We start from the raw sequence: 72,089 nt of genomic DNA, 5'->3' as shown, positions 1-72,089 counted from the left end.
GGAGGAAAACCCGTAGATTTTGTGAAATGAAGAAATATAGTGTCTTCGATAATCAAGAGCTAGGCTAACTTAGTGTTAGTAATAGCACGAACTCGAATTAAAAGATTAGTTAGAACGATGGCTTAAAAGAACGCCTACCGGGTAAATTGAAAATGCCTAAACTAGCTAATGAATGTGAATGTGTATTTTAGATATTAAGGGATGTTTGACTTTCAAAAAGTCAAACTGACCTATAATACAATAAATGGTAATTTTTGATATAAAATGCGTAAGGTGGAATAATCGTATTAAATTATGATTAAACTAACCACCTTGAAACGATGATTGAAAATAGTTTGACGCTTAACGAGCTAGGTGGAGGCTTGGGAAAGGAAGCGGGTCAAACAAATCAAGAACGGAAAGAAAAGCGTGGCGTGGATGCGAGGTAAGTGAAACTTACACTTTTTTTGTAGAATACATATCTATTCTACATGTTATAAATACAATGGAGATAATATTCGAAATATGGTTTCCGACACGAAATGATTTGGGTCGGAATTAGAAACCAATGTTAGAAACCATAGTAATGGTAAAACGGGGTGGAACGGTAAACTAGTCAAGAAAAGAATAAGATAAAATAAGTTTTCAAACGGCTACTTTATGAGTAAGCTGAAACTAGTAAAAAGAGTAAAAGGGATCAAGTGGTAATATTGATACCATTTGACAATTAATGACTAATAAGTGTATGTCGAGTCTCTTGCTCGCAGGATGAACGGCTCGTGAATTAGCGAATCTATGAAATAGTAAGTAAGTCAAGACAAGGTATTAAAACGGGTCAATATGTTGATCCGAGCCAGGTACGCATAATTATGTTGTAGTTAAAAGTGCTATTTTGGTCAAATAATTGGTGAGAGTCCTTCGTCGTAAAAGAAGGACCAAAATTGACCAAAACGCCCTTGTAGGCTAAATTGAACAAACAACCCTTAAGAGTTGTTTGAAAACGAATTTCATGATTAGATAGATACTTAGAATAAGTATAGAAGTTGAAAGATGTAATATGTTAGTTAAATAACTCCATTTGAGTCTTGCCGTAAAATAACAATCCGAAGGGCAAAACTCGGAACATATAGATATACACATTGTAATCCAACACACAAGGAGTTGTAGTTGAAGATTACTTGATAAGAAATGTAGGAATAAGATGCTAGAAATGAATGAAAGTGATTTCAAGCTTTAAAGTGCGTAAATACCCCTAACGGGTCAAAATAAGCATACGAGCGAAAATGGTTTAAATCGCGTAATAAACCTGTGATTAGAACCTAATATGGTATATAACATTTATTTGAAGAAGTGTAGGTGATGTAGAAATCAAACAAATATGTTTGTTTGATAAAATGCATAAACGGGTAAGATTTGATAAAAAGGTAACGAGTCGAAGGCTTGAAAGTCTAAAAATTTATTTAGGTTGGATATTGGATTTTAACTCCATAAGATGGAGAATTAAATTACGGACGCGTAGGAAAAAGAATCAGGTAAAACGGATCAATAACGAAGAAGTTATGACCGTTTCCGTAAAAATCGGTGTTGCTGAGAATATGCAGCAACCAGCTGCAACAATCTGTCAAAAAGAGACCGTGGCGTAGCGCCACGGCCATGGTCGCGCGTGGAAACGGCCTAATTTCTGAAAATATTGATCTTTTTTGTTTATTTCAAATATTTGACCCGATTAACTTGTTGTACTTGTTATTTAACTATCAAAACTGACTTCTAAGTTGGTTTTGACCATAGGTGAATGTCGAGAGTCCCGGATGAAGATCAAGTGGCGAGCAAGAACCGAACACACGTTAAATGAAGCTTCCGCGTCCAATCTTGAGTTGTTTGCAAAAATGAATTTTGTAAACATTTATAAACATGTACTTTTTGAAATGTTGTAAACTATGGGAATGTTAGCATGACAACATGATTTTGTAAAGTCACATTTTAGCATATAAAATGTGTATCTGATTTATAAAATCCAGATTTATAAGACGGGCGTTACAATATTTATTTTATTTTATTTAAAATCTGAGTTTTCGGAACAGAATATTGGACTAGATGCTTGTCTGTAATAACTTGTTTTATTGTTTGGGATACAGTATGGGACATATCATTTAAACTGAATAGTAATGAAGGTTGTTATGGAAACTTCTGGACAATCTGTTTCGCTCAGTGCCATGCCCCGATGATTCCGCCATCGGTTGGGGTGTGACACAACAAGTTGAGCCGCAACCCCCTATTGAAATTGCAAAATATATCATGCTAAAGACAAAGCTATGAGTATTAGGGGTCGAGAAAAATACTATACACGACCTGCTAGACTCTGTTCGGAAATTACATTGCCTCGGAGGCTAGGGATCAACCAAATGCATCAAAGGCAAAGGGGGATAAACACGTGTTATTCTTTAAACTAGAAATAAACTGATTTTTTCAAAATATACTCTTTTTATATTAAAACTAAATTAATTCATCAGTAAATTGTCATTTTAGTCTATGTGGTTTGGCAAGAAATGAATGTCACTTTCGTCCAAATAATTTTTTTTCTCATCTATGTCTGTGTCCCTGAAGTTTCTATCTTTTGTCATCTCGCCTAACCCTTGAACTTTGTTAAAAAATCTCAGTAAAGTCATTTTCGCCACTTTACATTTATCTTTTGTTTTTGCCTTTTTCATTCAATGCCCTTTAATTTAAAAAAAATAAACAAAATATATATATATATATATATATAATCCTTTAATTAATAAAAATAAACAATTACACATTAATATATATAATGTTATTTTTAAAAAATACAAATATCATTCACCACCACCACCATCCCCACCGTTCACCCACCACTATCGTTCACCACAACCTAATCAAAACCCAAGGCCGACACCATCCACAAATCAAAACAAACCGCCACCACCATGCATAACCTAATCAAAACCTCCATCCCCGAAACAAGTTGCCCCTTTCGTTTTCGCGGCGGTTCCACGCCACCATGAAACCAACACCACTAGATCTAGCCGACAACCAGCACCATTTTAGATACTCTTCCTGGTGGCTATCAGTTTTTGGTATTTCAAATATGGTTTCTATTATCAACGAAATTATAGGTGGTGGTGGTGGTTGTGGCAGGTGGTAATGGCGGTGGTTGGTGGACGTGGACGTGGGGTGGGTGGGTAATGGCAGTGGTGGCAAGTTGTGATGGTGGTGGGGTGGATGGGCAAGTGGTGTTGGTAGATGGTGGCAGGTAAAAGATGCAGAAGGGGAGATTTATAAGGGAATAGAGGAGGGGGGGGATGTTTGTGTATTTAGTTTTTGTTTTATATTTTTTAGTTAAATGATTTTGGTTGAAAATAAAAAAAAAATATAAATGTAAGGGGGGGGGGGTGTTTGTGAATTTATTTTTTGTTTTATTTTTTTAATTAAATGATTTTGGTTGACAATAGCAAAAATAAAAGATAAATGTAAAGTGATGAGAATACCCCTAACTTTGCTAACATTTTTAAACAAAGTTAAAGAAAAACAATATTTAGACAAATAGAAAAACAAAAGAATTTTAAAAAAATGTAAAAAAGAAATAAAATGTTAAAAAATGAAAAAAAAACAAAAAAAATCATAAAAATTTTAAAAAATAAAAAAAAATTAAAAAAAGTTAAAAGCCCAAAAAAAAATCAGAAAAATAAAAAACAACTAAAAATTTTGAAAAAAGCATAAAAATAAAAATATGTTAAAAAAACTAAAGAAAAAAGTAAAATAGAAAAATTCAAAAAGCAAAAAGCAAAAATTTTAAAAAATCCCCCAAAAACAAAAAATTCAGAAAAATAAAATAAATAATAAAATATAAAATTAAAAAAAAACGTTAAAAAGTAAAAAAACCAGAAAAAAATAAAAACATAAAAAAAGTTTGAAAAATAAAATATCCAAATTTTTATATTATTTTTTGAATTTTTATTTATTTTATTTTTGACTTTTTTTGTTTTTTTATTTTTATGATTTTTTTTATTTTCTAACTTTCCTGTTTTTTTTTTCTTTTTTGGGATGTTTAAATTTTTAATTTGTTTGATTTTTCTTATTTGTTCCTTTTTTTTACTTTTTTTCTTATTTTTTTATTTTAGATTTTTTATTTTTTTTGTTTTTTTCTGATTTTTTATTTTCTGAATTCTTTTTGGGATTTTTTGTTTTTTTTATTATTTTTACTTTTTTTTTATTTTTTTTCATTTTAAAAAAATTTGTTTTTTTCTTGATTTTTTTAATTTTTTTTGTTCTTTCAGATTTGTTTTTTTATCTTTTAAATTTTCATTTTTTATTAATTTTTTATGTTTTATTTTTTGCTTGTCATCATCGAAAGTCGAACCAATATTTACCCAAACTCATCTTATCCTTTAATAAACTTATCTTTACCCAAACTCATCCTAACCCATACTCATCCTAAGACCATGTGTAGTGGGGTGTTTTTTTTTTAAAAAAATTTCAAAAAAAAGCCCAAAAATGCCTCCCCCATTACATAGGGTGTTGTTATTTGGCAATTTTTTTGAAAAAAATGTTAACCAGCGTTTTATTTAAAACGCTATAAAACGCTCAACAACACAATTGCATGAGTATGACATGTTTGACTGGCCAATGGGAGTGGTCCAAGTGTAAGTTTCTTTTTTTTATCCTTTTTAATGATTGGAAGGAGCATTCTTTGGGCATTATTCACACTACGTCACTTTTGCAATAACGCCACATGCTGACTGGACTGCCACGTGTTGAATAATGCCCCATGGTGGGGGCATTATTTTGTTTAACCACTACACATGGTCTAACCCATACCCAATCTAACATTTTTCTTAGACCATGTGTAGTGGCCTACCATTGGGCATTTTCCGCCATGTGACAGTCCAGTTAGCAAGGGGGCATTATTGAGCATTTTTACAAAAAGGGCGTAGTGGAATAATGCCCAATAATGCCCCAAACAATCATTACACAATTATTATTTTTTTTAAATTAAAAACCAATAATATTTCATTAAATAAAAAATTACAATACTAGTATTAAAAAATAAACTTATTTGCCCCAAACTATTGAAATTTAAGTTTTTAAACTCAAACTAAAACCACAGGGGCCTAATTTGCCATTTTGCCAATGTTCAAAACCAAAGGGCCTAATTTGCCATTTTGCCAATGTTAAATAAACCACCCGCCTCCCAACCCTTCTTCTTCGTTTGACCGGCAAAAATTCCGGCTAACCACAAAACCCAAACCCACTCAAATTCCGGCAAAAATTTCGGCTATCTCTATCTCTTTAAACCCACATGGTGTTATCTGATTCGCCAACAATTTGCAATTTTGGCGTGATTTAAAACACGCTTGGGAGTTTTTTTGAAAATAACGTCAAAAAACGCCAAAGGGGGTGGAGCCTTGGCGTGTTCGGGCGTGTTTGGCGGATTTTTTTTTGAAAAAATCACGCCCACTACGGACAGTCTTAAAAACTCATCCTAACCCATAACCCAAACCTGCCCAACCCATCACTTTTGCCACCCCTAGACAAAAGTAACAATCCGACTGAGCCACAAGAAATAAAATGAGAGAAGTATTTAGATAATTTAAATGCATCGATAATTAATTTAATCAAGGGTTATTGGATTTTAATAATCCTAAGTTTCACCGGTTGGTCAATAATAATCCCAACTTTAAAAATTCCCTCCAATAATCCCAACTTATAAAAGTTTGGCCGCCATTGATCCTTTTCAAACATATAAGAATTTGGTCTCCTCAATAGATTTAATTACACTTAGAGAATCCTTAATCGATTTAAGTGCACCTATGTTAGAAAGGGATCAATGGCGGCCAAACTTTTACAAGTTGGGATTATTGGAGGAAATTTTTAAAGTTGGGATTATTATCGGCCAACATGTGAAACTTAGGATTAGTAAAATCCAATATCCCTTTAATCAACCTACTCACTAAATTATCATTTTGGGTCAATTGAATGTCAAAATCATATATCTATTTTTTTTACCAAAAAGCCCAACTTATACAATTAAACCTTAGATTTTTATTTAAATCATTCCTAATGATCATAAAGATCCTAACTAGTTCAAAGTTAGTCAATGGAAGTCATGTTGGTCCAGTTTATCAAAACTAAACCTAACAAGCATGTTATAGTTTTCATTAGTAGTGTTTATAAGCATGTTATCACACACACCTAAACATATGTTTCTTTCTTGTAGTGAACCTTAAAACAAATTTCCTCCACTATCCAAAATATAGAACTTGCTTGATATTAAACACAGAGTTCATTGCCAATGAGATAGTGGTGGAGTGGTTGAGGAAAAACTTGTTCTTTGTGACCCAGGTTCGGCTCCCACTCTCCCCATTATTTTCTGCGGCATCCAGGTGAAGGACGAATACGGGTGGCGCCAATTCGTCTTGGATGGGAGGCGAGGTTTTACCGATTATTGCATTGTCATGTCTTCGGGCAGATGGAGGTCGGGTTTCCGCGCATTTGGGAGAGCCAAGGGGCAGGCGGCGGTCGAGTAGTCGACCTTGGCCACAGCGCCCGGTGTCACAGTGGTTGGCCACGTCGTTCCTTGCCGTTCCAAAAAAAAAAAAAAAACACAGAGTTCATTTATTTGATCATTGAACACAACAGTTGAGTTATTTCAGTTATAACTATAACTTTAACTTTAACTTTTGTTGACTTTATAGCAACATTTTTCAGTTACAACCATAACTTTAATTTTTGTTGACTTTATAGTCCAACATTTCACAGCAACTACAATAAATGCATCTCTTATTATAAATCCACCCCAAGTTCCTTTGTGTGAACGGCATCTGCTAGTCGTGACTCGGTAGCTTATTGTGAACGTCGGTTCATATCGACCATGCTGCGGTTAAAACGTCAAACCAAATTCGTTTGCGAGTTTTTATAAGGTCAAGCACAAAATGTAAGCACTTAAAAAGGAACCAAACGGAACAAACTCAACACAAACCACCATTTCATAAGTTATATTTTCCAGTTGTCTGTAAAAAAAAAAAAAAACCATAGTTGCCAGTCAAACTGCATTCTACAAAGAGGCAAAACTAGTAGAGTACACAAAGGCAAGTCGTCGAGTAATGGTGATGAACAAACAAAATACAATTGGGATTTACATGCCTTTTGCTCTCGGGAGACTTTGTCACAACGTAAGGCGAAATTTGCAATTGTAAGCTTGAAAGAATTGTAAAGAATCGTGGATCGATTAGCTAAGCAGGAACCTGAATATGTCACCTAGAGAAATTATACCTTCAACCCGCTTGCTTCCAGCCTCCACGATCACAACTCGTCTTACCCCTGTGACCCAAAACAGATAAGAGATCAACATTGATCTAAGAGATTAAAGCAAGTTATATATATATATATATACACTAATTTGCAACTTAGGTATGCATCATGGGTTGTACCCACCGTTTGTTTTTTTTTATCTTTAATTTTATACTTTTAACCCAATACTTTTACATCTTTTACAACTTAACCATAGTTAATGGCAAATAGCGACACATAGCGATAAAGTACCTATATGCTACATAGCAAATAACGTTATTCGTTCTCTATACTTTTCATCTTTTACGTTATTCGTTTTATGTTTCGGTCCAACTTTTGCGAGTTAACACGCCACAACGTGCATGTGTGGTTCAACGTTTTTACGCCTATTTTTTCGCGTTCAACGGCCCCATCACAAAGCGTTGGTTCTATATCGACTTAGTTATTGTTTTCTGTGTTTTACGTTTCGCTTGCGTGGTTCAACATTTTACGTCTACTTTTCGTTCGGTTTTATTATTCTTGTTTTTTATTTAATTTTTTTAATACAAGCTTTTTCGGTGTTGGTGGTCGCTGGCAGTGGTGTGCCATTGGTGCCACGTGGCACGGTTTTACGCCCCCTGGCATGCATGCGCCTCCCGAGGGGGGGGGGGGGTAGTTCTAGTTCATACTTAAAAATAAAAGGTAAGCAAGTACCTGGTTTTGCCAATCTTTCCATGACTTTATGCAGAGAATCGGAGCGTAGGCACATGTGGCATCTTTGTCCGGTTGCCCCATAAGCATACGGTTCTTGTCCCAGCTGCAAAGCCTGATATTACCAGAAACATCAAAATACAGACTTTGCAAAAAAGAAACGAAAAATAAAAATAAATGAATATTGAAACCCCATGTGGGAGTAGGATTTCTTTAAGAGGTGACAAAATATGAAGGTCAATGGGCCAAACAAGGTCAGTCAAAAGGGTAATAATTTTGGTATGGTTTGGGTCTAGAGATGATTTCGGTTTTCTTAGGAACCCAAACCAGTTTTCTTTTTGGCCGGTTCTTGGCCAAACTGGTTTCGGTTCGGTTTTGCCCTGGTTTAGCCGGTTTTTAACACCAGTTTCGGTTCCTAACCAGCTCTTGCGTGCACTTTTTTCTAACCATTATTGTTACGACAAAAAAGGTAAAAAAACATAAAATACGATTTTATTTAATTTTCTATAGTTTTTGAACTATTTTAGGATAAAAATAACCAACTTTTTATAAGTTTTTTAAATCAATAAAATAACATTTTGTTAAAAAAAATGGACCGGCTTTTCTTACCAGTTCCTAACGATAGCGATGAAATAGCGGTCACTATTTCATGTTTAGCGATACAGTAGAAAATAATTTTAGAAATATTTTATATGTATATTTTACCAAAATAAAATATAAAAAAACTGAAAAATTTACAAAAGTCTCCGCTATTTACCACTACCATGAGCGCTATAGCAGGCGCTATGCTCGCTATTAACTATGATGGGAACCGATTCCAAACCTACAGTTTGCATACCAAACCGAACCAGTTTGTATGATATCGGTTCCAAACTGGTTACGGTTCGGGTCGGGTTTTTAAGAACCGGTTCGGTTAACCAGTTTGGTGTTCGTCTCTATTTGGGTCACCCAAAAAAACTTACTGTCCAAGTTTACCTTTTTATCATATAGATATAAGTTTTACTATTTCGATAATCATATATAAAAACACTTGACGCAACTTACAAAGTTATGACCCGTTTCCTTTTTTAGCTAGTTTTTAACATTACCCATTAAGAGGTAAATAAATATAACGCAAATCAACCAATTCATAAGTAAATGGGTTAAAAATTCCACCTCTACTTCCCGAAATACTACTTAAGATTAAAGGGTTAACTGATCAAACGATGCTTACCTGATGAATAGTCATTTCTTCAAGGTTAATGTGTGTGTAGATTTTGTCTTTTGCCAAAGCAGTTATATCACTGTCAAAGAGTAAACCAACAGAGAAGAAACTATGCTAAACTCTACAAGACAACACCGGTAAACACTAACAATACATCGAGTTATAGAGATAGATTTACCTTCGAGAGTATACATCCAATAATGAGTCGTTGTCATCGACAATTGGAATTGAGCTAACTTCAGCTGCAGAAGAAATAAAGATGAATATGTAAAACCGTACACGTTACACTTCTAAAAATGTTATACAACCATTTCCATGGTTCATGTGTGTAGCTTTTGCCTTTTAGTAATAGACCGATTGTACAACTTTATAAATAGAGTAAAATACACAGATGGTACCTGTGGTTTATCAAAATTTTGGATTTGGTCCCTAGCTTTTCAAAAGTATATGAATGGTCCCTGTAGTTTGCACTTTGTAACGCATTTAGTCCCCGGCTAACAGATCTAAAAGTTTCAGGATGTCCAAGTTAGGGACTAAATGCATTAAAAAGTGCAAACCACGTGGACCATCCATGTACTTTTGGCAAAGTTGGAGACTGCATGCGTTACAAAGTGCAAACCACCAGGACCATCCGTGTATTTTTGGAAAGCTAGGGACCAAATCCAAAATATTGGTAAACCATAGGGACCATCCGTGTACTTTACTCTTGTTATAAATATTATACAACTTTTGTCATATCTAATTAGCGTAAGACAAACCTTGCACAAGCAAATTTAGGGCTGCGCTAAGTGAAGAGTTTGGTTTTAATATTGCCAACGGTTGTCGATTCGGTTCACCGATTTTCGGCACCCATGTACCAAACGGAAGGGAACAAACCGGCAGTTGCAATATGGGCAATGAACTTGCTGAATGTCTAAAGTATCTGCAAACAACTGGATTAAAAGATGCACTTCGTTAGCAAAGTAAATAAAAAATTAAGTAAAGTACACAGACGGTCCCTGTGGTTTACAAAAATTTTGGATTTGGTCCCTAGTTTTCCAAAAGTACACGGATGGTCCCTGTGGTTTGCACTTTGTAGCGCATTTAGTCCGCAGTCAACAAATCTAAAGGTTTCAGCAGGTTCATGTTAAGGGCTAAACGCGTTACAAAGTGCAAATCACAGGGACCATCTATGAACTTTTGGCAAAAGTTGAGGACTAAAGGCGTTACATAGTGCAAACCACAAGGACCATCCATGTACTTTTGGAAAGATAGGGAGCAAATCCAAAAATTTGGTCAACCACAGTGACAATTGTGTACGTTAGTCAATTAATAACAAAAACCTTACGTTTTAGTACTTCAGAAAGTGAAGCAAGATATAATAGTTGTGGATATGAACCATCATCTGAACTTGAATGAGTGATTGGAACCGTAGCTACTCGATTCTGCAGTATCTTTAACGTGACGTTTTTCAAGTTTTCATCAGGCCCAGCCTGAACAAACAAAATTGATATATAAAAAACTACATCAAAAACTAATCACAAAATATTGAAAAGTCATACAGAACTTTTAATAAAAAATAGGAATTAAATTTTGAAAATAATTACGCACCTGCACGAGTCGTTTCGATAGTATTTTACCATGTTCCATAGTTTGATTAGTCAGATACGGTTTTGCCTGTTTCCAAGCGGATATAGTAGTGGTCTCGAGTTCTTCTTCGGTCAGATTGGACCCGTGCTTACCAAGCTGCAAAATAATTACGTTAACAATCGACCATTATAAACCAAGAATATCTATCAATAAAATATTTTTTCACCAAGATTTATTAACTCTTTAGTCACCCTTTACACACCATTTTAGTTAGGAAAAACCGGCAACTAAAAGGTAACCAAAGATCTTAAGTTTGCCAATGTAAGAAACAAGAAATTGTCTCTCATCGATAGAAGTAAAAGTTCAACAATAGACAAACTTAGTATTGGAATATAGTATTTAGGGTTTTAGTATTGGAATATAGTATTTAGGGTTTTAGTATTGAGCACACGGCCCTGTTTTATCTCTATATATTGTAACCCTAATGAATGGAATCAATCATGTTAGCCGATCATGTTTATCATTAAATAGGGTTACAATATATAGAGATAAATTGGGTTTGTCGGCTCGGTACTAAAACCCTAAATACTATATTCCACTAGAGTGAAGTACATGGTTGGTCCCTAAATTAGCAAAAACCGATCTTTATCTCCTATTTACGAGAGCGAAAGCTGCCCCCCCCCCCCCAAACCCCATTGTCAAATTTGCTATATTTGATTACCTTTCTTGGCATGTTTCACTTTTAAATATTTCTAATTGAAAAATATCCAACTAAATTAGTCTTAATGTCGATAACTGGATTTGCTTAAAACTCACCTCCCGCATTATTAAAATAAAATCCAATGCACTTAAAACACCAACAAACTGACCCTTGCTGAAGTCCCAAAGAGGAGCCGTAGAAATTCCCTGAAAATTGCTCAGTTTTAGAAAACGTACATATAGACGAATAATATCAGATAGAAACGCACAAGAACGTGCGATAAGATAATTATTAGGGCTAATATCATAGTATAGCAACATACTTAGGTTCGTTGTTTGTTTTGGTAATTATAATTAATAATGTCGTGACTCGGTAATTATACTTTTTTAAATTGAGCTAATTTGATAATTTAATTTGATCACTTGATGACCAGTTTCTTGCTTATGTGGCATTTTTTATCTGATAAAGGATATTGTGGAAATACCTGCTCATAAAGGATATGAAACGCTTGCTTTACAGGTAAATCAACATCTAAGGCAATAACCTGAGAACGACAGTTTACAAAAAAAAAATATATGAAAAAAAACGTGAATTCAAGTTAATTATTTTATTAAAAAAAGACCAATAATCATATCAACCTTGCCAGACTCAGGAAGCAGCTCATACGCCATATGCGTCGACAAAAACGAAGAAATCCGTTGACGGGATGCCTCGAGGTCGGTTTCTGATATCTTCGGCAACGACTCATGTAATGTGCTATCGGAAACTCTTACCTACAATAAAAAAAATTAACAAAGAAAATGTAGAAACTGTCAAATTACAGCAGCAGCTCATTAGATAGAAAAATGAGTAAAATGCCATTTCCGTCCCTAAGGTTTGGCTACTTTTGTGACTTTCGTCCAAAGTTTGTTTTTCCGCATCTGGGTCCAAAAAGCTTAAAATCTTGCCATTTTCATCCAACTCGTTAACTCCATCCATTTTTTAACGTTAAGTCCGGGGTATTTTCGTCTTTTTTGACATGTTTTTGATGATTAAAGGGTTTGGGTGGGGAGAAAGTCAACAGAGGTGGTTCTTTATTTCTTATAGTGTTTTTTTTTATTTTAATAAAAAAATATCTAAAAAGGTAAAAAGACGGAAATGCCCCTAATTTAACGAAGAAAAAAGGAAGGAGTTAACAAGTCCGGTGAAAATGACAAGATTTCAAACCTTTTGGATCCAGATGCAGAAAAACAAACCTTTGGACGAAAGTCGCAAAAGTGGTCAAACCTCAGGAATGAAAATGGCATTTTACTCTAGAAAAATAAAATAAGTGTCCTACCACTCGCTGAAACGTCTCGTTGTCAACATCCATGCTTGAACCGGAAGTCGCATGTGGACTCAAGACTGCGGAGTTATAGTCCGGCTCCCGGTTTAAGAGTACGGTGTTTACGATACCGTAATTACCAGTTACAAAAGGTTGGTGCTCATCGTGTCGCCATTCACCATCGACGATAAATTTATACTGCATAAGGAAAACAAAATGTGAATATCAATTAAATGAAGATAAAGTGAAGTTGCCCTGCAGCGCAGTTGGCAATCTTCATCCCGATGAGGGCTTTGGCCGGGGCTCAAACCCGGGTTCGAGTCTGAGGGACACCGGTGCCCAGCTTCGGCTGAGTAATTTCACCGCCAGGCAGCGATCCGGTAAGCTAGCTTGGGAGGGGGGATCCCCTCCGCGGTCAGGGGTACCGTGCGTCTACCTTTTTTTTTAAGATAAAGTTATTTATCTTGATATTAATTTAAATTTTAAACATAAACGTTTTTACATTCTCTACAAAATGTGGTCTGGGACATAAACAAGATTTACGTATTTCGAAGACCAAACTTCATCGTAGCACTCCTGTTAATTTGTTGATGTGTCTGTCGAATAATAGGCATGTGAATTACACAACATTTAATCTTTCAGGATCTTTCTTTATGCACAACAGTACATTTGTACATAACTTTATTAAAAGTGGCTATCATGTGTAATATTAACTTTGCAAGAAGCCATTGAGTTGTAAAGAAGCTCTATACGGTGAATGCTCAGTTAAGTAATCAGTCCATGTTCAATATGACTCACATCTACTTTCGTAATCGTAACCAGCATCAAAGTTAACCGTCACAAAACATACTTTATTTCAAGCAAACTGCAAACTAAGATAGACGGCCCAAATATTATTCAAAATACGATAATAAACACACTAACAATTGGCACTACTTAACTAGCTCATTAACCATGTGTACAGTTGATACAAAAGTAACTGGCGTAATCAAAAGGTCTATACTTTATGCCATCTGGGATCATCATCCCATAAGATTCTTTTCATACGGGAATTGGTTCATCAAGACTTAAATACCCTTATCAACGAGCTTATCGATAATTGAACAATATCAAAGTAAAATTTAACCTGATGGTAGCCAGGTGGCAAGCTGCATATAGTCTGAAACACAGTCGGGCATCCCTCAACCGGCGTCATCGGCCAATGCTCAGACCACCTACACAAACACACACACACACCATCAATCAAACCCAATTCAATACTCACTCAGACATTATCACAAACACCTGGCATGCACCCATAAAACCAAACACAGCTTCACATCAAACACTCAAACTCTTACCCTGTAAAAGAGCCACTTAAATACACACTTCTTCCCCCATAAGGCCACACAAATCTTGCAGGTGTCAAACCTTTTCCAGCCCCATCCATCCCACTTACAGATCAAACAACTTTCTTTATTTCAGCTCAAATTAAGCTCAAGAAACAACCTCATGCATAGAACTAGAGATACAAATTAAGACCCAGAAACAAAGAATTGGGGGAAAATGGAAAGAACCCTAATGAGAAGGAATCGAATTGAATTGGATCTCAAATTGTGAATGCAAACGTGTCGATAAAACCCTAGAGAGGAAAAAGATCGAAACTTTATTGGGGGATAATGTGTAAATTGTGCAGAAAAATAAACCCTTTAAAGTTTTTCAATAAAAAGATGAATCTTTTTGGTGTGGTATAGGTGGGGTGAAGTGATTTGAGAATTTGGGGAAAAATTCTATAACCTTACAAATTCAAAGGGGATGTACAGTAGTATTAGTTTTTTTTTTTTTTTTTTTTTACATTTTGACTTCTTTTTTGTCTTTATTATTTCTCTTTAAACTTTTACCCCTTAACTTTCAATGTTAACAATTTCAACCTCTTAACTTTCTATAAATTTTGTAATCAAGTTTTACGTATTTATTTTTATGTACACGTTTCTATAAATTTATATTGATTTACGTTTAGACGTATATTTTTCCCGTTAATAAGTTTGGTCAAATATAATATATTCCTTATGCTTATTATTATGTACATTTTCTGTTTGTTTATGTTTTGATGTAATTTTTTTCTATAAATGAGCCGGTTAATATATAATATGTTTTCATGCTTATTTTTAGTACGTGTTCAAATGGTCTACGTTTCGACGAAATTTTGTTCGGAAACACGTCGAGTAAAATATAATACGTTTTCATTAAATGCTATAAATTCGAGTCACTCTACGTTTCGACACGTCACAACACGCCGTAACTATTTTCTTACGTATTTATTTTTATGCACACGTCGGTATAAATTTAAGTTGGTTTATGATTCGACGTAAATTTTCTTCAGAAATATGTGTCAAATATAATTCGTTTTCATTCTTATTTTTATGTATGTTTTCAGTTGGTCTACACTTTAACGCAAATTCCAATTAGCAAATTATGTGGATAGTGCTTTTATCCTATTAACTTTTTTGTTTCTTTCTTGGATTTTTTCTGGACTTTATTATTTTTATTTTTTAGTTTTCTTATGTTTAGTGTTTTAGTTTTACGTTTTTTTCATTAAAGCTATATTTAAGATAACATTTACGTTTCCATATACAATTAATTTAAAATCAATTCGTCCTGGTGTCCAATTGAAATTTATTTTTATGGTTTTTGGTCGATGTAAAACATGTGTCGATATCCTTTTGAGCATATTTCTTTCGATTGGTATACTGAACCAAAATAGATATCAACCGAAACCCCGCAGCGTAGCGCGGGTATTCCTTCTAGTTCGATTACAGTTGCGAAGTCACGTACTCAACCGTTCATTGGGTAGCAATGGATGGGAACCAACGGAAGATGAGTATAAAAATGCTGAAAAATGCTTTGATGAGATTATTAATGGGTTAATGACATGATTAAAAACGTATGTAAACGGCTTTAACATGTGTGACTTGGTTATGAGGATAAGAGTAAACTATTGTCCTTTATGTTGATATCAAATTGCAAACACTTGATGTTTGCAATCTTTTACACGTTATGTCATTTATCTCTAACTCAATTAATTTTTATAGTTAAATCTAACTAAGTGAACCCCACATGAAGATATTTTAGTCATTTTACCTTAAATACTAAAATAAATAATTATAAAAAAACAATAAGTAAAATAACTATATTTAATTATATATATATATATATATGGTGGGGTTCGCCTACAAAGTCAAATTTTCTTACAAAGTAATAAAACACCACAATTTTTCAGTCATAAAACATATTCAAAACCCACAAATAACATAGTGAAGATCACTAAGGGGTTGATTGTTTACCTCTTAATGAGGCTCTTAATAGTTCAGACCTCTTGCTAGCTCAGCACTTAATGGTTCAGATTGTTTGTTTCACGAACAGATGTCTGAATGGTTCAGCATTATACAGAGTCTGAATTGATCAGACATTTGGCTTTGAACGGTTAAGCATTATACAAGCTCTTAATGGTTCAGACCTCCACTGGTTCAGCACATAATGGTTCAGACCTTTTAGGGGTTGTTTGTTTAGCTCTTAATGAGGCTCTTAATGGTTCAGATCTCTTACTGGTTCAGCACTTAATGGTTCAGGCTGTTTGTTTCACGAGCAGATGTCTGAGTGGTTCAGACATTTGCCTCAGAATGGTTAAGAATTATACAGAGTCTGAATGATTAAGACCTCTAATCTGAATTGGTCAGACATTTGCCTCTGAACGGTTAAGCATTATACAGGCTCTTAATGGTTCAGACCTTTTACTGGTTCAACACTTAATGGTTCAGACCTCTTACTGGTTCAGCACTTAACCATTCAGATGTTGCCAAACAGCCCCTAAAACACAATATCCAAACCCTAACAGTCTATAAAAACTTCAAACACACCATCATAGAACTACGAATATAAAACACAACATGATAATCAACATAAAACACACTAATGTTAGTCATTCGAAAATCAAAGCCTTATCATCCAAAACACAACACAAAACCCACAAATATGGCGTTTTAGTAATCTTCACTTTGTTATTTGTGGGTTTTGAGTGTGTTTTATTAATTTTTACACTTTGTAGGAAAAGGGACTTTGTAGCCAACTCCCACCCTCTCTCTATATATATATGGTTAGGTTAACGTATAATGGCTCTTATCGTACAATATGTACGCGATCATCTCAGTCGTACGATCTGGTGCGAATTCACTCTTGAACATGCGATTTGTGCTGGAAAACCAACATGCGATTTCATCATATTTACCAACATGCGATTTCATCATATTTACCAACATGCGAAATTGCTACAAAAAACCAACATGCGATTTCATCAAAAATACCAACATGCGATTTCCAACATGCTTTTTTATAACATGCGATTTCACAATATCGTATGAGCGTACGATAAGCCCTAATTGTACGTCACACTTTATATATATATATATAAACACATATAGACACACACATATATACCCCTTTCTCTCTATCTCATCTCTCTCTCTAACTACCCTACTACCGCCCACCTGCCACCCCTACCATCTTGGCCTCTGCTCCAGTGAAAACCCCTCCGATTCACATTAAAACACATTATTTCAAAAGTCAAAACATCCAGATCATGAATTCTAAAACAAACAATTTCAAAATCAAATATCATAACAAATCCATAATGAGTACACTAGGCATCTTAACATCATTTCTTCACATTTCACAAACAATTTCAAAATCAAATATCACAAATCATGAATTCTAAAACATTAAACCACAAAACTGTAACAAAATGCAACAAACTTCCTTCTCCACCAATCTCGAAAATAGTACGGTCGCTGCTTGGGTTGTTAAGCACATCCATCGCCACCTTCGGTTTAGATCTGAAAACCTATGTTCAGAGAAAACTCCTCTGGTTTAGATCTCAAAGGCTCAACCTCAAAGCATATGGGTGCGTCCCGAGAAAACCCTATCGGTTTAGAAAACCATGTTTAGAGAAAACCCCTTCGGTTTAAATCTCAAAAGGATATGGGTGTGTCGGGGCAAAGAGAGGAACGAGTGAGATTCTTGGTCGCGGGAGGTAGTAGGTGGTGGTGACCGGAGATCTTGGTGGCCAGAGAGAAGATAGAGATAGTGTATGTGTGTTTTGTTCAAAGAGTGAGGGAGAGTGAAATATTAAAGGAGAGAATCTGAAATGTTTTTATGTTTTTTAATAATTTGTTTTATATAAATAGATGGTAAAATGATAAAATACCCTCATGTGGGATTCACCTGGTTAGATTTAACTAGGAAAATTAACTAAGTTAGGGTTAAAGAACATAACTTGCAAGGGTTTGCAAACATCGAGTACGTTTTTTTGTAATTTTTGAAGGTAACTGATAGAGTTTGCAATCTAGTGTCAACATAAAGGACGATTTAGGTAGTCAGGTTGAATAGAGTGAGGAGCTAATACCATGTGTGTAAGATGTGTTTATTAAAATGAAAGATTTATAGTTTTATAAGTAATTTGATATGGTATAATTAAATAAATTAAGTTCTCTTCCCTAACTAGCTAACATAGTCCGCTAATGATTTTGTGGATTGTAATCTTTTGTAACTTTATATTTTATTATGTTAGTTATGAGTTGTAATTTATTAACAGTGTTAAATAAGTTGTGTTAAATGTGTTTGTGTCATGTCGTTTAATCTGCTTATTAGATATATTAGTTAAGTAAATGCCATTCTAATTACACACATTTTGTGTTCGTATCGAATAGCCATGTTACATGTGTCGCGTACATGACCCAATCACACAACATAACACGTTTTGATATCTCTTTCTATATAAAGCGGCCGGTTATTGTACAAAATGCCTTAACGTACGAAGCATACGAGAATCAATATCAACATGCGAAAAAAGGTTTATAATATGCGAGTTGGGTATTTTGAGTAACATGCGATTTTTATTTCTTTTATAACATGCGAAACTTTTTTTATAAACATGCGATTTTTTTTTGAACATGTGATCTTCTATTTTTACAACATGCGACCTTTTTGTTATAACGTGCGAACATGTACGATACACTTTCACTATATATATATATATATGTGTGTGTGTGTGTGGTTAGGATTTGGGGAAAACACCCAAAAGTTGTAGGAACGATTGTCAGCCACAAGATCATTATGATTTGTGGCTAGGATTAATGCGGTGGCGTTTTTATAAATATTTATAAATTTCGAACGTGCACGGGCTTCATTAAGGGTAAAAAGGTAAATTGTCCATATACATATCCTTACAAACAACACCGAAACATGTAAACTTCCCACAAAAACCTCCCCAACTTCTACGAAAAACGCAAAAACCCTAGATTAACGTGAAGACTTATATGATGATCAATCACGATCCAAAAGTGGAAAACAAAGTGAGTTAACTGGGTTATAAATTGTACTAGTTAATTAATGTTGTTGGCGTTCTAATTTCAAGAATATTTGTGTAGATTCTAGAGGAAATGACACGAGAGAGTCACCTCATGGTAAACGCCAAAAACCCGACGAACAAACGAAGAAGGCAATATCATAACAAAGTTATAATCGTTACATTTGTGTCATTTAAAATGCCAAAATATGGTTACTATGACGCTTGAACATGTTAACGGTCTTGTGTGTTTGTAAACGCCATATAAAGGATAACTTTGAAATATATTTGACCTAAAAATGCCAACTACTACTATGACATATTATATTAGTCTTTAACACCATATATGATGTGCCATGATATATTGTTATAAAACTGTGAAAATGCCATATAAGTCAAAATATGTCAAAATAACTTTGTGAAATGTGAAAACGCCATATAAGTCAATATAAGGTGTTGTTTGTTTTTAAGAGGTAAAATGTTTGCAGTCTGTGGACCACATCTAGAGACATCTGTAGAAGAAGAGGTGTACCAAACCTCTGCAGTCTGCAAGAAGAAAGATGTTTATTTTTTTAACGTATGTGGACTTCTAAAATAAACTAGACGGTGGTGGTGGGTGGTGGACGTGGACGATGAGTGGTGGTGGTGGACAGTGGTGGTAGACAGTGGTGGTGGAAGGTGGTGGTCGGTGGTGGTGTTTAACCCTTTGCAGACCTTAGAAGATCTTAGAAGTGGCTAGGCCAAGTCTGCACCAAAAAGAGCTCGCGCAGACGTTTTTTTAATGAAACGTCTTTGGAAAAACAAACAGTCTGCAGATGACAATGTGTCACACCCCGACCGCGTAAAACAACAAACCGCGGCGGAAACGTAGGGGAGTCGAGCAACAGAATTATTGTTTCACAACCATGGTTATTTTGTGTAAATCAATGTGTATATATGCTAAAACAAACATATGAAACAAGTATGTTTATAAAATCAATGTACTAGCATGTTAATAAAACACACATAGCAAAAACACGGATGAAATCATGTACTATACATGTACTAACGAACATAGCAAGTATATGTTATGAAAGCATGAAAAGCACGAACGTAACAAGTAGGCACAAGTGTTTCACCCCAAAATGTTTGAAAAACAGTAAAAGAGGGGACTATGTACTCACTTGAGAATGCTTAGAAGTCTTTGAATAACCACCAAGCAATGCTAGAAAGATCACGGAATCAATCGGCACCTAATATAGGTAACTATGTTAATAAACCGGACCTAAATCGGAGGATCGGATAGAATGAGGTTTCGTAAACCAAATGAGTATAGGAACTCATGTAATATGGTTTAACAAAGCCTACATTCTAAAACATAACCTATCCTAAGTGCTTACGACACTGAACTTGCGGTTGATGGTGACTATTGCATCTGTTGCACAACGGTGCATTCCCTGCATACCGTTTCTTTGTTGGTGGTTGTGCGGGATGATTGGGAACTGCCTGGTTTGGTTGTGCAGTAACAACGAAGTTTTGGGAGGCCTTACGCTTCGTAGACTTCTTCGAAGACCCAGCTTCCTTACCCTTCTTGCTCTTACCCTTATCAGACGACTGTTTCTTATCCTTGTCACATTTCTTGTGAAGCTTACTCTTTCTGATCTGCGACTCAGTCAAAGTCGCAGCTAACTCGATTGCCTGACGAACTGTGGTAGGGTTGCTACCAGTGACGATGTCTTGCACGGGGTCAGGTAAACCATCGATGTACCTCTCGATAGTTTTTTCGAGTGGGGTAACCATTGTGGGACAAAGTAAGCTCAGCTCCTCATACATGTCAGTATAAGCCCGGTGTTCACCATTATCCTGCTTCAAATCATCAAACTCCCTTTTTAACGCCCTCTGTTCATGACGAGGACAGAATTCCCTCATCATAAGAGCCCTAAGCTCTTCCCAAGTCTGACCCAAAGCGACACTAGCACCACGATCTCTCATGACTCTATTCCACCAAGTAAGAGCCCTCTTTTGAAATACGCTAGAAGCAAACTCGACTTTGCGATTATCAGGACACTGAATATGACGAAAGGTACTCTCAATGCTCTCAAACCACTGTAGGAGCCCAATTGCTCTCTCGGAACCACTGAACTTGAGTGGTTTACCCGAATTGAAACTTTTGAAGTTGCACGGAGCATTATTGTTGTTGGCTTGGTTAACTTGAGCAACAATGTCTGGGAGTACAGCAGCCATTTGCTGCGAAATGATTGCTTCCAGTTTGGCATTGGGTAACTGATTTTCGCGTCGAGGAGGCATTCTAAAAGAGAAAACATGAGAGAAAACGAGTGAGATGATAAGATGAAAAACGAGATGATACAAAAATCGACAAAAGCAAAGATGGTGGTCATTCGTCCGTACCATAAAGCAAACAAACGACACACAGTGACTAATCAAAGTAAATGGGTCAAAATAATGTATCTCGAAGACATGCTTTAGCCTATAAGTGGACACTCACCCCAAGAGTTCCCTGGTAAGAGTGACTGGTCCGATTATGTGGATTTGTACGAACACTCTAGCCTAGACAGAAAACTCGAGGTACAGGCACCCACCCTTCCAGATTGCACGTGTTCACATTATTTAGACCCAAAACTTTGAGGAGATTTTGAAAACTTGGAAGGCACAAGGCCAAAAGAATCATTCAAGAATGGATGATCGAATTTTCAAAATCATTTTGAAAAATTGGAGGGTTCAAAACCTTATAACAAATCATCTAAGAATAGATGATTGATTTTCAAAAATCGTTTTGGAAAAATTGAGTTCTTGTTTTGGTAATCACCTAAGGATAGGTGAAGTGCATGTTTTAAGATCTAAACACAAGATAACTTGTGTTAGGGTCCTAGAAAAGTTATAGTCTAGGTCAAAGCATTACTAATAACCTAATTCCCTATAACCATTGGCTCTGATACCAACTATTCTGTCACACCCCGACCGCGTAAAACAACAAACCGCGACGGAAACGTCGGGGAGTCGAGCAACAGAATTATTGTTTCACAACCATGGTATTTAAAGTTTTGTTTTATTTATTAACAAAGAGGGGGTACATTGTCTTAAAACAAAGAAACAAAGAGTACATAACAAAGTTAAACTATTCTAGCTCCATTTTATGTCACTAAGGCACAGGTCCGCCTAAGTGTATCTTGATCATTCCTGTGCATCAGCTCCTGAAAACACATGTGAAAATAGGTACGTCAGCATAAAAATGCCTGTGAGATACATAGGTATTATTAAAATAGGGTTCATGACTTATAAGTTTAAAGTGAATGTTTAACAAAAAGTAGTCATGAAATTATAAAAAATGTTTTCTTTTATAAATCATACGAAAATCAATAAGAAATCAGATGACATAAAAGAAAGATGCATGGTTAAATGAGTAACCAAGTAAAACGAGTTTGTATAAAATATGTTGTTTATAAAACAATGTTTTGTGAAAATGTAATATGTCCAAATTGAAATGGTTTAAATAACGCTACAATATGTAATATCATAGAAGCATTTATATATAGGAAGTACCAGCGGCGTATCCACCATGCTTTTATCATATCACACACGCCTCGTTATTTAAATCATATAAACAAACCACCAACATGTATTGTTTAAACCAATGTAAAAATGTTCATGTATAATCCAAGGATATGTATGGCAAAGTAAATAAAAATATCTACTCTAACCATATGTAAAATGTACAAAACAATGTATTTGAATAAATCAAAGTTTAAATCAAAAGATATATTTTGTAAAATAAATGCATGCTTTACTGATACAAACACTTATGTGGAATTGTTAAAACGCATACATTCAAGCCTTGCGACTGTGGCGACAAACCCTTAAACAAATTAAAGGTTCATCTAAATTATGTATATTGGATTCAGTCATTCATTCCACCCAAACAAACCTAGGATTTTAGGAACGGGAGTTGTCAATTCCTATGGTACCACTACTTACTACCAAGCGGCGTGATCAATGTTAATGAACGTATTTTTGACCCGTTAAACAAACCAAATGTCATATCAAATGTAAGCATGTTATGTGAAAATAATGTACTAAGTATGCTAAATGAACATACATAGCAGAAATATGATTTAAATCAATGTGTATATATGCTAAAACAAACATATGAAACAAGTGTGTTTATAAAATCAATGTACTAGCATGTTAATAAAACATACATAGCAAAAACACGGATGAAATCATGTACTATACGTGTACTAACGAACATAGCAAGTATATGTTATGAAAGCATGAAAAGCACGAACGTAACAAGTAGGCACATGTGTTTCACCCCAAAATGTTTGAAAAACAGTAAAAGAGGGGACTATGTACTCACTTGAGAATGCTTAGAAGTCTTTGAATAACCACCAAGCAATGCTAGAATGATCACGGAATCAATCGGCACCTAATATAGGTAACTATGTTAATAAACCGGACCTAAATCGGAGGATCGGATAGAATGAGGTTTCGTAAACCAAATGAGTATAGGAACTCATGTAATATGGTTTAACAAAGCCTACATTCTAAAACAGAACCTATCCTAAGTGCTTATGACCCGTTATGACCCGTTTAGGTAGCTTACGCTACTTTAACGCGTCATTTGCGCAAAAGCGCAAACGAGTAGCCTAACTAGTCCTATGACAAGTATTATATGCCTTAACATGTTTAATAATCAGTTTACATGGCAAAAGTTAAGTTACATATGTTAAAAATGAAGTTATGCGCAAAAAGGGCATTTTGGTCATTTTTCCCAAGGCATATAAATTACCTATCATAGAACTAACTAAACGAAGTGACCATAAGGTATAACCTCGGAAGGTTATTCCCTATACAACTATGGCCACAAAATGTGTTTGGTCGGATCCTAATGATTGACGAAACGGGTCGGGTTCGAAAGTCTAAGCGGTTGTTTAGACCGCTTATCTTACGACCCTATATAAGCACTAAACTAAAAGTGACGAGTTAAACATGTTAAAACATGTTTAACTAAGTTAGAAAACAAGTTTGATATCAAAACAAAGGGTTTTGATACCCAAGAATAGTTTGGTTGCAAAATACGCATAAACGCGTATTTTGACCGAAACTATGACTCGTCACTAAGCCTAAGTAACGTGGTAATCAGTAGGTATAGTCACAAAGGACTATGACCATCGTGGTTACGCTCACGTTGCGAAGTTCAAACGAACTTCGTGTTGACCATAGACTGGTCAAAGCTGAAAGTCAAACACTGTTTGACTTTCATGCTTAAAAACGCAAAAAAGCACGAAAGAAGCTTACAAGAGGTCCAAGCGATGAAGATATTGATCTAAAATACTCACGTATGAAGCATAAGGCTTCAACTTAGAGCAATAATCAGATCAAGTGTGAGGTTTGCAAATGAACATGGTGGGTTTATATAGACTTTGGACCACCGTTAGGATCGTTCCTCGATTTACGAGCTTCAATCTTGGCCCTCCATGTGTGCCCATTGTTTTACAAACCTATGGGTGCCCAAAACAAGCCCCTTGAATGAAGAAACCATGTCCAAAAAGCCTGAAACCAGCTGCTGTTTGTGAAAACTGGTTTTCAAATCTGGGCAGCTCTCGTGCCCCGCATAAGAGATGGTCTCTTCTTACGCGCCCCGCCTGAGCCAAGTTTGGCAGATTGTCAGAACTGGCCCCTGAATGTGTAAAACTTGGTTTTCGATGCATTTTCGACACATTTAAGCCCCGTTAACCCCATTTCAAGGCCCTAAAATGAAGTTAAAGTATAGAGATCTTAAAATATGCTCAAAAATATGTCGGATGTCGGTTCGTTTGGTCGTACGGTTGCGTTGTTCGATTAATTACGACGAAACACGAACGGACGCGAAAAACGATCCAAATTACGCGACGAATGGAATTTTATCATGCTAATCACTAAAATAAAATATTTTAATGATTACAAAATTTTTTGGATATCCGAAGATGTTCAGAACGTAAGATATGCGCGTAAATGCAAACTTATGCACTTTTTGACGTTTTTAGTCCTTGATTGACCAAAAAGTTTATTTTAGCATACCGAACCCCTCAAAGCCTATTTCTAAGCTATGTAAAGGATATTTAGTGTATGTTTAACTTATGCTCAAGTTCTAGAATGTTCGTTACAGTACGAATCGACATACTTTCGCAGTTTGTCGAAATTAGTCCCTGTAAGCGAATAAACTTGATTTTGCCATACCAAAGCCTTCAAAACTTATTTCTAAGTTATGTAAAGGTTATTTAAGGTATGTTAAGCATATATTGATGTTCCGGAGTGTTTGTCGTGTTAAACTGATTACGTTTACGCATTGGTTTGCGTATAACTCTCCAGAAAGCGATATAGAGTTTGAAATCGAACAAAAACCAAAACGTGCAAAATGTCAAACATAAATAAACAAAAATTGGGATCAAAATACATTGTTTTGTTGATAATTTAACTATTCAGAGTATATACAATGATTACAAGCACAGATGTCACAGTCTCCCCTACTTGTGGAAATTTCGTCCCGAAATTATTTAGAGGAAACTTGTGTGAATAGATGTGGGTATTTCGCCTTCATTTGATCTTCACGTTCCCAAGTAAATTCTGGTCCATGTTTAGATTCCCAACGAACTTTAACAAGTGGAATGCGCTTGCGTTTGAGCCATTTGACTTCACGGTCCATGACTTCCACAGGCTTTTCAACAAAATGCATCGTGTCATCAACACGAATTTCGTCAAGTGGTATGTGGAGGTTCTCATCAGCTAGACACTTTTTGAGATTGGACACGTGGAAGGTTGGATGAACATTTCCAAGTTCAGGAGGTAACTCAAGTCTATAGGCTACTTTCCTGATTCTTTCGATGATCTTGAATGGTCCAACATATCTAGGTGCAAGTTTTCCTGTCTTTCCAAATCTGATCACACCTTTCCAAGGTGAAACCTTGAGTAGAACGCGATCACCGACTTGAAATTCCAAGGGCTTGCGTCGTCGATCCGCGTAACTCTTTTGATGGCTTTAAGGTGTCTGAAGGTTATCGCGAACTTTCTTAACGTTATCTGTAGTCTCTAGAATGAGGTCAGGTCCAGTAAGCTGAGCCTCACCGATCTCACTCCAGCAGACTGGTGAATGACAGTTTCGACCATATAAAGCCTCGAAAGGAGCCATGTTGATGCTGGAGTGATAACTATTGTTGTAGGAGAATTCAATCAATGGAAGATACGAATCCCAACTACCACCAAAATCGATCACACAAGCTCTAAGCATATCGTCCAAAGTCTGGATTGTTCTTTCAGATTGACCATCTGATTGCGGATGATAAGTTGTGCTCAAATTAAGTTGGGTTCCCATAGCAGATTGCATGGTTCTCCAAAAACGAGATGAGAATCGAGCATCTCTGTCAGATATAATGCTCAAAGGAACGCCATGACGAGATACAATCTCATCCACATAAATTTTAGCCAGCTTGTCGGCAGATAGATCCTCACGGATCAGCAAGAAATGCGCTGACTTTGTAAGACGATCAACAACTACCCAGATGGCATCATGACCTCTCTTAGTGCGTGGAAGTTTGGTAATAAGATCCATAGCGATGTTTTCCCATTTCCAAAATGGAATCTCTGGTTGCTCCAGTAATCTAGAGGTTAGCCTTAACCTTAAGACAAGTAAGGCATTTAGATACGTATAAGGTAATGTCTTTCTTCATACCAGGCCACCAATACTGGGTTCGAAGATCCTTATACATTTTATCTGCACCAGGATGAATAGAATAACGAGACTTATGAGCTTCATCCATAAGCAAGGTGCGGAGATTGTCTTGACTTGGGACCCACAAACGGTCCATGAAGTAATATGACCCATTGTCTTTTAGCTCAAGATCAGGCTTAATGTGATACGGTAATTCCTTATCCATCAAACCTTGTGAAACACAAGTATGTTGAGCCTGAGAGATGCGGGTTTGAATATCAGATCGAACACGAACACAATGAAGCTTGACACGTTCTTTATGACTTAATGCGTCGGCCACGATATTCGCCTTACCAGGATAGTAGCGAATTTCGTAATCGTAGTCGTTCAGAAGTTCAACCCAACGTCGTTGCCTCATGTTGAGTTCTTTCTGATTGAAGATGTGCGGAAGACTTTTGTGGTCGGTGAAAACCACACACTTTGTACCATACAAATAGTGTCTCCAGATTTTGAGAGCGAATACAACTGCACCTAACTCAAGATCACGAGTAGTGTAGTTCTTCTCATGTATCTTCAACTGCCTTGATGCGTAAGCTATGACTTTGTTCCTTTGCATGAGAACACAGCCAAGACCTAAGTTGGATGCATCACAATACACGACAAAATCATCATTGCCCTCAGGTAAGGATAGAATAGGTGCATCACAAAGCTTCTGTTTCAAGGTCTGAAAAACTTCTTCCTGTTTAGATCCCCATTCAAAGAGTTTGTTCTTCTGAGTTAGAGCAGTTAGAGGAACTGCAATCTTGGAGAAGTTTTTGATAAAGCAGCGGTAATAACCCGCAAGACCAAGAAATGAACGAACTTCAGTAGGAGTAGTAGGCGTAACCCAATCCTTAATCGCACTGATCTTGGAGGGATCTACATGAATACCTTGTTCATTGACGATATGCCCCAAAAATTGAACTTCCTTAAGCCAAAATTCACATTTAGAGAATTTGGCAAAAAGTTGCTCTTTCTTCAGGAGTTCCAGAGTAAGACGAAGATGTTATTCATGATCAGCTCGCGTCTTAGAATAAATCAAGATGTCATCAATGAAAACGATGATGAACTTTTCTAAATAAGGCTTACAGACCCTATTCATCAAGTCCATGAAAACAGCAGGAGCATTAGTCAATCCGAATGGCATAACGGTGAACTCATAATGCCCATATCGTGTGCGGAATGCAGTCTTGGGAATATCTTCTTCATGTACACGAAGTTGATGATACCCAGAACGTAGATCAATCTTTGAAAAGCATGTAGCACCCTGTAATTGATCAAAGAGATCATCAATGCGAGGTAGGGGATATCGACTCTTGATGGTAAGCTTGTTAAGCTCACGATAATCGATGCACATCCTGAAAGATCCATCCTTCTTCTTGACAAAAAGAACGAGAGCACCCCAAGGTGAAAAGATAGGACGAATAAAACCTTTGTTAGAAAGCTCCTGAAGCTGTTTAGACAACTCTTGCATCTCAGACGGTGCAAGACGATATGGAGATCTAGCGATGGGATTTGCACCAGGTACAAGATCAATACGAAACTCGACTTGGCGTGCTGGGGGTAAACCAGGTAACTCTTTAGGAAACACTTCAGGATAGGATAATCTGGAACAACACGGATATCTTGAATAGACTTACCTTTGCCCTTATCTACTACAACATGTGCCAGGAAGGCCACATAGTTCTTTCGCAGATACTTCTGAGCTTGAAAACAAGACATGAGTTTGAGACTACTAGCAGGTTTCTCATCACGAACCTCTAGGATCTCACCTGTTGAGAGAGAAATGACGGGTAGTCCGTAGGACAACCCTTAAGTGGTATAAATGATATTAAAATCCCACATTTAATCGGGTAATTGTCTAGAATTAGATAACTACGGTTGCTTGTGTTTCAGGTACATTTGGGGCTTAAAAGTGTGGAAATGAAGCTTCGAATAGGCGCAATTGGATTGGAGATTGAAAGATGGAGAGTATATGAAAAAAATCAATTATTTTTATGGAAGAATTAAGAGGATAGCATTATAGAGGACGAAATTACGAGAACGTAGGCGAAAACGGTGAAGAAAACGGAGTTGAAACGAAAAAGTTATGCTGAAAACAAAATTGCATGCTGAAGCCTACCGTAATTTACGGTAGCTACCGTAATTTACGATAGCTACCGTAAATTACGGTAGACCCCAACATTTTTCTTCCACCGTAAGGCAGTAGAGACCTACCGTAAGCCATTCCAAGCCACCGTAAGCTACGGTGGTACCGTAATTTACGGTGGAGGCCAGCGAGAAATGTGTAACTGTCCTATTTTATGATGTTTTATTGTGTCTTTTCAATGCCAATCATGGTGGACGGTTTTGGAGCAGTTTAGGGGCGATTTTTGGCTATCCTTTTGTGTTCTTGAGTGGTCTAAACATGAAGACTTTGTTTTTGATTCCATTGGACAAAGGTTTGATTGTTATGACGATTCACGACACTATGAGCGGCTAGGTTTGCTTAGCGATCGTCTTGAGTGTAAGGTTTTATTTGTGACAATTATGTTTGTTCTTTAATTTCTGGAATATTAAACTGTGCATGTGTTGTTAGTTTATTATGGTGTTTGATTGGGTGTTTGTAAATTGTTGATGTATGTTTGATCATAGTTCTAAACCATACGTTCTTGGTGCCGTTGGCAATCGAGATATCATGGGAGGGATTAGGGTTGGATATATGTTGATTGGTCATCGGGTAACAACCTCGCGTTCTAGGAATCCGAGTACTTAGTTCCCTTTCATCACAAACAAATGATCTTGCATGAGCTATGTCTATGTAGTTCTTTCCAGTTGAACATAAACCTTGATTGTCACTTAAAACCTGAAACTCGGGATGATCGCTACCTTCTTATCCTGTTACAAAACTTAACTTTGATTTGTAATCTAATTTAGTTCAATTTAGACAATTAAAACCAAACAACCAAATCAGTGAATTTACTTTTCTTGCAATTTAGTTTACTTTAGTTAATTTAGACATACATCGAGATAGCACATATTCCACAAACTCCCTGTGTTCGATACCCACTTACCGCTAGCTAATTAGTTGTTTTTGGGATTAAATTTGCGTGTACCTACGACAGCACGTCAAATTTTGGCGCCGTTGCCGGGGAGTAGTGCGCAACGTGTGTTATCTTGTGTATTAGTTTGAAAAAAAATAAAAAAAAACCAAAAAGATTTCTTTTATGTTCATGATTTACACTTGGTAGTTGAGTTGTGTTGTGCAGGATGACAGGGTATTACACAAATTTCAGCTTATTTACGTGTAGATTGTGCGGGGGTCCACGACATCCATGTATTGGTTGCCACGAGGCTCACTACAGGAGGGCACATGGAAAACCGGTGTCTTATGTTTCACAACTTCCACCTCTATCATACGTTGACGATTATGAATCAGAAATGGAGGATGATTATTATTCATATGGATACGATCGGGACGAGGAAGTTTATTATGAGGCAAGGATGGATAGTCTATGTTTTTGTTACGGTCGCGATCACACTTATGATTATGATGTGTGCACAGTGTATTCAGAAAACCTAAAGTATTGGAATAAAAAGATGATGGAAGCGCGCATCTATAGACCGTATCAGGGATATCGACAATATCATCCCGAAGAATATTCTGAGCCCGAGGGTGCTTATGTTTATGAGACCGAGGAGGAAAAAGAGCTTGCTGTATTGGAAGTAACTTTGTCCCAACTCGAGCAATATTTAGCAACACCCAACCTGTCCGATGAAGCCCGAATCAGCTGCTTAGTTTCTAAGTGTCATACTTTAAAATTGAAGATAGAGATAGAAGAACGCCTCTCACCATTACCTGACAATATTAGAGATTATTCTCACATGAAGGAGGAGGTTGTGGAGGATAATACCACACCAATGAGTCCTTTATCTGATGAAGAGTCACTTGTAGATCAGATGATGTGTGCAGATTATGAGGTAGAGCAGGCTGATGGGATGGATATGTGTACCGAACCTCTTCCCATATCAATGATTCAAATTAACAAGTGTGGGGAAGAGGGTTCGAAGAATAAGATGAGAAGGGTGAAACTACCAGACATTAAGGTATATGTCATGAAGTGGACTAGCAAAGCCTGTAGGAGCAGCTTTAACATGCCAAATATACTGACAAATCTATGGAGATGGCATGTAAATTTCCGGGCATTTGTGGGAAATGCTGCGGGTAAGTGTGCATTAAGACCACCATAACGCATATCAGGTATGGTCTGGCTGAAGACCTTTAAACTTAGCGCTCTCGGGAGGCAGCCCGAGGATGTAGAGTATTGTATTTGTGTTTTGTTTTGTTTTATTTTGTTTTGCTTTGTTTGGTTTTGTTTTGGTGTTGTGTTTGTGTTTCGGCAGGTTATTACGTTTCAACCCTCGCGGATGCAATGATTCAAGTGTGGGGATGTTTGGCAACATCCCTGTTGAGATATCGGCGAATCTAAGAGATGTTTTTGAACCGGTCTGATTACCGCAGCTTCATCACTACCAACACTGCTAATTTACTAATCAGGTCGTGTCTTGTTCTCATCTTGTGCACCTTTGTATATATTCATGTTTAAGTTTTTGGTTGGGCGGTTGGGTGGTGTTTTGATATGTTTAGTGGTGGGTTGTGAAAGTTGGTGGTGTTTTTAGTTATATATAAAAAAAACAAAAAGAAAGTTGTGGTTTGAGTAGAGAAGCAACAATTGATGTTGTAGTGGTTTAAGCGATCTTCCCTTCAAAACCATACATTGGGGACAATGTATCCCAAGCGTGGGGATGAGGGGAAATTTTTGAAAAATTGTAAAAATTTTAAGAATCAAGCGAAAACTGGTCCAAAATTGAACATTTGAGTATTAAACCGCATGACATATCGGTAACCCATATCCCCTTGTTCTTTCTTGGTGAGAGTTGAGCTACTACTTGAATTTATTAGAATACATTTTTCTTGATGAGAGTGGCAATGGGTGGGGTGCATTAGAACTTCTGCTTGAATACGGTTTGAGGCCTTAGCTTGATATGCATGTGAAAAGGATAAGGACAATTAGGTAGCCTCGTCTTGGTGAGTGCGAGTGTGGGATTTGGGGGGTTGGACCTCATAAATTATATATATGAGCATGGTAGCGAGAGGGACGGGGGTTTGGACTTTAGTAGCCCATTTGAGCTTTGAGCCGATCTTTTGTTAACCCGTGCCTACTTTCTCTTAAAAAATTAACCCGTATTTGACCCGGTCTATTAGTATAATCATCTTGTTCAAGTATGCTTGTTTGTTATGTTTTTTAAATCGAAAGAAAAAAAAAGAAAAAAGAGATATGAAAAGAAAAGAAAAAAACAAGAGAAAAAGCAATGAAAAAAAAAGAGAAAAAGAGATTGATGTATTGTATATAGTTGTTTATGTTTTGCTTAGTTAGAAATAAAAGACCGGGTTGAATTGTTAGCTACTTTGCATATATATTTCCATTTCCTACCCATTTACCTAGCCACGTTACAACCTCTAAGTCCCTTTGATTCACGTGCATGTTTAGCAAATTATTTAGGCGAAGGACCGATTTGAATACAAGCATATTATTGTTCACCTACCCGTTTGCCTTAAGTGTGATCTAGCCTATCTTTGCTAGTTATTGCTTGTCGCCGAGAGGAGAGTATTGTGAGGGGTGTGTTATGCGCGGTTTTAAGAAAAAGTTAGTAAATGAGGACATTTGGTTGCTTGGTTTGTGTTTGATTGCTTGAGTAAATTGTCGTTTGTTTAAATGAGTTGCTTGGGGGCAAGCAACGGTTAAGTGTGGGGATGTGACGGGTAGTCCGTAGGACAACCCTTAAGTGGTATAAATGATATTAAAATCCCACATTTAATCGGGTAATTGTCTAGAATTAGATAACTACGGTTGCTTGTGTTTCAGGTACATTTGGGGCTTAAAAGTGTGGAAATGAAGCTTCGAATAGGCGCAATTGGATTGGAGATTGAAAGATGGAGAGTATATGAAAAAAATCAATTATTTTTATGGAAGAATTAAGAGGATAGCATTATAGAGGACGAAATTACGAGAACGTAGGCGAAAACGGTGAAGAAAACGGAGTTGAAACGAAAAAGTTATGCTGAAAACAAAATTGCATGCTGAAGCCTACCGTAATTTACGGTAGCTACCGTAATTTACGATAGCTACCGTAAATTACGGTAGACCCCAGCATTTTTCTTCCACCGTAAGGCAGTAGAGACCTACCGTAAGCCATTCCAAGCCACCGTAAGCTACGGTGGTACCGTAATTTACGGTGGAGGCCAGCGAGAAATGTGTAACTGTCCTATTTTATGATGTTTTATTGTGTCTTTTCAATGCCAATCATGGTGGACGGTTTTGGAGCAGTTTAGGGGCGATTTTTGGCTATCCTTTTGTGTTCTTGAGTGGTCTAAACATGAAGACTTTGTTTTTGATTCCATTGGACAAAGGTTTGATTGTTATGACGATTCACGACACTATGAGCGGCTAGGTTTGCTTGGCGATCGTCTTGAGTGTAAGGTTTTATTTGTGACAATTATGTTTGTTCTTTAATTTCTGGAATATTAAACTGTGCATGTGTTGTTAGTTTATTATGGTGTTTGATTGGGTGTTTGTAAATTGTTGATGTATGTTTGATCATAGTTCTAAACCATACGTTCTTGGTGCCGTTGGCAATCGAGATATCATGGGAGGGATTAGGGTTGGATATATGTTGATTGGTCATCGGGTAACAACCTCGCGTTCTAGGAATCCGAGTACTTAGTTCCCTTTCATCACAAACAAATGATCTTGCATGAGCTATGTCTATGTAGTTCTTTCCAGTTGAACATAAACCTTGATTGTCACTTAAAACCTGAAACTCGGGATGATCGCTACCTTCTTATCCTGTTACAAAACTTAACTTTGATTTGTAATCTAATTTAGTTCAATTTAGACAATTAAAACCAAACAACCAAATCAGTGAATTTACTTTTCTTGCAATTTAGTTTACTTTAGTTAATTTAGACATACATCGAGATAGCACATATTCCACAAACTCCCTGTGTTCGATACCCACTTACCGCTAGCTAATTAGTTGTTTTTGGGATTAAATTTGCGTGTACCTACGACAGCACGTCAAGAAACACGAACAATCTTCTTAAAACAAACTACCTCTGCGTGATACTTGGCTAACTAGTCCATTCCCACTATAATGTCGAAGCTTCCAAGTTGCATCGGTGTGAGGTCAATAGGAAAAAGATGGTTATTAAGGTTCAACTGGCAGTTACGAAGAACAGAATCGAGTATAACGGGTTCAGCACTAGCTACCTCTACTGTCAAGGGCTTTCCTAGTTTTGTTCTAGTCATGCAAAGCAAAGGCTCAAAAGATAGAGACACAAAACTCTTATCGGCACCCGAATAAAAAAGAATAGAAGCAGACTGATTGTTAACAAAGAACGTACCGTTGACCACCTCGTTGTCTGCACGCGCCTCATTTGCGTTCATGTTGAAGACTCGTCCACGAGCCTGAGCCTGATTCGTGTTGGCCAGCCTTGGACACTGGTTTCGATAATGAGTCAGGTCCCACAATTGTAGCATGAACCGGGATGATAATGAGGTTATGCAGCTTGTGCTTGTTGTTGAGCAAGCGATTGAGCAGCTTGCTGAGCAGGGTTATGTGCGGCTTAATTAGGAGCAAAACGACAAATGTCGGCAAGATGACCCGATTTTACAGTTAGCACAGAAACGACACTGAACTTGCGTTTAATGGTGACTATTGCATCTGTTGCACAACGGTACATTCCCTGCATACCGTTTCTTTGTTGGTGGTTGTGCAGGCTGATTGGGAACTGCCTGGTTTGGTTGTGCAGTAACAACGAAGTTTTGGGAGGCCTTACTGTAGGACCGTGTTTCGGGACCGAAACCGTGATTAGTGTGAGATCGGTTCAAGACGGGAGAGATTAGAGATGTATAAACACACTTCTTTGTATTAATCGGTAGTATAACATTACAAATCGGCCCGATTATATGATAACCGAACTAATACCAAAGGAGTATACATCCGGGGAGAGACCAAGTGGTGATCTCTCCCCCACACAATGAAGCTCACCGGGAACTCTCAAATGAGCTCCCCTTCTCTCTAAGTTTTGCAAATGACAAAGGGTTGGTATTTATACCCAAACCCACTTGTCTAGCAAAACCCACACGGTCAAACATACAACCCTCTCGTTTGACCACTTCAAACGAGCGGGTCAATACACATTCGTTTGACTGTGTCACTAACTATTACAAATTCAGCGTAAAATAATAACTAATCTATTTGACAAGCATCGGACACAAAATCTGCATCAACAAATTCCCCCTTGTCCGTTGTCGAATGCTGAAAATGCAACTGCAATCGATCTTCAGTCAAGTATTTATCTTCTCTGTGTTAACAAATTCCTCCTTGACCGATGATCCAGGTAAGTAGTATCTTGACGCTCCTTGTAAAATATTTCCCCCTTAAAGTACGCGTATCCGTGTTGGGTGTTGTGCAATTTCCTCAATTGACCGATCTTCCGCTGATCTTCCAATACTCCAACCGGCATTTGATAAGGGTTCCATTCTTTTAAGAACTACATCAAGTCTTGATCTTGTCATAAGAACTCTATTTCATACAAGCATACTACGCTGATAGAGATTTCTGGTGAACTGTCTTCTGTAAACCGTCTTTGTGGAATCGACCAAGTAATGCACTTTAATCTTCAGCATCAACACTCAGGAAAGTCAGCTATACCAAGTGTATCCCTTGCAAGCTCAACCAAATGGCACGCTTAGTTGAACTACATCCAGATCTCATTGTCTCGCCTTTGTGAAGTTGACCACGTAATGCACTACGGATCTTCAGCATCAGTACTCAGGAAGTCAGCTTGACCAAGTACATCGTTTGCAAACTCAAAGAATTGAGTTACCCCAAGATCCCTGTAAAATCCCAAAGAAACATCAAACCCAAAACCGAATCCTGCAGGTCTTCAGCCTTGAACTATCAACTTTCATAAAGATTCCCCCAGGTCTTCAGTAAACAGTGCTTTGAAACTACTGTCGAGTTTAGATACCTGTATGTTTCCGTGCAAAACTCTTCACGCTGGCTGGAGAATTAATTAAAATCCTCAAATATGTGTATGTGCAAAACATTCCACGCAGAACCGTTTGTATCACCAGAAAATCATAAACTCTACCACCTGTGATTGCGTTTAGAAATTTACCGAAGAAATTCAATATTTGAAATTTTTTTTATCCCCCCATTTCTTTGGTAAGATCTCTAAACCTTAAAAGATTCTCTCCACTTCAAAGAAACTGTCGTCAATTTAACATGTTCACCAATTCCCTTCACTTAACGGAACTGTCGTCAATCTTCACTGAATCTTCTCGGTTCTGAAAAATCACGAAAGCGACTTTCTTCTTTGCATATTTTAGTTGAATAAGAACGTCCCCTAGTACCCCGTATGATCCGACTTGTATCCCTCCAAAGACTTTGTGAACTCGTTAGGACCGGTATTGACATTCTAGGTTCATTCATTCGTTACCAAATGCGAGAATATGACAATAAACAAAAAGATTTCTTCGTTGCATATTCTAGTTGATAAAGAAATTTCGCCTAGTACCCCGTAGGATCCGACTTGTATCCCTCCAAAGACTTTGTGAACTCGTTAGGACCGGTATTGACATTCCAGGTTCATACATTCGTTTTCAAATGCGAGAATATGACAATAAACAAAATGCTTTCGAACATTTTCGAATAACCGATAACAATCATAAACATTGAGGTGCGGAAGTGAACATACCGTTTTTTTTGGCCCATTGTAGTCAAGTCACCAAAATTTGACGTTTGCATCGGTAACCGTGACTACCCCACGTTTAACAAAAATCAAATTTTCATCAAGCTTCATCATCCCGCGCGCTCCCGAACCCATACAAATTTGACCTTGATATTTAGAAGCGCGATTCAAATCAACTCTGCGAATACCCGACCCCATGTGCAACCCACGAATAGAGACGGATCCACGACTCCATATCTCATAATTTTCAACAACCAAGAATAATAGGCCAAGTAAAGTGTATCATCATGCTGGTCCAAAATGTGTTCTAATGCGTTAACCATGTTTGTATTTTGTAAACATGCTCTAGCAAAAAAATAAATGTAGTACCAGCTACATCATGGCCCAATCAAGAAATTTTGAAAACAAATAGGCCCAACATGTCTTGGAATTTCGTAGCCCCAACCCTTTTTGTGGTATCTAATAAACACCAAAAGTCAAACAACCCCACAAATATTTCTCTGGCTGTCTCGATACAAAACAAAACCCCAAAAAAAATTGTGCAGTCAATCAGTCATCTTCTTCCCTCATCTTCGATGCACAGACCATCCAAAAATCTTCCGAAACCTGCTTATTCAGCCACCATCAGACATCCTCCTTCGTGCACATACCCAGCAATCGCCATCTTCATCTTCTGACATTAATCTCAGCTGATAATAGCCACACACCAGCCGACATCAACATCACAAATCGCATCCTCCATATCCCCAAATTACCCACCAGAAGGAGCCTGAAGAGGGTGCGCAAGAAAACCAACTCGCCAGAGATGATGATGTTCGTTCACTCCGGCACCGGTGAATCCTCTGCTGCCGTTCTTCGGTGATAGTGAATGACGGTTACGAGAGATGAAGGTTTGACATTGGATGTTTCATTCACAAACTGTTGGATGATTTCCTCTTGCTTTTGCTCGATGTCCATCATTAACAGAAAGAATTCAGAGTTTTGAAATTGGTAGGTTGTTGTCGATGTGAGGAGTTTCGTCATCATGTTATGAAGAAACCCTAGCTTTCTTTAACAGCCGCCACCTTTTCTCAAGAACACATTTGCAGATCTGTTTCAAAATACCTTATATGTTGATGAAAACTTGATGATTTTGATGTGAAACATGAAAACTAACCCACTGGTGTGTCCGTTTCAGCTAAAATCCACATAAACGGACCAGATCTGGTTTTTTTTTCATGTTTCCCCATTTTTACATCTTGAACAAAAAGCACAAAAATCACAGATCTAGAGCACATGTGACTTAGTAAACGGTCAGATTTACTAAATCGGGCACCATGGCTCTGATACCAATTGTAGGACCGTGTTTCGGGACCGAAACCTTGATTAGTGTGAGATCGGTTCAAGACGGGAGAGATTAGAGATGTATAAACACACTTCTTTGTATTAATCGGTAGTATAACATTACAAATCGGCCCGATTATATGATAACCGAACTAATACCAAAGGAGTATACATCCGGGGAGAGACCAAGTGGTGATCTCTCCCCCCACACAATGAAGCTCACTGGGAACTCTCAAATGAGCTCCCCTTCTCTCTAAGTTTTGCAAATGACAAAGGGTTGGTATTTATACCCAAACCCACTTGTCTAGCAAAACCCACACGGTCAAACATACAACCCTCTCGTTTGACCACTTCAAACGAGCGGGTCAATACACATTCGTTTGACTGTGTCACTAACTATTACAAATTCAGCGTAAAATAATAACTAATCTATTTGACAAGCATCGGACACAAAATCTGCATCAACACTTACGCTTCGTAGACTTCTTCGAAGACCCAGCTTCCTTACCCTTCTTGCTCTTACCCTTATCAGACGACTGTTTCTTATCCTTGTCACATTTCCTGTGAAGCTTACTCTTTCTGATCTGCGACTCAGTCAAAGTCGCAGCTAACTCGATTGCCTGACGAACTGTGGTAGGGTTGCTACCAGTGACGATGTCTTGCACGGGGTCAGGTAAACCATCGATGTACCTCTCGATAGTTTTTTCGAGTGGGGTAACCATTGTGGGACAAAGTAAGCTCAGCTCCTCATACATGTCAGTATAAGCCCGGTGTTCACCATTATCCTGCTTCAAATCATCAAACTCCCTTTTTAACGCCCTCTGTTCATGACGAGGACAGAATTCCCTCATCATAAGAGCCCTAAGCTCTTCCCAAGTCTGACCCAAAGCGACACTAGCACCACGATCACTCATGACTCTATTCCACCAAGTAAGAGCCCTCTTTTGAAATACGCTAGAAGCAAACTCGACTTTGCGATTATCAGGACACTGAATATGACGAAAGGTACTCTCAATGCTCTCAAACCACTGTAGGAGCCCAATTGCTCTCTCGGAACCACTGAACTTGAGTGGTTTACCCGAATTGAAACTTTTGAAGTTGCACGGAGCATTATTGTTGTTGGCTTGGTTAACTTGAGCAACAATGTCTGGGAGTACAGCAGCCATTTGCTGCGAAATGATTGCTGCCAGTTCGGCATTGGGTAACTGATTTTCGCGTCGAGGAGGCATTCTAAAAGAGAAAACATGAGAGAAAACGAGTGAGATGATAAGATGAAAAACGAGATGATACAAAAATCGACAAAAGCAAAGATGGTGGTCATTCGTACGTACCATAAAGCAAACAAACGACACACAGTGACTAATCAAAGTAAATGGGTCAAAATAATGTATCTCGAAGACATGCTTTAGCCTATAAGTGGACACTCACCCCAAGAGTTCCCTGGTAAGAGTGACTGGTCCGATTATGTGGATTTGTACGGACACTCTAGCCTAGACAGAAAACTCGAGGTACAGGCACCCACCCTTCCAGATTGCACGTGTTCACATTATTTAGACCCAAAACTTTGAGGAGATTTTGAAAACTTGGAAGGCACAAGGCCAAAAGAATCATTCAAGAATGGATGATTGAATTTTCAAAATCATTTTGAAAAATTGGAGGGTTCAAAACCTTATAATAAATCATCTAAGAATAGATGATTGATTTTCAAAAATCGTTTTGGAAAAATTGAGTTCTTGTTTTGGTAATCACCTAAGGATAGGTGAAGTGCATGTTTTAAGATCTAAACACAAGATAACTTGTGTTAGGGTCCTAGAAAAGTTATAGTCTAGGTCAAAGCATTACTAATAACCTAATTCCCTATAACCATTGGCTCTGATACCAACTATTCTGTCACACCCCGACCGCATAAAAGAAAGATGCATGGTTAAATGAGTAACCAAGTAAAACGAGTTTGTATAAAATATGTTGTTTATAAAACAATGTTTTGTGAAAATGTAATATGTCTAAATTGAAATGGTTTAAATAACGCTACAATATGTAATATCATAGAAGCATTTATATATAGGAAGTACCAGCGGCGTATCCACCATGCTTTTATCATATTACACACGCCTCGTTATTTAAATCATATAAACAAACCACCAACATGTATTGTTTAAACCAATGTAAAAATGTTCATGTATAATCCAAGGATATGTATGCAAAGTAAATAAAAATATCTACTCTAACCATATGTAAAATGTACAAAACAATGTATTTGAATAAATCAAAGTTTAAATCAAAAGATATGTTTTGTAAAATAAATGCATGCTTTACTGATACAAACACTTATATGGAATTGTTAAAATGCATACATTCAAGCCTTGCGACTGTGGCGACAAACCCTTAAACAAATTAAAGGTTCATCTAAATTATGTATATTGGATTCAGTCATTCATTCCACCCAAACAAACCTAGGATTTTAGGAACGGGAGTTGTCAATTCCTATGGTACCACTACTTACTACCAAGCGGCGTGATCAATGTTAATGAACGTATTTTTGACCCATTAAACAAACCAAATGTCATATCAAATGTAAGCATGTTATGTGAAAACAATGTACTAAGTATGCTAAATGAACATACATAGCAGAAATATGATGTAAATCAATGTGTATATATGCTAAAACAAACATATGAAACAAGTGTGTTTATAAAATCAATGTACTAGCATGTTAATAAAATATACATAGCAAAAACACGGATGAAATCATGTACTATACGTGTACTAATGAACATAGCAAGTATATGTTATGAAAGCATGAAAAACACGAACATAACAAGTAGGCACATGTGTTTCACCCCAAAATGTTTGAAAAACAGTAAAAGAGGGGACTATGTACTCACTTGAGAATGCTTAGAAGTCTTTGAATTACCACTAAGCAATGCTAGAAAGATCACGGAATCAATTGGCACCTAATATAGGTAACTATGTTAATAAACCGGACCTAAATCGGAGGATCGGATAGAATGAGGTTTCGTAAACCAAATGAGTATAGGAACTCATGTAATGATTACAAAATGAGGATCGGATAGAATGAGGTTTCGTAAACCCGCATAAGAGATGGTCTCTTCTTACGCGCCCCGCCTGAGCCAAGTTTGGCAGATTGTCAGAAATGGCCCCTGAATGTGTAAAACTTGGTTTAGGATGCATTTTCGACACATTTAAGCCCCGTTAACCCCATTTCAAGGCCCTAAAATGAAGTTAAAGTATAGTGAACTTAAGATATGCTCAAAAATATGTCGGATGTCGGTTCGTTTGGTCGTACGGTTGCGTTGTTCGGTTAATTACGATGAAACACGAATGGACGCGAAAAACGATCCAAATTACGCGCCGAATGGAATTTTATCATGCCAATCACTAAAATAAAATATTTTAATGATTACAAAATTTTTTGGATATCCGAAGACGTTCAGAACGTAAGATATGCGTGTAAATGCAAACTTATGCACTTTTTGACGCTTTTAGTCCCTAATTGACCAAAAAGTTTATTTTAGCATACCGAACCCCTCAAAGCCTATTTCTAAGTTATGTAAAGGATATTTAGGGTATGTTTAACTTATGATCAAGTTCCGGAATGTTCGTTACAGTACGAATCAGCATACTTTCGCAGTTTGTCGAAATTAGTCCCTGTAAGCAAATAAACTTGATTTTGCCATACCAAAGCCTTCAAAACTTATTTCTAAGTTATGTAAAGGTTATTTAAGGTATGTTAAGTATATATTGATGTTCCGGAGTGTTTACCTGTTAAAATGATTACGTTTACGCATTGGTTTGCGTATAATGACAAACATAAATAAACATAAATAAACAAAAATTGGGATCAAAACACATTGTTTTGTTGATAATTGAACTATTCAGAGTATATACAATGATTACAAGCACATATGTCACACAATGTCCGTGCATGGTCTACGAGACACAGACAAAAGAGCCTGCGTAGATCTTTTAAAAAAACAATCTGTAACACTCTTCTATTATATATAATAAACGAAAAAAATATGGGACACATGTCACAATATTAGGGCTTCTTAGATGTGGTTTTGCGGGAAATTGAATGGGTTTTTTTTATTAATGGGTTATACGGGATCCGAATTTTGACCCGGATATATATTGCTTCTAAAAGTCCAAAATCCTTTGTCCCTTTCATTCAACAACACTGAGAGAACTCCTTTTCTCTATCGTTCCTTTCAAAACCCTAGCGCCGCAGACACATTTTCTTAAAAAAAAATTGACATCAAACACCGATTTCACATCTTCATTACAGGTAGGATTATGTTCTATCATTTACCAGATTGTCATCGATATATTGTGACAACTCGTATTTCAAACCCGTTTTTGTATTGTATGCAACGTATGTGAACTTGATTGAATTATCGAATGATTGAACTATTGAATGTATGACGTTATGACATGTTATGTGAATATGTATTATGTGTATATGTATATGTCTACTTAAACTGAACCGCACAACCATCACTCGATCGCACAAGCCCTTTGGGCCGTGTCACTTGTAATTGGACTTAAGGGCGGACCAAGTGAGGGTTCGGCCCACCCATCATACACACATAACACATGAAGTGTTGTAACCTTTCACACTTTTACCATAACTTTCTCACACACAAAGAAACCCTAGCTCTTCTCCTCTCTCTCGAAAAACTGAAGGCAACTATTTCCCCTCCATCGAGGCTTGTTCGGATCCATTCTCAATTCTTGTTCTCCTCTCAATCAGGTTAGTGTTCCAGTGTTGGTTTGTTACTTGATTGTATGAGGTGCGATGTATATATGTATGTTTTGCACTATAATCTTGGAATGATATCGGATGGATGTTGATATGAATTTTGTGATAATGTGACCGGTTCGTATGTGTGGATTGGAGCATGTTTATGTTAATCGGATGTTGCTATAATTCGGGTTACATGTTATTCATTTAGAACCGTGTAGATGTTAATCGAAATTGCATATCATTGTTCTAGAAACGAATGGTTGCTAACTGGTTGCATGTGTGAAATTGGATCGAATTGTAAGGGTTGTTTAGATATTGTTATACTTTGGTCATGATTAGGGTTCTTGAGAAAATGATTGAAATATGCTTGTTTGATCGGGTAAAGGCATAGAGGGAAATTGTTAATTGATTGTTGTAAATAAGGAAATTGATAAGTGATTGTAACCGATTGCCTATGATTCGGGAAATATTAAATCTGTTACATAAGTTGACCGATCGCACAAGAGCCAAACGCATAAGCTAGTCGACCACACAAGTTCCCTAATCGCACAAGCCATGGCAGTCGCACAAGGTGATTCCACTCGGGTTACTGGACTGCACATGGGTTGAGGTCTGTTAACTGCTGGGCCTTAAAAGCCCAAATCACTAGCACATCACTCAGTCCAATCTCACAACCCATCCAGTCGCACAAGGCTACTGGATCGCACAAATGGTACATTGATTAACTGTTGGGCCGGATGAGTAGACTTGGGTTGGGTAATAAAACTGATCGCACAAATGTAGTTAGCCTGATTGGGCCGGACAAGCCCAATTACAATCGCACAACCCGTTCGGAACGCACAAGGCTGTCCGGTTCGCACAACACTTGTACGTTATGTTAATTGGGCCGAGAATAGGTTATTGGACTGTTATGTTGTTGGGCCGGGATATGAGGATCGCACAACATGTTGTGGATCGCACAACATGTTGGGCCGGTTGCCTTTGGGATCATTCAAGTCGCACAAATTGAATGCACTACTCGACTGCTAAGTGTTGCCATGATCTACGTGCTTGTAACGTGTTAACTTGTGTGAAACATACGTGCTTTACTTGAACCAAACCTGACTTATATGATAATCCTGTTAGGACGTGATTGACTACTTTTAATTCAAGTAACTTTTGGTATAATCTGCCGAGCAAACCAAGGTGAGTTCAATGCATTTTCTCAAGCATGCGTCCCGGTGGTTTGGGACAACTGGTAAACATTTGGAAGGGAAACTTTGGGTAAACAACTTAATCGGTTTTGGTTATTGCCCGGAGGGCAATGGGGGTAATTAGTTGATAGCGCTATTAGGTGGGAAACCTCACACCGGGCCGTAAGGACGGGGGTGAACTAATTATCTGGGTTTCACTATGGTTGTTAAGAGGCACACTCCTCGGTTACGTAAGGGCGTTTTCCCTAGGGTAACTAGCGTGAACAACATAGTGGGTTGCTAAGAGGCACACTCCTCGGTTACGTAAGGGCGTAGTCCCTAGGGTAACTAACATGAGCAACATCGTAACACAACATTGAATCGCATTAACATATATCTGGTAACACAACACGTTAACGAAACCTTGAACTCACCAGCGTAGTCTGACACACTTGTTTGCATGCTTGTAGGTCGTTAACCTTGGAACATGGACTTGCTATCTGGGAGTGCTGGAGTGGTCATGGATCGAGCTATTGGACTACTTATAATTGATACATTGGTTTTGAGTTCTATTATGAAACAATTGCTAAACGACTTATCATATGCTTCCGCTATATAACTCTTTGTGAATCAATATTTTGTTTGACAATTAATCTTGGCAATTAATGACATGTTTTATTTAAATATTTATCATTGGTTCAATGTGATTAGTGGCTCAGACTCTGATGTGTAACACGCCTAGCGGGGTTCCCGCAGGTGGTATTTTGGGGGTGTTACATATATCATTTACTAGATTTTCACTCTCAAAACCCTAAATCTCAATCTAAAGAAACTAAGCATAAGGTATGTTTTCTTCTCCATCCTTACTGTTGTAACTTGAAATTCCTTTGATGATTCTATGATGTTCATCTGAAACATTTTAAAAAGTGATTTTGTGATGATTATTGGTTTTCGAAAACGTTGATTCGAATCTTATTAACATCATCGTTCTTCTTATTTCTTTTAGATTCGGTCATAAAATTTGTATGTATGATGTTTGTGTTCTATGTTTATGTGTTCATCATTTATCCTGTCATAAACCCTAATGTAGTAACAACCGAATAACCCATCAGTTATTTTTTACCGCCGCAGTCGCAAGCATTCCGGTCAAGCTTCGCCGGAGTCGATCGAACTCCAGTTCAAGGTAAGTATTATATCGATTCAATCGTTTTATTTATTCCGAGAAAAGCCCTATAGTTTTAGTCTAGATTGTAAATTGTAATATGTAAAAAAGAATTTTGAATTTATATGTGGGCGGGCGACTGCTAGGCTTTCAATTGGGAAGATGATAAATTCAAAAAAAGAATTTTGATTGTATTCTTTAGAATGGATTAATTGAAATATGTGTGAACTCAAACTTGATTTGTTATAACACAACCATTCTAATATTGAAGATCTAGGCTCTAGCAACGACCATTGAAGGATTTCATTTGTAGGATTGGCACTATATGTAAGCTTTTGATTCTTTTTAATTCTAGGGCTGCTTTTGATTTTAGGGATGTTGCTGTTAATTTGTTGTAAAAAAAATTTGCCAGAAAAGGAAATTGATTGTAAAGATACGTTGAACAAGTTCATAATCCAAAAACGGTCTGCGTTGACTTTCGTTGACATCCAAAGTTGACCAATTTAAAAGTAAACAGGTCAAATACACACACCTAATATCACTTATATATTCAATATAAGATAAATGTAACTTAACAAGAAGAAAAATAAATTCACATATATAAAAATAGAACATACCAGTAACACAGTGCTGATTCCCGACATTCCCAATTCATAAAAGAAAGAAATAACTGAAATGCTCCTCAAAGTCGGACTAAAACAAAAAACGCTCATGTTAGAATCAGCTCAAAAGAACAGCAAAAGAGTAACTACCACAATGGTGAATCTTGAAATCCACATAGCATATTTCATTGTTTTATAACGTTCTTGTACAACCGTGAGTGCTTTATTCAAATAAGATGAATGTTGATCCAGCTTTGGAGTTGATTTAACCGTTTCAACGAGAAAGAAGGCCATATAAACTGGACAGAAGATTAACAAAGCTATTGAAACCTGAATCAGAAGGAATTATAATCAGAAAAATTGTAAGAAAACTAAAAACTGTGTATTATTAATTATGCTATAGATAGTATTAATATAACTGTACTTTGAAAATGTACTCTTCTGGAAGAAAACGTGCTAGGAGATTTCTGACGACATGTGATGCAGAAACTAGGCCTGTTATCCAACTAAAAACAGTTGCACGTTTTCTATGATCAACAATATTTGCCTGCAATAATAATAGTAATAAGAAGTTTTTTAGATTAAACGGTTTAGGAGGTTGTGTGCATTAAAAAGGTTAGAGTAAAGTACATGGATAGTCCCTGTGGTTAACCAGAATTTTGGATTTAGTCCCTAGCTTTTTAAAAGTACACGGAGGGTCCCTGTGGTTTGCACTTTGTAGCGCATTTAGTCCCCAGCTAACAAATCTAAAGGTTTCAGCAGGTCCAAGTTAGGGACTAAATGCGTTACTAAGTGCAAACCACAGGGGCCATCCATGTACTTTTGGCAAAAGTTGGGGATTAAATGTGTTACAAAGTGCAAACCGCAGGGACCATCCGTGTACTTTTGGAAATCTAAGGACCAACTCCAAAATTTTGATCGACCACGAGTACTAGGGACTATTTGTGTACTTTACTCAAAAGGCTAATCGGGGACTTTCAAACGGTTTGATGTGTTCCTCTTTAAATTCTTTTTTATTTCACCCATTTCAAACGGGCATGGGTATGAGATTACCAATACCCGACCCGAACCCGACCCATTGCCATCCCTTTCCTGTGCGAGGATCATGTGGCCAAACTTTGTCCCGCCCATTCTGCACATTATAAAGTCTTCAGACAAAAAATTACATAGCATAACATAATTAATGATGTAACAATAAAGAATCGAACATATAGCATATAAAACTAGCACATGATTATGAATAATTTCAAGGACTCCTCAAATTTGGATATATAGATCAATTAATAAAACTCAAGATCCAAATTTATGAACAAGTCTTAACATATGATTGTATATAGTGTCTTTCTAGAAAATGTACTATTGCTGCACAATAATTTTTACAGCTTACACAGTCAATTTCCTAATAAAATATGACAGTTGTTTTTTAGGAGTATAATAATTTTGTTTTCTGCATACGGTATGTAACAAGTTCATTTATTGCTAACAGTAATTGACTCACTACCCTTTTCCATAAAAGCACATTCATGATCTATATCCTTATGTGGATGTGGAAGTGCCTAGCTATAGAAATATGGTGAAAGCACATTCAGCTCCGCCACTGATGAATGGATGTACAATAATGCTATAACCAAAAGCAACAGCAGATACTTTTATTATGTTATAGCCACGACCAGGTATCTTTTTTGTCGCTCCTACTAAGGTGTATCAAAACTAGGGGTGGCAAAATGGGTGGATTAGGCAGGTTTGGGTAATGGGTTAGGATGGGTATAGGTTAGGATGGGTTTATTAAGAAATGAGTTAGGATGGGTTTAGGTCAAGATGGGTTTTTGTCAAGATGGATTTGGGCATGATAGACTAAAAATATAAAAAAAAATTAAAAAAATAAAAAAAAAAAAAATCCACCATGCTTTATTTTACTTTCTTAGATACAAGAAGGTCATACTGCTGATTAAAAAAGTGTATATTAACTGATAGATTTCTATAATTTGATTTATAGTTGACCCTTACACAACTTTGTTGTCCTCTTTTTATTAATAAACATAAAGAAACTAATGTGAAATCAGTTAGTAGGCTTGGACCTAAAAAAGACCTACGCCAAGATCTGACACAAAGTGGTCAAGAACCACGTTGCAGGCTGGGTTTTGAAGGGGATCATAAGATAGGGGTTATTTCAAATTCGTTAATTTTGAATCAAAGTAATATATCTTATTTGTTGACAGCAGAAGAGTTGATTCTCTTATTTTATCTAAGCATGTATCTGGGAGAATTTGTTAAAGACTCTTAGAAAATGATTTATGACATGTATCTGGGAGAATTTGTTCGTAGAATTATATATATGATGGTCGATGAAGCTGCCCTTTCTAGAGATACAGTTCTTCCCAAAGAAAAAACTTAATTCATATTTAGGTATTCTTCAAACCCTTGGTTTCCTATATTTAAATTGTTATATTGGTTCAGGTTTGCAGCAATTGAATGCAAAAAGTCTCATAAGGTTTTGCTCAGTTGATGCAAAAGTCTTTTCGCCTTTGTTGAATTGGTATCCTAATCTTTTTTCGACATAATAGTAGATGCATAAATTTGGTTATGTATGGTGGTGTATTTTTTGGTCTCTAAGGCTTGTGGATGTTTATTGCAGTTAGCAGTAACTTGGAAACAATGGGTGCTTGGACCAGTCAAATTGAGTAAAGAAAAGTTGCTAAGGTTGGAGACTAATCATTGAAAAAAAATCATGTTATCAGTTATTTACCGTTAACAGTAATATATCACTCTGTTTATATTTATTTTATTTATAAACTTATAATTAATGTAAATCAAAATTTTCTACCCGGGAAGTTCCCGGGTGATAACCTAGTTCAATTTATAAACACTAATAACAAAATGGAACTACTTTTCTAGGAATTAATGTAAGATCCTTACATTAATTGAATATTTCATATAATATATATAGTGTATTTTAAACGCCGTTTTTCAAAACATCGATGAAACGACGTTTACATAGAGTTAAAAAACCTTCAACGATAATTACAAAAGTTTAAACATCCAAAAGATGATTATAATAGTTTTTCATAGGTTTGGTAACAAAAGAAACTATTAAAGCAGCGGAAGCTTCGTTAGATTGTGTGTTCGGTTCTTAACATGGCTTGATCATCCTCCGAGGTCTAAAGTGCATCTTTACCTATCCTTTCGTTCCAAGCCGCTCTGGACATTTACACTTCTTATGTCCCGGCTTATAGCATTTACCCTTGTGAATTTTTCCACATGTCCAACACTAATGTAATCTTCTTTTTGTAATTCCTTTCTTTGGAGCTTTATTAGATTTTAATTTCCTTACGGGACTTGGATTCACATCCAACACCTTCCTTTCTTCTCTTTCTTGTAAGATACTGTCTTTCAGTTCAGTCATCATATCGTCCACCACCGGCACGATTTTTGGTTTGTAACCCATCGATAAACTGCGATAGACTATTTTCTACAGCCTTTCCGACTTCCTCGGAAATATTAGCTTTCAACTCGTTGGTCATAAGGGATACAATATTGTCACTAGCACCTCCCGACATCTCCTTACTGAAATATTGAAGGTAAATTGATAAATAATTCATTCAATCATTCTCACACTTTTACATAAGAATTTATACTCACTATTCGGCCAAGTATACAACTTTGCCTTAATTGTTTATGCTAAGTGTACTTCCCAGGTTCGAGTATATTATTATACTCCTCCCATACACTTTAAATAACTATTCTTTCTAGTCTTTCAATTTAGGATTTACTTCCAATAAATTCTTACCGGATGTTTGATCAAGCCTTGAACCGAACACATTTGTCTTTAACCTTAGCTATGATTACCAACTTGTAACACTCTTTCAATTTATAAACACTAATAACAAAATGGAACTACTTTTCTAGGAATTAATGTAAGATCCTTACATTAATTGAATATTTCATATAATATATATATATAGTGTATTTTAAACGTCGTTTTTCAAAACATCCATGAAACGACGTTATAGAGTTTAAAAAACCTTCAACGATAATTACAAAAGTTTAAACATCCAAAAGATGATTATAATAGTTTTTCATAAGTTTGGTAACAAAAGAAACTATTAAAGCAGCGGAAGCTTCGTTAGATTGTGTGTTCGGTTCTTGACATGGCTTGATCATCCTCCGAGGTCTAAAGTGCATCTTTACCTATCATACAATTTCATTTAAATGATTAGAAATAAAAGCATTTGAACAAAATAATTAAACACAAGAAATTATATTTTTTTTCTTTCAACCCCTTCACCCGGCCATGTCAAATGTTCACCCGCCCGTGTCAGCTAAACATATATTTTTCACAGCCCCTTCACCCGGCCGTGTCAAATGTTCACATGGCCGTGTCAACTCTGCACGTTTATTTTTCACCCAATTTACATCCAAATTTATCCAAACTCATTTTAATCGCTTGGGGTTCGTTTCTTAACATATCTAAGCTATGATCCATTACTTGGATCCATTATTCATATAGTTTACACTCTCGTTACCCGGTTTATGTTTTTCTTTATTTTGGCCCGTTTTGATATTTTAGCACCTAAGCTCAAATCATCCATAACTTTTTAGTGGGATTAGTTTCCACGGTTATATCTATTACCCGGGCTTAATAACTTTGTGTTACACGCTCCTAATACTCGGTTTGCGAGAACACATATTTGACCCGTTTGATGTTCAAGTTCATAAACTTGAATCCTTCACATTCCTTTCATGGAATTATTTGTTTTTCATCTACAACCCATTTACCTGGGTTCCTTACTTACTTATCTCGCGCTCCCATTACCAGATTTGCGTATTCAATAATTCGTTACCCGCATTCACGTGTTTATTTTCTATGGATTAGTGCTCCCATCAACCCGGTTTGCACATAAATCCTCGTTTGACTCGTTTGGTTCGCTCCCTTCAAATCCTTGCTTTGGACAAACCAAATATTACAAAAATATCAAGTTCTAAACACAAATTTATATCTAATTCATTACCCGCATTCACGGGTTTATTTCCTACGGATTATTGCTCCCGTCAACCCAGTTTGCACACAATTCCTTATTTGACCCGTTTGGTTCGCTTCCATTAAATCCTTGCTTTGGGCAAACCAAACATTACCAAATCTCAAGTTCAAAAATACAAATTTATATCTAACATCAGCATGTCAAAACTAGTATTAATTAAGCGTTAAACGCGTACCTTAGTGCTTTCCTTTTTTGTCGATTATCAACTCCGGCTTGGTCTCCGGGCTTATCCTTCGAGTCGCATATATTGCACAACCCGTTTATCATTAATGCCTCTTATTCACATATTCAAAATATGTACAGTTGTGCATATTTCATTCATAATTTCGCATCAACATTACTTGGTGAATTATTAGAACTAACATTTCATTTGAGCGTTTTGTCGAGCACTTCATGGGCGTAATTTACAACTAGCCATATCATTCATGTTATTGAAGTCTTTAGCCACCAAAGCTCCCACTTAACAAGTAGAAATGTTTACTATAACCTTTTAATATCAAATTTCTGATTATTATATGTTCAAATATCATCATTAATCTTCGAGATTTCATGAATTCGATTTACACCAAAACCCATTTATTCATAGAGTGCAATTCAACTTGGCACTTAGTTAATACATTTATTAATCCTTCATTCTTCAAGGGTTTTGCTCTAAATCACACTAGTACTAAAACTTCATAAAAAATTCAGCAATCACTACCTCAATTATACACCATAAAACTTATCAAGACATCTCTATTTCTACATATGCTAAATTTTCGACATACGTTAGAATGAGATGATGTTGTAGGTTCTAGTTTATCACACATGCATCAGAATTACTTGAATTTGTAGTGATGATAAACAAGAACTTGGGTTTTGCCCCTTTTTCCCCTTCTGGTCGTACTCCCACACGCACACACCAACACTGTGTGTGGTGTGTTTTTGTTTTTCTTTTATTTTAATTCACCAAGTTTTTCCTTTTTAACATAATTAGTCCTTCTAGTTCCTTTATTTCTCAAATGTTAATTTATTTCACACATTTTCATTTATTATTTAAGGTGTAAGGGACTTAATTCTATTAAGTATTTTTGGGGTGTTACAAGTCCACCCCCCTTAAAGAGGGTTTCGTCCCCGAAACCATCATACGCATATAAAACATAAATGCATACACATACCGAAAAGTGATGGGTAAAGTCGTCTCATTTCCTCTTCAGACTCCCAGGTGGTGTCTGATCCTATCAGTGTTCCCATTTGACCTTTACTTGATCGATTTCTTTGTTCCTCAAACCTTTAACTTTACGATCGAGGATTGCGATAGGCCTCGCTATCTAGTTGAGTTTGTTATCAATCTCTATATCGTCGAGGATAACATAAGCCATATCATCCGCTAAACACTTCCGTAGATGTGAGACATGGAACGTGTTAGGTACTCCACTTAATTCTTCTGGTAATTCTAGTCGGTAAGCCACCTTACTCACCCGATCTAGGATTTTAAAAAGCCTAATGAATCTTGGGCTTAACTTTCCCCGTTTTCTAAACCGCATAATTCCCTTCCATGGAGACACATTAAGCATCACCTTTTCACCAATCTGAAATTCAATTGGCCTTCGTCTTTTATCCGCATATGATTTTTGTCGATCTTGAGCTGCCTTTAAATGGGCTCGGATCATGTCAATTTTCTCGTTCGTAACCCGAATCACATCTTTATGAGCAAGTTCTCGAGGGCCTACTTCTTCCCAGCATATCGGTGTCCTACATTTTCTACCGTAAAGCATTTCATATGGGGCTCCACCAATACTTGAATGGTAGCTATTGTTATATGAAAATTCAACTAACGGCAGATACGCATCCCAACTACCGCCGAAATCTATTATGCATGCTCGAAGCATATCTTCTAACGTTTGTATCGTTTGCTCACTTTGCACGTCGGTTTGCGGGTGATATGCGGTACTAATCAACAGCTTGGTACCCATTTGTTCTTGAAAGTCGTGCCAGAAATTCGAAGTAAACCGGGTATCTCTATCGGACACGATAGTTACCTGCACCCGGTGGCGTGCTATGATCTCATTTACATATACTTCCGACATCTTCTCAGAGGTATAGGTTTCTCGAAAAGGGATGAAGTGAGCGCTCTTGGTTAGTCTATCTACAACTACCCAAATGGCATCAAATCCCCGACCCGTCTTTGGTAGTTTTGTCAATAGGTCCATAATAATATGTTCCCATTTCCAAACCGGAATATCCAGTGGTTGAAGTCTGCCATAAGGCTTTTGATGCTCCGCCTTGACTTGTAAACAAGTCGTGCACTTCTCCACATATCTAACCACATCTCTTTTCATCCCCGGCCACCAATAGTTTTGCTTCAAATCTCTATACATTTTGGTCGCTCCAGGGTGAATCGAATAGCGAGACTTTTGAGCCTCGTCAAGTAGAAGATTCTTAACACCACATATTCTACCATGCCGGTATTTCATCCCATTACTTCCTTCCACAAGATCTTTTACCAACCCCTTTATATGTTCTTTTTCCCAGTTTTCTTCCTTTACTGCTTCGTTATGGGCTTCTCGAATTCGTTCGAGCAAGCCCGAAGTTACTACCAATTGCATGGACCGTACCCGAATAGGAGTGTATTCTTCCTTTCGGATAAGGGCATCCGCCACTACATTAGCCTTTCCGGGGTGGTAGTAGATTTCGCAGTCATAGTCTTTGACGACCTCCAACCAGCGCCTCTGCCTCATATTTAACTCCTTCTGATCGAAGAAGTATTTTTAAACTTTTATGGTTAGTGAAAATAGTACATTTCACACCGTACAAGTAATGTCTCCAGATCTTCAAGGCGAATACTACAGCTGCCAGCTCGAGATCATGAGTCGGGTATTTTGTTTCGTGTGGCTTTAGTTGTCTCGAGGCATACGCGATTACCTTTCCCTTTTGCATAAGCACGCACCCAATACCTAAGTGCGATGCATCTGAATATACTACCATGTCATCCGTACCATCCGGTAAAGTTAACACCGGTGCACAGGTTAATTTTTTTTCCTTTAATGTCTGAAATGTTTTTTCCTGATCATCTTCCCAGACGAACTTCTCGTTCTTGTGGGTTCGCTTGGTCGAGGGCGATGCAGTCTTGGAGAAATCTTGAATTAATCTCCTGTACTAACCTGCTAACCCCACGAAACTTCAAATTTCGGATAGATTCTTTGGAGGGTTTCATTTCGACACAACTTATACCTTAGACGGATCTACCAATATTCCCTCAGCACTCATAACATAGCCTAAGAATTTGCACCTCTCGTAATCAAAAGGCGCACTTCGAAAACTTCGCGTAAAATCCTTTACGCCTAAGTGTTTCAAGTACTTATCGCGATAACACTCGTGATCTGTTTCGCTCCTTGAATACACGAGGATTTCGTCGATGAATACTACCATCGATTTGTCTAGTATCGGTTTGCGGAGACGGTTCATGAAATCCAAGAAAGTCGCAGTTTCATTTGTTAATCCGAAGGGAATTATTAAGAATTTGTGATGTCCATAACGCGTTTGAAATTCCATTATCGATATGTCTCTTTCTTTACGAGTAATACTAGTGCTCCCTACAGAGAAGCGCTTGGCTATATTAATCCTTTGTCGAAAAGGTCTTGCAATTTGACAAAAATTCTTATAGTTCCGATGACGCTAATCAGTACGGAGTTTGGCCACCGTCTTCGCGCCCGGAACTATTTCAATGCCAAATTCCACCTCGCGTTCGGGTGGTATTCTCGTTAGTTATTTCTGGAAAACATCTTCAACTCACATACAATGGTTACGTCTTAAATTTCTAGAGATTCTCAGTCAAATTATGTATGTAAGTCAGTCCCGCCTTACATCCATGCTAAATAAGCTAATAAGCTTCAATAAACACGCAGATTAGGGGACTACAACTTTTCTCCCTATAATAATAACATGTTTCCGCTCAGAAACATTAATTATATCTTCTTATGCTTACGAATTAATTTTTACGTGATATCGAATTAGCCCATATATATATATACCGATTATCACTTGGATTTCTCCCATTAATAGAGATCGACGAAGTAATCTTCATTGTTACTTCTCAATTTACAGTTTCAACGTATATCGTAACCAACAAAACTTTTTATTATTACCTATTTCTACTTCTTAAAGCATAGGTAATTTTGTTAATGTGAATGTAGGGTGTTGAATAAATCGATGTAAAATAGAAGATTTATTTGCACCCGTACCAGTTAAAATTCGTGCTGAAATTAAATTTACAAGAGTATACCTGAAACAACATCAGGTTCATCTTTAGCCTCTGTGGCTATCATGTGGAACGACCTTGCCCTCGATTTCTGGGCATCAGACCTTGTATCAGTTGTTCCTTTCGTTCCAAGCCGCTCTGGACATTTACACTTCTTATGTCCCGGCTTATAGCATTTACCCTTGTGAATTTTTCCACATGTCCAACACTAATGTAATCTTCTTTTTGTAATTCCTTTCTTGGGAGCTTTATTAGATTTTAATTTCCTTACGGGACTTGGATTCACATCCAACACCTTCCTTTCTTCTCTTTCTTGTAAGATACTGTCTTTCAGTTCAATCATCATATCGTCCACCACTGGCACGATTTTTGGTTTGTAATCCATCGATAAACTGCGATAGACTATTTTCTACAGCCTTTCCGACTTCCTCGGAAATATTAGCTTTCAACTCGTCGGTCATAAAGGATACAATATTGTCACTAGCACCCCCCGACATCTCCTTACTGAAATATTGAAGGTAAATTGATAAATAATTCATTCAATCATTCTCACACTTTTACATAAGAATTTATACTCACTATTCGGCCAAGTATACAACTTTGCCTTAATTGTTTATGCTAAGTGTACTTCCTGGGTTCGAGTATATTATTATACTCCTCCCATACACTTTAAATAACTATTCTTTCTAGTCTTTCAATTTAGGATTTACTTCCAATAAATTCTTACCGGATGTTTGATCAAGCCTTGAACCGAACACATTTGTCTTTAACCTTAGCTCTAATTACCAACTTGTAACACTCTTTCAATTTATAAACACTGATAACAAAATGGAACTACTTTTCTAGGAATTAATGTAAGATCCTTACATTAATTGAATATTTCATATAATATATATAGTGTATTTTAAACGCCGTTTTTCAAAACATCGATGAAACGACGTTTACATAGAGTTTAAAAAACCTTCAACGATAATTACAAAAGTTTAAACATCCAAAATATGATTATAATAGTTTGTCATAAGTTTGGTAACAAAAGAAACTATTAAAGTAGCGGAAGCTTCATTAGATTGTGTGTTCGGTTCTTGACATGGCTTGATCATCCTCCGAGGTCTAAAGTGCATCTTTACCTATCATACAATTTCATTTAAATGATTAGAAATCAAAGAATTTGAACAGAATAATTAAACACAAGAAATTATATTTTTTTTCTTTCAACCCCTTCACCCGGCCATGTCAAATGTTCACCCGCCCGTGTCAGCTAAACATATATTTTTCACAGCCCCTTCACTCGGCCGTGTCAAATGTTCACATGGCCGTGTCAACTCTGCACGTCTATTTTTCACCCAATTTACATCCAAACTTATCCAAACTCATTTTAATCGCTTGGGGTCCGTTTCTTAACATATCTAAGCTATGATCCATTACCTGGATCCATTATTCATATAGTTTACGCTCTCGTTACCCGGTTTATGTTTTTCTTTATTTTGACCCGTTTTGATATTTTAGCACCTAAGCTCAAATCATCCATAACTTTTTAGTGGGATTAGTTTCCACGGTTATATCTATTACACGGGCTTAATAACTTTGTGTTCCATGCTCCTAATACTCGGTTTGCGAGAACACATATTTGACCCGTTTGATGTTCAAGTTCATAAACTTGAATCCTTCACATTCCTTTCATGGAATTATTTGTTTTTCATCTACAACCCATTTACCTGGGTTCCTTACTTACTTATCTCGCGCTCCCATTACCAGGTTTGCGTATTCAATAATTCGTTACCCGCATTCACGGGTTTATTTTCTACGGATTGGTGCTCCCATCAACCCGGTTTGCACATAAATCCTCGTTTGACTCGTTTGGTTCGCTCCCTTCAAATCCTTGCTTTGGGCAAACCAAATATTACAAAAATATCAAGTTCTAAACACAAATTTATATCTAATTCATTACCCGCATTCACGGGTTTATTTCCTACGGATTATTGCTCCCGTCAACCCAGTTTGCACACAATTTCTTATTTGACCCGTTTGGTTCGCTTCCATTAAATCCTTGCTTTGGGCAAACCAAACATTACCAAATCTCAAGTTCAAAAATACAAATTTATATCTAACATTAGCATGTCAAAACTAGTATTAATTAAGCGTTAAATGCGTACCTTAGTGCTTTCCTTTTTTGTCGATTATCAACTCTGGCTTGGTCTCCGGGCTTATCCTTCGAGTCGCATATATTGCACAACCCGTTTATCATTAATGGATCTTATTCACATATTCAAAATATGTACAATTGTGCATATTTCATTCATAATTTCGCATCAACATTACTTGGCGAATTATTAGAACTAACATTTCATTTGAGCGTTTTGTCGAGCACTTCATGGGCGTAATTTACAACTAGCCATATCATTCATGTTATTGAAGTCTTTAACCACCAAAGCTCCCACTTAACAAGTAGACATGTTTACTATAACCTTTTAATATCAAATTACTGATTATTATATGTTCAAATATCATCATTAATCTTCGAGATTTCATGAATTCGATTTACACCAAAACCCATTTATTCATAGAGTGCAATTCAACTTGGCACTTAGTTAATACATTTATTAATCCTTCATTCTTCAAGGGTCTTGCTCTAAATCACATTATTACTAAAACTTCATCAAAAATTCAGCAATCACTACCTCAATTATACACCATAAAACTTATCAAGACATCTCTATTTCTACATATGCTAAATTTTCGACAAACGTTAGAATGAGATGATGTTGTAGGTTCTAGTTTATCACACATGCATCAGAATTACTTGAACTTGTAACTGAATTTGGTGGATTTTGTGATGATAAACAAGAACTAGGGTTTTGCCCCTTTTTCCCCTTCTGGTCGTACTCCCACACGCACACACCAACACTGTGTGTGGTGTGTTTTTGTTTTTCTTTTATTTTAATTCACCAAGTTTTTCCTTTTTAACATAATTAGTCCTTCTAGTTCCTTTATTTCTCAAATGTTAATTTATTTCACACATTTTCATTTATTATTTAAGGTGTAAGGGACTTAATTCTATTAAGTATTTTTGGGGTGTTACACAAACACCACCTAACTTTTCTTCTTGTACATATGGACTTTGAAAACGCCATATAAAATCAAATGTAAAGATGTTTGTGAAAACACCAATGAATTTTATCTTCTTTTTAGGCGATGATCGTTTGAAGGTAAAGATAAAGATACACGCCAAGAAGAGAAAGGCTCTGAGCCAGGATGTTGAGGTTCAGGAGGAACCTTATTATCAGTTCAGTGGGGCTAGAGTTTTATTAAGGGTGAAACATACAAACTTGACTGGTTGGTTTGTCAATCTTAATGCAAATCAAATAAAAATAGTACAAAACATGGGATTTGGTGTTGCACTGAAAATGAAGATAGACAGTATACCAACAATGCTTGGGTACTACCTTGTGCAAAATTACAATGCATAAATAAACAATTTAATATCGGTAACCATCCGATATATATCAGTGCGAAGTTGATACACTCTTTAACAGGTATACCAAATGGAGATGTTAGACCGTAAAGACATGAATATGTTGAATTAACGAACATATGAAGAATGATTGAGTAAATTCGCCTTCAATATAAAAAAAACTATTTATTAACGTCATTAATACATACCCAATTAGAAATTAGCCAAAGATTGGAAATCATAAAAGAGATACACAAAAGAAAAGTCTTCACCAAGTGATGTAAGAATTTAGCCAAGCATGGCCTTTGTTTGACAAAGATTCTTACGATCAATCTTGGATCCCGAGACTACACACACACTCTAAAGATGGAAAATGGATGATGGTGGTGGATGATGGTGTTGTAGTGGTGGCAAGTGAGAGAGAAGTGGTTTGCCCAGGGATGAGTTGAAGTGGAACCAAGCACTCCTATTTATAGCTATAAACAGAAGCTTCAGCATGGCCCATGCTCGCCTGGCACGGCCCCGTGCCCATCTCTCTCTCTCATCCTCATTAACTGCTTGTCAGATATTGTACTAACACGGCCCCGTGTGTCAAGGCACGGCCCATGGCCAAAGTACTTTCTCTACTATCGCAGATTCTACAAATCTTTAAGTTGACCACACCCCGTGTTGGCTTAGCACGGCCCCGTGTTGGCTGCCGTTTTTGTCTTTTGCGGTTGTCTTTTTCTTCTGCCAGTATCCATCTTCGGACACGACCCGTGTTAGGTGGACACGGCCCCGTGTCAGCCTTCTGTTCTTGTTATTTTGAGGTTTGGATGTGAGTCGGGGCTTGAAGAACTGCGGCAATTCCTTCTTCTTTACATTTATGTTGGATTTTGCTGTCTTTTTGCTCCTTTTGCAAATTTATGCTCTTTTATCCCTGAAAATATAAAACGAATGAAAACACGAGCTTTTCCAACATTAATACTAAAAAGGTTGCTTTTACGCCGTATTTGACATAATTTATATGTTGTATTTTCATCACATCACTTTGTAAAACAAAGTTATTGGATATTACAAGATGAATACTCAAAGAATTCTATATGAAGGGTAATGGAGTTTGTGGTGTGTGTATTAAATGCTAAGGACAACTCATTTAACCTCCTGGGTTGACATCTCTATTTATAGAGAAGTCTAGATCTGAATAAACATTTGTTTATTCATCACTTGCTCTACACAAAGTGACTTTTTTGGCATATTCATTGAATCGTTTATTGCCAACTTGTTACTTTTTGGGTTTGTGTCAGGGCTTATCTCGAAGGCAAGTTGGTCCACCAGAATTTCTGGTGACCAGCTTACCAGAATTCTGATGAACTTGATCATCAGATGATTTCTGGTGATTAGACTTACCAGATTCTGATCAGACTTCATCAGAAAGGTCTTGTCTGATTGTCTTCTTTGTCTTGATCTTTTCCTGATGCTTAGTTGAAGATGTTGTTAGTCCTGAAAAACCCGTGATATCACTCGATGGTTCAATCGAACGCGGAATATAAGATCAACCTGAATGAACAAAAAGAAAATATTTCATTGCATAACATAGTGCCGCTGCTTAGATCGCACACAGTCTCAAGAATTGTCTGGTACGATCTTCGAGAACCCTGCACACAATATCTAGGATTGTCTGGTACAAGGTTCTCATTTGGGGATTACATGATTACAAAATGATAGCTCTTCCCTAATAATCTAGACAAGACTATATATAGGAGCCTCTACCCCATTGGCCCACATGGCCTAGCCCAAGCCCAAGTCATAATCTAAACCAAATAAACATAAAAGACCATAATAAAGATAAGCTTAAAACTCTGGACCTAACAATCTCCCCCTAGTTTTATGCTATCTTTATTGTGGTTTAGATAATCTTCAATCTTGGGTCCTCTCCTTTAGTGGTCCAGCAGTGAACAAGCCCGTCAACGGATCTCAGATGAAGGTTGAATCTATGTTGGATGAAAAATGATGATAATGAATGATGTCGGAGGAATGACGGAGGTCTCGGATGATGTCGGATACGAAGAAGTTGATCACGGATGAATTGCAGTGTATCTCGGATGAGAATTGACTCTATGTCGGATATGATGATGGAGGTCTCGGATGCGTCTTGGATCAGGGCCGAAGAATGATATGAACTTTTACTAACAAGAACACATGGATTCAAGAGATCCGTCCGGTATTCAAGTCGCGCAAAAACACCTTGTTGATCCCGAAAAAAAATTCTAACCCAATGAAAATTCTTTAACTTCTGTTGTTGTAAATTGTGGACCAAATATCAACTAAATTGCCAACAAGCTAAAGTGCCGAATTCCGTTTTCTTAGGTTCACCCATGTAACCCAAGTCCACATAATAAAAACAAACTCAAGTAGCCCAAACAACTTGCAATCCAAGTTATGCTACCCACAACATTTTAGAGATCATACCTGGGCTTATAATTTTCGATCCATTAGCATCACTAGAGCATTCTAATCCATATTATTCTATACTGGGCTTTGACTACTAAATTCATCATGGGCCTGTTCAGTATTGTTAAGCCCTAATGAATTCTTGTCCAATACAGCACCAATGGTCCCCACTTTCTGATTCATCACACTTTATGTGCATCAGATCCCACGCTTGCGCCACATCCTCTCTCATTTTTGGCCGTTTGATCAACTCCATTTGACGGTTCAGATTCCTTAGGGTTTTTGATTGACATTCTCTGCAGCCGCCATCAATCATTGCCCCAACATTCTGCCTTGCTGATGTCATCAATGTCGTCCGATCTATTTGATTCATTTTGATATTTCATCGGAAAATATTAACGTTAATCATCAACAGCAGCCGACAACAACATTACTCATAATCACCGACCAACCTGCACATCACCATCGTCTTCTTCACCGTTTTTACCGGTGTCGTTCTTCACCATACATCACGTCCAAACCTCCTACTCCTACGACGACTGTTCTCAAGTCATCTTTAATCAACTTTCATCATTCACAGTAATCATCAACTCATTATCTTCATATCATTATTCAAAACAAAAACTTTTTTGAGTTACTGTTTTGTCATCTATTCTCCGTTCAACGTCCACCTCCGCAACCACCGAAGACCACTGTACACCTTCGTCGGACCTTTATAACGGTCATCGTCTCCGTCGTTGGTCATCTTCTCCGACCAACCTATATTCCATCAGCATCATCATCAAAACATCGTTGTTCATCTCCTTCGTCATTGATGCCTATGACGTCATTGGAGCGACATATGGACTCGAAAGAAAAGGAGATTTGTGGAGATGAAGCAATGCATTCTGGCTGAAGACAACCAGAAAACTCTCGAGCTTCTCAAAGAAAGGAAATAGCGTAGCAGAGGTAGAGAAAAATGGGATATTTCTCTCACACCTTAGGTGTGTGTAGACAAAAAGAAAAACGGAATGCCATCCATGTATTTTAACCAAAATTTTGAATCTGTAGATGAATAAATTTGTTGGATTGAACAAAAACATCACCAGATCTTAAACTTTTCAGATCTGTGAATGAATACCAGATTTCAATGAACCGAGATCTCTCTATTTACGAACATTCATCCCCCGACACTGTGCAAAATTTCTTCTCGTTCTTCGAGTGATATCAAAACCGAGCCTTTGAAAGACTTCAATGGCTCTGATACCACTTGTTAGTCCCGAAAAACCCGTGATATGACTCGACGGTTCAATCGAACGCGGAATATAAGATCAAACCGAATGAACAAAAAGAAAATATTTCATTGTATAACATAGTGCCGCTGCTTAGATCGCACATAGTCTCAAGAACTGTCTGGTACGATCTTCGAGAACCCTGCACACAATCTTTAGGATTGTCTGGTACAAGGTTCTCATTTGGGGATTACATGATTACAAAATGAGAGTTGTTCCCTAATAATCTAGAAAAGACTATATATAGGAGTGTAACACCCCATGTTTCCGAAGGTCAAAGTCAAAGTCAGGATTGAAGTCAAAGGAAGGAAAGATCGCTAATTACGGTCTGTCTCTCCTCACTCAATCCCTGTTTGACTTCTATGACTGTAGTTAGTCTATTTTATGTTTTTACGTTAGTTGTATTATGTGGAGTAATTAAGTACAATCGAAGTAATCGAAGTATATTTCTCGATGCGAATCGTTTTACGGTTGTGGATAATAGGAAGTAACAATGCGATAAAGTCAATTAATCAGTAATCGAACTAATCTAGCCATCATCGAACTCCAAACTCAAATTACGTGAATTTTGGTTGTTATTATACGTGTGTGTGCGCCTTATGTGTTACCTGTGCATGTTTGTTTATGTTATATATGGTGATCAATTGAAACGCAATCGAAACTCAATCGAACTCAATCGAAATCGAATCATGATAATTGGTGGAGAAGAGATAGTGCGAGATATAGATGCTTGTATGTTGATATAGTAGTTGGGATTAAAAGTAATTTGAATAGGAAACTCTATCGTATTCTCCCCAATCGCAATCGAGATCGAAATATCAAAAATCATCGCACCTAACACTCGAATCGTGTAGCTGATTGATCAGGCTACCAGCCGATCGAACAGCCAGCCGATCCGACTGCTGTCTGATCGGACAGGCTGTCTGATCGAGCTGCCTGGCCGATCGGCCAGCGCTTTCCTCTTTTGGCATCCTATAAATACCCTTGTCATTGTCATCCTTTCCACTTTTGGAAACCTCTAACCGACCAGCACGCTTAGCTCATCCTTTTCTCAGATTTCTCTCGATTCCGGTAAGATTTCGTCCTAAATCCTGTACTTTCTTGATCTACACGCACTCCTACACCTTTCTATCTTTCAAATCTTAACTTTTAACCGTGAAATCATCAAGATTCAAGTGTTCTAGGATGATATCATCATGGGTTCTTGAAGAGCTTCATGTTTTGGCCTCAATCCACCAAGAATAACTTGGATCTAGCCTATTTCCACATAAACAAACAAAGATCTTTCATAGATCTAAACATTTACACGGTGAAAAGGATTGAAAGATGGTTTTCCAACTTTCTTTCAACTTTTTACACTCAATGCCTTCAAAACCGATAGAAACGGAGCTTGTGCCGACTTGCTAATCATTCCGGTGGTTGCATGGCTCAAGATCCAGATTCTATCCACGAGGTTAACCGATTTCGGGTTAAACGTTAAACTCCATTCCGAACAGTTCACCAGCCGGATTTGGGTGATTCCTGTCCGATCAGGGGAAACAAGTAAGGACGAGAGATCTATGGTTCGACTCGTTGTCAAAGTACCTCAATAAAACGACAAACAATCAGAACAACCAAGTGTTAGACGAATAGGCTGATCATGTCAGGATGCTGACCGATCGGACTGCTGTCCGAATGGACAACCAGCCGATTGGACAGTCAGCCGATCGACTGACCAGCCGATCGGCAAGCACATGGTCCCATACTTAATTAAATCATCCTTTCAAGTTGAGTATTGAGCGAACTACTATTCGATCGGACTACCGTCCGATTGGATTACTCTTCGGATCATGAGATACTATACTTCAACACTTAATCGATTTTTCAACATGTTCGATGCATTAGGAGTGCCACTCGATCGAACAGCCGTCCGATCAGGTGACACCCTGCTGAGAACTTGTCTTGCTAAAAGTACCTAACCGATCGGGTTGCCGGCCGATCGAACGACCATCGGATCGACCAACCTGAAGGGTAAAGATACTTCAATGTTTTCAAATGCTACAACGAAAACTTCAAAAGTCAAACCATCACACTCAAACACATCCTACTCTTAGGAAGAAACAATCCACTCGAACAGCCATCCGATCGGCCTACCGACCGACCGGACAGCTGTCCGAACGTCCGATCGACCAGCTGTCCGACTCTCCAACACTTGTTTTTCCGTTTTACGCGTTGCTTATCATTATACTATCAAACTGTTCAGGCTAACCCTACTCTCAAGCGCTCCCTTCAATCCATCAATCGCTGTGAGTATACTCGATCCCTTTTTGCTTTCAGCACTTTTGGGTGTTACATACGTTACTTATACGAAATCACATCGAACACACTACGCAACATATTAAACGCTAACCGTTATCGCATGTATTACGTGACTAAATGAATGCTTGTTGTTATGTTTACACGTGGAATGCTGTCTACCTGCCTTAACGACGATCGTACTATAGTTTGGACTCAGCACCCGTTCACACGGGGGTTGTTAAGGACAATTACTTGCACGGATTACGGTGGTAATCATGTATTGTGAACTGACTCGGGCAGTCAACCCGCAGTCATTGGTATCGATAGATCCATGTCGATAATTAACATGCTCCGTTTTCCTCTGTGTACGTGCTGGTTATGCGTAAACTATTTCGAACTCTATTATGCTATTATAAAACTTGTATGCTCACCTTTACATTTTATGTATTGACTTTATTTTAACGTATGTGACAGGTGTTTAAGATGCTTATCCGCTAGGAAAGCGAGGCTAGAATAAAGCTCTAGAGCCCAACAAATAGTTGTCTGTAGTGGTTAAATTAAGGGTCTCTAGAAGCAGATAAAAAATTGCTGTCTATTTAAATCTGAGTTGTCGGAACAGAATATTTGCCTGGATTTATGTCTGTAATAATTTATTTTACTGTTTGAGGTACGGTATGGGACGTATTATTTAAATTGAATAGTAATGATAAATGTTATGGAAACTTCTGGACAATCTGTTTCGCTCAGTGCCATGCCCCGATGATTCCGCCATCGGTTGGGGTGTGACAGATTGGTATCAGAGCCATAACTATAGGGAAATAGGCAAGACTCGACCTAGTCCGGGTCGATGTCTTAGAAACCTAGACTATAGTTAGGAACCAACAGACCGAGCATACATGCTATATCTCGTTATTCTCGCTTGCACTACACTACCCCCGTACTCGAATTTTCAATAATGAGAAAGCGATTTAGCCAAGATTAGGTGTGAAAACCGCAAACTCTCGACTAAATTGCTTGCTCAATGCTGTATCAATGATTTCTTCATTCTTTTCAATAACGAACGCTTGTTCAACGGGAGAATTATACCAAATTAGGAGTGAAATCCATATTTTGATGAATAATCTCCTCTATTTTACTAAAATTAAGGGAAAGTTGTCAAGCCAGGGGTGAAACCCTAACCTTGCCGACTTGTCCGTGATTTTACCAAAACTCTCACCAAAGCCTCGACGGACTCCAACGACCTGAAATCACGAGTATGGCTCAAGGGATGCGCGCCGAATGCCCAAGAATCGAGGGAGAGGCCGATTCCGAAAGGCGGAATATGATGACAAGTTTTTGAGAATAGTCGAAACGCTTTGGGTAGTCAATGTCTAATAGCCGCAAACAATCTATTTCTCAATTTTATGTGTTCGATTCTGAGCCCGCAACTGCTGACTCTGATGACTCGTTGATTTTATGTGTTTACATGTATTTAACTGTTTATGTGTTTGAAATTTTGAGACTTATTTTGCTCTCACTTCGATTGACACACACAACCCGCATTGCTCTTCTATCTCAAAATGCTAACAGGTCGCTACAATCTGAACGACATTATGTTGTACGCTATACTATACTATTTGATGGGTGGTCCGTAGGACAACCCTTAAGTGCCTTAAAAAGATTAAAATCCCATGCTTTACATGTTTAATTGTTTGAACTTGGTAACTACTAGATGTTCGGGTTTGCAGGTGTTAAAGTGCCGAAAATGCGGGTCTTAGGAAGCTTGGATGGATGCTAGAAGTTGGTGGAGTCAAAGATGTGAAGGAGAGAAGATTCGGTGAAGAAACAGTGAAAAAACATCAATCAGCGTCGTAACCTACGGCCCTCTGTCGTAGGCTACGGCACCCCATTTGTGCACAACTTCTTGCCGTAGATCAGAAGAGACACGCCGTAGGACATTGTTGCTCGCCGTAACCTACGGCCCTCTGCCGTAGGCTACGGCACTATATTGACTTTTGAACTCTTTGACCACCGTAACCTACGGCCCTCTGCCGTAGGTTACGGCACCGACTGATCCAAACTCGTAACTTATGCATTAAATTGTCATTTCATGGGTTTTTATGGTGGCTCATCATATGTTTTCGGTTACTACTTGCTTGGTGAATGATTGGAGAGGAACTTTGGAGAATTTTGGGGTGAAGAACACTATCTTTAACCTTAGTTCTTGTTGCTTTGATCTTGATGAACAATAATACTCTTGTGATCATGTTTTTTCAAGCCATGAGTGGCTAAGTACTTTATGATCATCTTTAGTTGAAGGTTTGTGGAGAGAATTGTGCTTGATTTTATATTTCTAGAATGGTAAATTGAATTTATGTTTTGTTTATCATGGTGTGTTCTTATTTGCTTGTAAATTGTTAATGCTTATGATTATTCTATTTTGAAACCATACGTTCTTGGTGTCGTTGGCAATCGAGATATCATGGGTAGAACTAGAATTGGGTAAGGGTTAATTGGTCATCGGGTAACAACCTCACGTTCTAGGAATCTGAGTACTTAGTTCCCTTTTATCACAACAAGTAATTGCACATGAACTATGTCTATGTAGTTCTTTCTAGTGAATGATAGCACAAATGTTGAAGCAAACTGGAAACTAAAGGTGGTCATTATTCTCCAATCTGTTTAAAACTAAAACTTCTCTTCTGCAATTTATTTAGTTAAATTTAGTTCTAAAACCAATTCACTCAAATCAACTCTTGAATTTTACTTTACTTGTAATTAGTTTAATTTTAGTTAAGTTAGATAATCTTCTAATAACACATATTCCACAAACTCCCTGTGTTCGATACCCACTTACCATTAACTATTTAGTTGTATTTGGATTAAATTTGATTGTGACCACGACATCACGTCACTATTCGATACACTATACGCAATCGACTCGCGAGCTTTAAATGATAGGTTTCTGTATTCTGACGGCCTCTGTGATTGAATGCGTATGTGCTTCTGTGTTTATGTGTTTCTGTGCCCTACGTGCCTACGTGCTTATGTGCTTCTGTGACTAAGTGAATCTGTGGTTATGTGCCTATGTGTTTATGTGATACGTGCTTCAACGTGTTTCTGAGCTTTAGTAAGTAGTAGACGTGTGAGGTGAGATTCGATTATGATGTGTCTGAGACCTGCGACGATGTCTGTTGCAGACAATGTCGTCATCTGGACACCGAACCCCACTTACTCGCCAAGAAAAGAGAGACAAACGTATTGCTGCTATCATCACCAAGCAGGTAGCAAAGGCTGTGAGCGAGGTGTATGAGAACGTCAGCAAATCATCTGAGGAGTCGAGGACTGAAGCTCCCAAAGATGCTGCCAAGACTGTTTTCAGCTTCAAACAGTTCAAGGCATGCGGACCAAAGGAATTCACTAGAGAAGATGGCCCCACAGCTATGTTTCAATGGTTTGATTCCGTTGAAGTCACTATGCGCCAAAGCGGCTGTCCAGAAAATCTCCGTATCCTAAACGCAACCGGCGTCTTCCAGTCCTGAGCTCTAGACTGGTGGACGGCCGAACGAAACAAACGCGGGAATGATGCAGCTTATGAGCTGACTTGGGAAGAGCTGAAAGCCATTATGATGGATGAATTCTGCCCTCCCCATGAACGCCAAAAGCTGGAGGACGAGTTTTGGAACATTAAGCAGAAGGATGGAGACAACGGTGCCCTGACTGCTCGCTTTAAGTAGCTCAGCATTATCTGTCTCGATCAAGTCAAGACGTTAGATATGGCCATCAAGAAGTACATTCGAGCTCTACCCGACTGTGTTGCCAACTTTGTTTACGCCGCGAAGACCTCATCAATTGAAGAGACTTACTTGCTTGCCGCCGAGATCAATGACAAGCGAGTAAAAGCTGGTTTCTGGGATAAGCCCTCCAATTCTCTGCATCAAGCCACCACCGCACCGACCACCGACACCGCCACTGCTCAACTGTCCAAGTCATCACGCCGCAAGAAGAAGCATAACAACAGCAGCTCCAGCAACAAGAACTGTGCTGTCACTACCACTGCTGCTCCTCTGCAAGCCGTACCGGCTCAGCAGCAGCCTCATCATCGACCAGCACCAGCTACTCAAGCGCCGCCAGCAAAGCGTGCATACACAGGTCCCCACCCGCTCTGCCCGACATGCTCATATCATCATCCGGTGGGTCTTGCCTGTCGTTTCTGTGGTCATTGCAATTTGTACGGTCATTTCACTGCCAACTGTCGCTATGGTCCCCGTAACACCGCAGCTCTTGCCACTGCTCATCAAGCTCTACTCCCAGCCCCACAAGGCCGACACGCGGCTCAGGAACCCGCGATCAATGCTCAAGTCTGCTTTGCATGTGGTGATCCCAACCATTTTGCAAACATGTGCCCGAACAGGGTTGTGAAGCAAGAGCCCCAGCAGCAGCAACAACAGCCTTGGCAGCAGCAACAAACAACACGCGCCAGGACTTTCAACATCAATGCTCGTCAAGCCCAGGCTGACAACAACGTGGTTAATGGTACGTTCCTTGTGAATGGTATTTATGCGTCATGTTTGTTTGATACTGGAGCCGATAACTGCTTTGTGTCATTTGAATTCGAGAAGCTCCTTAGTCGTAAGCGCTCTTATCTGCCCTCATCATTCGAAGTTGAAGTCGCTACTGGAAGAACTATCGCCGTTAATTCTGTTCTTCGTGATTGTACCCTCGAGCTCAACAATCACATCTTCCCAATCGACCTCATACCGATGCAACTCGGAAGTTTTGACATCATAGTAGGCATGGACATTCTTCGCGAAAACCATGCTAAAGTTGTGTGCTTCGACAAGATGATTCGATTCTCCCTTGCGAAAGGCGATTTACTATGTGTCTATGGCGAAACTGCTTCGAAAGGTCTCAAGCTCATGTCGTGTGTCCAAGCTAGCAAGTATCTCCGCAAGGAATACAGAGCTTTCTTGGCCAACATTGTAGTAGCGGAGAAGGAAAAGAAAAGGAAGGCAGAAGTTAAAGACATCCCTGTGGTCCATGAATTTCCTCAAGTATTCCCTGATGATCTTCCTGGACTACCGCCAAGTCATGATATCGACTTCCGAATCAACCTCATTCCTAGAGCAAACCCTGTTGCCAAAGCTCCTTGCCGACTCGCGCCGTCCGAAATGCGTGAACTCTCGAACCAACTCCAGGAACTACTTGAAAAAGGCTTTATTCACCCGAGCACCTCTCTTTGGGGCACGCCAGTCCTCTTTGTTAAAAAGAAGGATGGGTCGTTTAGGATGCGCATCGATTATCGGGAATTGAATAAGTTAACCATCAAGAACCATTATCCCCTACCTCGCATCGACGATTTGTTTGACTAACTGCAAGGCGCTATGTGTTTCTTGAAGATCGATCTACGCTCAGGCTATCACCAGCTGCGTATTCAAGAAGAGGATATAGCTAAAACCGCTTTTCGCACTCGCTACAGCCACTACGAGTTCGTTGTTATGTCTTTTGGTTTAACCAACACACCCGCGGTTTTCATGGATCTGATGAATCACGTGTGTAAGCCATACCTGGACTGTTTCGTCATCGTGTTTATCGACGATGTCTTGATCTATTCCAAGTCGAAAGCCAAACACGCGCAACATCTACGTTTGGTTCTCGAGTTACTCCAGGGGAATCAACTCTACGCCAAGTTCTCCAAGTGTGAATTCTGGCTGGAGGAGGTTCAGTTTCTGGGTCACATCGTTAATAATCAAGGTATTCATGTCGATCCTGCGAAGATTGAAGCAGTTAAGAGTTGGATTACGCCTAAGAACCCGTCTGAAGTCCGTTCCTTTCTCGGATTAGCGGGCTATTATCGACGATTTACCGAAGGATTCTCAAAAATCGTTGTGCCGCTTACCGCCCTTACTCATAAAGACAAGCCTTTTGTTTGGGGAACTGAACAAGAGTCTGCTTTCCAAACCCTCAAGCATAAGCTTTGCAATGCTCCTATTCTCATATTGCCCGACGGAAACAACGACTTCATTGTCTACTATGATGCTTCCAACCTCGGTCTCGGTTGTGTTCTCATGCAACGAGACAAGGTTATAGCTTACGCTTCTCGACAGCTCAAAATCCACGAGAAGAACTATACAACCCATGATCTCGAGCTAGGGGCGGTTGTTTTTGCGTTAAAGATTTGGCGACAGTACCTATATGGTACCAGGTGTACGATCTTCACTGATCATAGGAGCCTGCAACATATCTTTGATCAGAAAGAACTTAATATGCGTCAACGTCGATGGGTAGAACTTCTTAACGATTACGACTGTGAGATCCGTTATCACCCAGGCAAAGCTAATGTTGTTGCCGACGCGCTCAGCAGACGGAGTTATTTGCTCAGCATTTGTAATACCCAAGCCCAACACGATCTCAAAGCCCTCATCCGCGAAGCCCAACATGCTTGCTTTAATGAACGCACCTTGAAGAAGGAGAGAATCTATCACGATGGAGCTCAGCTTGTCAGCAAATCGAATGGGATCTTCTATTTTCTGGACCGAATTTGGATCCCTAAGCGGACTGAATTGCGAAAGATTTTGATGGATGAAGCCCACAAATCCCGGTATTCTATTCATCCCGATGCCGATAAAATGTACCAGGATCTTCGCTACAAGTACTGGTGGCCGGGCATGAAAAGGGATATCGGCCTCTATATCGGAAGATGCCTGACTTGTGCAAGGGTCAAGGCTGAACATCAAAGACCCTCTGGCTTACTCGAGCAACCACCAATCCCTATATGGAAATGGGAGAGTATAGCTATGGACTTCATAACAAAGCTTCCGCCCACGTCATCATGTCACGACAGCATCTGGGTTGTTGTTGATCGTTTAACCAAATCAGCCCACTTTTTGCCAATACGGGAAGACTACAAGGTAGAACGATTAGCCCGAATCTACACCGACGAGATCATTTGTAATCATGGTACGCCTCGTGACAGCATCTCTAACCGTGATGCCTGGTTTACTTCGCGATTGTGGGAAACGTTTCAAGCGGCTCTTGGTACGACGCTTAACTTAAGTACTGCATTCCATCCTCAAACCGACGGACAGACTGAAAAAACGATCCGTACTCTTGAAGACATGCTCCGTGCGTGCGTCATAGACTTTGGTGGTAATTGGAACAAATATCTGCCGTTAGTCGAATTCTCGTATAACAACAGTTATCATACCAACATCCAAATGGCACCATTCAAGGCTTTATGGAAGAAGATGTCGATCGCTTATTGTGTGGCACGAGATCGGTCACTCGTAACTAACCGGTGCCGAGTTACTACAAGAAACGACTGACAAATTCCTCCAAATTCGAGACAACTTGTTGAAAGCTCGGAGCAGACAGAAAAGTTATGCCGATAAACGACGCAAGCCCCTTGAATTTGACGTTGGCGACTACGTACTCCTAAAGGTATCCCCTTGGAAGGGTGTGGTCAGATTCGACAAGAAAGGGAAACTAGCGCCTCGATATGTTGGACCTTTTAAGATCCTGGAAAGGATCGGAAAAGTCGCCTACAGACTAGAACTACCGGAGGAACTTAGTAACGTCCACCCGACTTTCCATGTGTCAAACCTCTGAAAGTGCCTGGCTGAGCATGATTTAATTGTACCTCTCGATGACCTCCAAATAAACGAAACGCTGCACTTTGTGGAAAAGCCTGTTGAAATCATGGATCGCCAAACCAAGCAACT

At 37.9% G+C, this 72,089-nt stretch overlaps 1 protein-coding gene and 2 long non-coding RNA genes across 3 annotated transcripts; 1 reads left to right on the top strand and 2 right to left on the bottom strand.

The window, feature by feature from the left end:
- Positions 1–6,957: 6,957 nt before the first annotated feature.
- On the bottom strand, positions 6,958–14,517 carry LOC110899147 (sucrose nonfermenting 4-like protein). Its single transcript, XM_022146021.2, has 13 exons — positions 14,094–14,517; positions 13,880–13,967; positions 12,769–12,951; positions 12,089–12,223; positions 11,935–11,994; positions 11,567–11,656; positions 10,772–10,906; positions 10,509–10,653; positions 9,940–10,113; positions 9,360–9,423; positions 9,191–9,260; positions 7,981–8,092; positions 6,958–7,317 (listed from the first exon to the last, which is right to left on the bottom strand). The coding sequence occupies exons 1-13, from the start codon at positions 14,180–14,182 to the stop codon at positions 7,226–7,228; spliced, it is 1,437 nt and encodes a 478-aa protein (XP_022001713.1). The 5' UTR covers positions 14,183–14,517; the 3' UTR covers positions 6,958–7,225.
- A 30,172-nt stretch (positions 14,518–44,689) lies between these two features.
- LOC110899145 lies at positions 44,690–48,548 on the top strand. The gene is made up of 4 exons (XR_002569965.2): positions 44,690–44,757; positions 45,046–45,097; positions 48,136–48,214; positions 48,314–48,548. It is a non-coding gene; the product is annotated as an uncharacterized LOC110899145 (long non-coding RNA).
- On the bottom strand, positions 45,870–46,236 carry LOC110899146. Its single transcript, XR_002569966.2, has 2 exons — positions 46,103–46,236; positions 45,870–46,008 (listed from the first exon to the last, which is right to left on the bottom strand). It is a non-coding gene; the product is annotated as an uncharacterized LOC110899146 (long non-coding RNA).
- Positions 48,549–72,089: the final 23,541 nt, after the last annotated feature.

This window comes from Helianthus annuus, chromosome 13, assembly GCF_002127325.2.
Source record: "Helianthus annuus cultivar XRQ/B chromosome 13, HanXRQr2.0-SUNRISE, whole genome shotgun sequence".
Lineage (NCBI taxonomy): Eukaryota > Viridiplantae > Streptophyta > Magnoliopsida > Asterales > Asteraceae > Helianthus > Helianthus annuus.
The sequence above is the reverse complement of the archived record's forward strand: the minus strand, read 5'-3'. Positions and strand labels throughout refer to the sequence as shown.

What these genes read in the sequence shown, in the direction of transcription:
- LOC110899147 (XM_022146021.2), bottom strand. Translation starts at nt 14,182, where the DNA reads ATGGATGGGGCTGGAAAAGGTTTGACACCTGCAAGATTTGTGTGGCCT. An exon ending in ACGAGACGTTTCAGCGAGTG is followed by an intron (nt 12,224 to 12,768) that starts GTAGGACACTTA and finishes TTTTTATTGTAG; the next exon opens with GTAAGAGTTTCCGATAGCAC. An exon ending in TGCTTCCTGAGTCTGGCAAG is followed by an intron (nt 11,995 to 12,088) that starts GTTGATATGATT and finishes TGTCGTTCTCAG; the next exon opens with GTTATTGCCTTAGATGTTGA.